The 53,250-nt window shown below is 52.6% G+C and overlaps 2 protein-coding genes and 1 pseudogene across 2 annotated transcripts; all 3 read right to left on the bottom strand.

Annotated features, from left to right (window-relative positions):
- Window positions 1–17,777: 17,777 nt before the first annotated feature.
- LOC112986699 (olfactory receptor 14C36-like) lies at window positions 17,778–18,743 on the bottom strand (annotated as a pseudogene).
- An 8,125-nt stretch (window positions 18,744–26,868) lies between these two features.
- LOC135324044 (olfactory receptor 14J1-like) lies at window positions 26,869–28,707 on the bottom strand (the record flags this gene model as incomplete). The annotated part of the gene is made up of 2 exons (XM_064499476.1): window positions 26,869–26,940; window positions 28,246–28,707. Coding segments are annotated over 2 exons (534 nt in total), but the record flags the coding sequence as incomplete, so codon positions are not given.
- A 16,271-nt stretch (window positions 28,708–44,978) lies between these two features.
- LOC135324043 (olfactory receptor 14J1-like) lies at window positions 44,979–48,928 on the bottom strand. The gene is made up of 2 exons (XM_064499475.1): window positions 48,018–48,928; window positions 44,979–45,045 (listed from the first exon to the last, which is right to left on the bottom strand). The coding sequence occupies exons 1-2, from the start codon at window positions 48,926–48,928 to the stop codon at window positions 44,979–44,981; spliced, it is 978 nt and encodes a 325-aa protein (XP_064355545.1).
- Window positions 48,929–53,250: the final 4,322 nt, after the last annotated feature.

Here is a 53,250-nt window from a genome sequence, read left to right as displayed (position 1 = left end):
CAGAGAGACATCAGGAGAGGTGGAGACATCCTGGGGTGAAAGGAAGGTGGGGAAGCAGGTTGGGTATCTCCCGTCTCCGGGGAAACAGGCACAGGCATGGGACAGCGTAGGACAGGCTGTGGTGGAGACAGCCGAGGGCACTGCCAGGGCTCAAAGCTCCCAACAGAACTGAGGTCGTTGTCCTCTTGTCTATGGCTGGCGTCTCTGCCAGCAAGGCCTCTGAGAAGATGCCCTCTCCCTAAAGGAGTGTATTTACAAGTGCAAGGTTTCAGTGAGCACCTGTAAAACAAAGATGTCTGCTTTTTAAGCTTTCTTTATTCTTCATGTTGCAGAATAAGTGATGTCCACCCTCTCCAATTGATATTGATCCAGAGTGTCTCCGAATGAGGTCTGGACATGGAGGAAAAGCAGCAGTTCTGATAAGAGACCTGCATGGACAACCTTCCTCCCACCTCCCCAACCCTGCCATTTCCCTCTTCAGCCACTGGGGACTTGCATCACTCTTGCTAAAATCTAACGCTTTTCCACTCAAGGCTCTAGCTGAATGTTACAGCTCCTCTGCACCAATTCCCACCTGCTTGCCTTAGAGAACCAGCTGCAGACACAGGAGGATTTCTCTTAACTGCAAACAAAGAAAAATAAAATATGATCAAGTTTAATAAAAGGTCAAATACACTCCTACACTATATGTTAAGTCCAAGCTGCCTCCAGTCAGCTCCACTTTCCACAAGCAATAACCTTCCTTGAAATGTTTAAGACAGGAGACATACAGCTAGATAGAGATACAGCTAAAGAGCTGGGTAAAGAGTCAGTTAGACTCTTGAAAGAGGAGGCAAGCTTCAGACTCCCTGCAGCTCAGAGCAGAGCTAGAAAGCTGAGTATCTGAATGGATAAAGAGCAAGGGGAGGAGGAAACCTGGAGAACTATGAAAAGTGCACATGTCCAGATAGTCTGATGCAAAGGGGACTTTAGAAATGATCCCTTTAATCAGGACATGGGGGAATATGTGAAAGATTCCTGAGATGCCATCTGCAGCATAACAGAGCAGTAATGCAAGTTGTCAGGGACACATCAATTCTTTTCTCCAGAGATGTCCTCTTCCTCAAAATTTTCAGTATTTCATCATGGGAAAACATTGACATTAAGATTAGTCAATCCTTTCAGCTGATGCAAGTGTGCTCATATTTTTTAAATCTTGAAAACTGTTCTTCACCTTTCCAGGCAGAGCTCAGATGTCCAACCACAAGCACCCAGTGGCCCTTGGAGAGGCCCCAGTGCATCTGAGGCACCTGCCTGGACCTGGCAGCTCTCACAGGGGATCTGCGGGAGACCGGAGCCCCTCAGAGCTGCAGAGGGAGGCTGGGCAGAGGGGACCAGGGCACCTGCAATGGCACCAGGTGTCCATGACCCTGTGATGGCATCCCATGCCAGTTCTGAAAATCTCTTTCTTTCTGAAAACAAAAAAGCAAAACAAAGAAAAACCACAAAATCCCCATAAAAGACCACTATATTAAAGAAAAGAAAACAAAGCAAAGAAGGACCGTAAGAACACAAAGAAGGCTGAAACCTGGAAACTGCAACCAAACATTACTTCGCTTTGGATCATTCTCGTAATTTCTTCCTCATTTTGTTTTGTATTGACTGTTTCTAGACTTTCTGCTATAATCAGACCTGCACCATTAAAACAGATATTTTTGTGCCTCGCACAGAGTCCAGGGCACTAAAACCACCCCCAGCCCACGGCTGCCCATGCCACTCCTCACTGCACAGAGTGAGTCACACTCTGAGGTGTTGGGCTCTCTTGACTGATAGAAGCAAGCAGGGTGACCAGCCTCAGTGAAATGCTGCATCTTTGGATGGCCAAATCTGCACAAACCTCAACATAGCTGTGTTAGAGTGATGTCTGAAAGGAGTCCCTAACCATCTAGCCACACTCCCGTCTCCTTCCCTGCATGGTAAATGAAGTGCTACTGCATTTGAGGTGACAACAGGGAGGAGGCTGATCTCACCCAATGCCAGACCACTTTAGTGCACATCCATGTCTAACACAAGTGTCTGCACTTCCCTTTCTAGTCAAGGGAGAGAAATAAGATGTGCCCCAGAGAGGTCTTGAGAGATTTCTGGTGACCTAACGCTCCAGAAAGGTTCTCGTAGGTCCTGGGTCACATTTCCCAGCCCCACATGGCCACACAGCCACCCCAGGGCATCTCAGGTAGCAATAGCCTCTATATGTGTGGGCAGATGAACAAAGGCCTGAACACCAACTTTTAGTCATAGGGTGAAACCTACTCAAAAGATAACTCTACGCAAGAACTGAAAAAAACCCTCATCTCCACAACTTTTATCAATTGGAATGGATTTTCTATTTCTTTTTTTATTGTATATATTTATTATATACATATATATATACTTACAGTTATTCATTTCTGATTCATTTCCTACCAGCACTCTGCATGGAGAAACCTTGTTCTGAGGAGCTGCTATATTCAAACACACACATTTCCTATCTCTTCCTCTGCCTCCCTGTCCTTTCTTCTGCATCTGCAGAGGATGGGGAGAGGCAGGCGAAACCTAGAGTGGCTTCACCTCCCACCCAGCAGCATCTCTAAGCTGGGGGAGGAGGTGGCCCTGGATGGTATTTATAAATCTTGGCCTCACTGAGGTACTCATCAGGTGCAGATAATCCCCCCCCCCCCAATCCCAGAATCCACTGCTTTGGATCCTCTAGCAGCCTCCCTGGCCTGCTACCCTTCCCTGGGAGGCACACACCAAATACCTGGCCAGCTCCGTCCTCCTGCAGGTCTCCATATCCTCCCGATAGAGGGGAAAAGGCCAGCCTTGCACGGCCTCTCCTCTGCACCAGACCCCAGCAGATGCTGAAGCATGGCTCTCTGCTGACCCCCACATGGAGCTCAGCTGGGAAGGGGCTGGGTTCTCGGACCATCCAGACTCTAGGGGTCATTTAATAGTCCTTTAGTAATACCCCAGCTCTTTTCATGTCCGAGGTCTCTGGTGCCGGCTCCAGCTCAGCTCTGGCTTTCCTCACTCCATCCCTGCATGCACGGACAAGGTTTTGATGCTCCCCCTGGGCAGCCCTTCACCCTTCCACCCTCTGTGCACTTCCATCCCAGCACCCTGAGTGCTGGTGCTGCTGCCAGGGCAGAGGTGGAGGATCCCCCGGAGCGGCTCCTCAGGGAGCTCCCCAGGGAAACGCTGTGCTCATCCCCAGCCCCAGTGTGGCAGAGGGGAGCTGCCCTCTCCTGACTGACCCTGGCAGTACCAGCCCCACCTCAGCCTGCTCCTGAAAGGCTCCAGGGCAGCCCTGGAGGGAGCTGGAGCTGCCTCGGGCCTGGGGCAGTCTGGCGGCAGGAGGGTTTGACATGGGCACAGCAGCAGTGGTGCTGGGAGCAGGGGAGGAGCAGGGAAATTGGGGCAAAGACCCCTGCCCTCGGCTGCATTGCCGGGGCACTGGCCAGGCTTCAGGTTTGGGGTGGATGCCAGCCCCAGGGTAGGAGCATTGGGATGTTCATAGGCTTCCAGTGCAGAGTGAACTTCCAGTGCTTCCGGAGCAGAGGCTGAGGAGCAAGAATTCTTGGAGTTGCAGAGGAGATTTGGTGGGAAGGGACCTCTAGAGGTCTCCAGTCCAACCTCCCATGCAAAGCAGGGCCTGTTGGAGCCTTATAGTCTTGTCTGGCCATTGCAGGACTGTGCCTGACCCAGGTTACCACCCTCAAACCTGCTCTTGCTCCTCTTGTCTGGGCACCCTGGGACAGCACCTCTTGTAAGTGGGTCTGCCTGCCTTGCCAGCACCCTCAGCTCCTGGTTCTGCTTTCCACATGGAGCACCCCGCTCTTGCTGCTCCCAACAAAATACTCTTTGTAGGAGGAACCCCATCACACATGGTTCATAAACAGCTGTGACACAGAAAAACCTGCTCTTCCAACTAAGCATCACAAAATCAGGCCCAAGTGGCTGCCCTTGCTTTTTCATCCAGCTAAAACTCTGCACTCAGCATTACCTGAGTAGGGGCCCTGATTCTGAAGCTCTCCTCACACCTTTCAACTGGCTGTCAGGCAGGAGTTGCTGCTGTGGTTCTATGGTCACCTTTTGTACCTACAGCCTTCTCTGGGATCTGCTCGGGTCACAGCTTCCCTTGCCAAGGCTTTCCTAACAATAGAGAGGGGTCAGGTCTGAGGTAGAGATGAGAGTCAGGTCAACAAGCTGGGGACAGTTAGGTCAGCACCCGAGAGGTGCATGGCCAGGCACAGCCATGTCTGCAGTGCAGCTCAGCCACAGCCAAGAACAAGGGCAGCAGCTCCCTGGAAAAGGGAACGAGGCCCCACAGTGAGGCTGGTCACTCTCTATCTCCCCTGCTCTTGTGCCCAGCAGATCCCCCTCCCTGTCTGCCTGCAGCCCCTCCATGCCCACCCCACTGCCCAGCACAGCACGAGAGCCTTGGCCGTGCAGCCCCTCCAGCAGCTCCTGCTGCCCCCGGGACAGAGCTGCCTGCCCTGAGCTGGTGACCAGAGAAACCTGCTTCTCCTTCTCATTTCCTCTCTCTGAATGCTGCCCTGCTTTTCTCCTGGGACATCCCTGCTCCCTAGAGAGCCTTTCCCCAGCTCAGTGCGTCCTGCTGGCCTGGCCATTCCTGCACCCCTGCCCTGTGCTCCCTGCAAGGCCGTGGGCTGGCGGTGCTGTTCTGCCGAGCGAGCAGCTGTGAGGCTATGGGGTTATTCCACACTGGCTGTGCTGGTCGGGGTGGGAAGCAGACCCAGCTGAGCAGGGACCAGTGATACTGCTGGCACAGGTCTGTGCTCATGGATGGTGCTCAGGGTGACCCCAGGACATTTGCAATGGCAGGAGATGTGTTTGGGTGGGCACTAGCTCCAGCCTGTGGTGTTTCACTGAGGGTGCAGCAATCACTCTCCAGGCCCCTTCCCTGGGCCTGCTGGATCCCCACTGCTTCTCCAGGAGTTGCAGAGCCCTCGTTTCCCCATGCATCCCTGGATTTAGTGCTCTACCTTCTGCTTACCCCACCATGGACCATCCCTCATTTTGTGAGGCTCCACTCCCTGCCCACCCCAGGCACACGCTGTCCCTGGAGATCCCCTGAGATCTCCTGGGGGCTCCGATTCCCCTCCAAAAGAATGGGCATCTCTCATCATTGTCACCTGTGGGACAGCTCTGGACAGGCAATTCAGACCCCATTTCCCATCTCCACTGGTCACTGACGGGTGATATTCACACATGAGAGCACAGCGTGGAAATGAGAAGAAACCTTGAAAAGAGAAAGTCCTGCTGCTGTTCCTGGACATGTCTCCAAGAAAGCTGCAGCCCCACTGGAAGGCTGCAGCCAGGAAATGCCTGCTGTGGCAGTGGGGGGACAGTCCTGAGGAGCAGAGGGTCTGTCCCTACAAGCTGCATCTAGACTCTCCTCCCCTCCCCTCCCACTCCACTGAGAACATTGGAGCACTGGAGAGGGAAGGGACCAGCCCACGGTGGCAGTCATCTGGCAGGAGGAGAGGGGTGTGAGATCACTCCCTGACTGTGCTCAGGGGAGCTGAGCTCTCCTAATGGACACAGGACCCATGGTCTATACCTGTCCAAGCCTGACTGTCTCCTTGGGGTCCCTGGGTGTCAGGGCCGAAAGAGACACTGCAAAGGGAAACCGTCCTCATTGCCCTGAGGGCATCCGAGGGAGCTCAGACTAGCAGGCTCTGAGGTTCCTCCATCTCTGCTGATGAAGGGGGAAGCCTGGCTTTCTGCTTCAATGTGGTCTCTGGATCAGATTCAAATGAGAGATTCCTGAGGATTAGTGGTATGAACCAAAACTTTTTTTTTTCTTTTTACAAGAATGTACCAGAAAAAAGTAAGGGGGGGGGGGGGAAAGGAATGACCAACACAGAGCCTTGCTGCCAAAATCACTGTGAACAAAGAGTGAACACACAGGGGATGATTATTGACGTTGGCATCGTATCCATTGAACCAGTTTCTTCAGCACATCCTTGATCTCCCTGTTCCTCATGCCGTAGATGAGGGGGTTCAGTGTTGGGGGCATGGCTGTGTACAGAACAGCCACCACCAGATCCAGAGCTGGGGAGGAGATGGAGGAGGGCTTCAGGTAGGCAAAAAATGAGGTGCTGACAAACAAGGAGATCACAGCCAGGTGAGGGAGGCACATGGAAAAGGCTTTGTGCCGGCCCTGCTCAGAGGGGATCCTCAGCACAGCAGTGAAGATCTGCACGTAGGACACCACAATGAAAATGAAACACCCTGAGCCTAAACAGGCACTAACCACAAGAACCCCAACTTCCCTGAGGTAGGCATCTGAGCAGGAGAGCTTGAGGATCTGGGGGATTTCACAGAAGAACTGGTCCACTGTGTTGCCTTGGCAGAGTGGTATTGAAAATGTGTTAGCAGTGTGCAGGACAGCATGGAGAAACCCACTGGCCCAGGCAGCTGCTGCCATCTTGACACAAGCTCTGCTGCCCATGAAGGTCCTGTAGTGCAGGGGTCTGCAGATGGCAATGTAGCGGTCATAGGCCATGACTGTGAGGAGAGAATACTCAGCTGAAATGAAAATGGCAAAACCTAAGACCTGGGCAGCACATCCCGAGTAGGAAATGGCCCTGGTGTCCCTCAGGGAATTGGCCATGGATTTGGGGACAGTGGTGGAGATGGAGCCAAGGTCGAGGATGGAGAGGTTGAGGAGGAAGAAGTACATGGGGGTGTGCAGGCGATGGTTGCAGGCTATGGCGGTGATGATGAGGCCATTGCCCAGCAAGGCAGCCAGGTAGATGCCCAGGAAGAGCGAGAAGTGCAAGAGCTGCAGCTCCCGTGTGTCTGCAAATGCCAGGAGGAGGAACTCATTGAGGGAGCTGCTGTTGGACATTTTGTTATCTCCAGGCATGGGGGACTGTCCAAAGAAGAAAAGACATTGAGAAGTTAAGAGAGAATTTTCAAGCAAAAAAAGAAAAAAAAAATTGCAGTTCTCATACAACCCCCCACATTGCCTCTCCCTCTTCACTGAGAGGGTCTGTGTGCAGTTCCCTTGCTTTAGCTCCACTTTGCACTGGCTGAGTGTGCTGCTGTGAGGAGCAGGGACCTCTGCTCATGGGCTCCAGAGGAGTCCATCCTGCTGTACAACAGTGGGAACAGGAGACAATTTCTGTCAGGTGAAATCCACTCTGTATGTAGAAGGGCTTTTCAGTGTCTGCACTCCCAATTGTAAAGAATGAGGTTTGAGGAAAAAAAAAAAGTTTTAGGGATTTTTTAATATTGTTTATTTTCTATTGCATTTCCTTGTCACCCCTGGGAAGTGTTCCTCGAAGGCAGAAATCCTCAGCATCTCTGTTGAGTCCTCAGAAAAATGGATTCACTGTCCCTTGCTGCAGAGTGAGGACAGCTAATCTATTAGTCTTGTTCCAGCTCTCCTGTGCTCTCATCTCTTTGAGCTGCAGGATGAGCCACACTCGTATGTTGCCCTAAAAAGAAACCAGCCCCTGCTGAGAGCAGAGGAGTCCAGTTTCAAAGTGCAGGTCTCCAGACTTCTCTCCCTTTCTCAGGGCACCAGAGGGAAGTCTGCACACTCGCCTTCTAGCCAAGGACACACAGGGCTCTTTTCAGATGCCCACTTACATCTTCCCACCACCATCTCCATACTCTCAGCATCTCTGCAGCTTCTTTGTTTGTCTCTCAGGTATCACAGAGATGCTGTGAGAGAGCTGTGCCTTTCTAGAGGGCAGCTTGCAGCCCAGCAGGACCCAATAGGGAAATGGTCAAAGGACCATTAGGAGTGAAGATGGTCTCTCCTTAAGGGAGGGTCAGCTCATTTCCCAACTGCAGAGCTCCACAGGTCAGAAGGGGGCTGGGGAAACCTCATCTCCATGCAGATCCCTCTGTTGCACAACTCGCAGCATCGATGTCTGAACCCCACCCCTGAGATCTGAGAGCAAGAAGGAGCAGCATGGACATGAGGAGAAAGAAGGAGCAACCCCATGATCCTGCTGCTGAAGGAGGCAAGGAAAAAGAGAGACAGATGGGAAAAGTTTTACCCAGCTGGGCATGCCACCTCGCAGGATCTTTCAGGGCAGAGGCAAGGCCGGGTGGAGAGGAGACATGGGGGACTCGCTCAGAGGAAGACATCAGCATCAAAAGTACTGACCGTGACTTGCTTAAATCCATTTTCCCATGATGTTTCTGTTAGCAGTTCCCTCTCCTTCCCTGCCCATCTCTGCTGCCTGGAGCTGTCTTACTCCTGCTGGCAGCTCTTACTCTGTCCCAACATCTTTTCCTGGTCAGTGCTCCCAGACCCCTTCTCACCCTCTCTGTGCTCAGTTCTACCCTACAGAAACCTCCTGGGACAGGGCGCTTGCCAGGGGCATCTCTGTGCATGCAGGTCCTAAGCAGCAGATCAGATAAACTCCTGTGAGGCCACACGTGATGCTAATGCTGTCTGTAGACTAAGGTGAGGATAAAGCAACTCGATGAGATTTCTCACAGAACTATTAATCTCTCAGAGTAAAGCTTTAGGAGTCCCAGTTCCTTGCCATACCAGAAAAGTCTTTCTTTTTTTCTCCCTGACAAAATTAGGGAACTAAAAGTGCACATACCAGAAGCAAAGCTCCTTCTCTTTCAAGTAGCCCTTCTTTGGATATTCCTCTTGGAAAGACTCCTCAGACATCCCCTGTGCATGAGCTAGAGCTGTGAGCAGCCCTGATCCACACAGCACCCTCTCAGCGGGAGAATGAACCTGCCCTGCTGGGGGTCGCTCCTCTCACCCAGAGCTTCTCCCTGCAGTGCTGTGGGGAGCTCCCTGGGCAGGCTGAGTGCTGACCCTCACAGGCGGCAGAATCACTGCTCTGAACTTCTCTGGATTACAGCCCTGCCCAGACCTGAGGGCACACCCAGGCTTCACCCCCATGCAGCTGTCCCTGGCAGAAGGAAGCAGCATGCCCTGTCCCTCTGACTGTGTGGCAGGGAATCCTGCTCTGAAGGATCTCCTCCTTCTATGCACTAGAAGAACAGGGAGAGCAATTCTTAAAAAGTCTATCAGTCATGGGATGGGATGGGTTTAGAAGATCCCTCCAGGAACCTCAATAATATTGCTCTACAGCCAGAGACTTACCATGTCAGGGGCTGTGAAGATTTCTCCCACAGTGAGCTCTCCTCTGGCCTCCCACTCCACACTGCCTGTCTCTTCTCTCTGCCTCTCTGTCTCATCACATGTCAGCAGCAGCAGGCAGTGCCCGCAGCCCTGCTGCTCCTTGCAGAGGAGCTGCTCCTGCACACAGCTGTGTCTGGGCAGTGCTGCCAGGTTGCCAGGAGCTCCCTCCATCCCAGGAGCCTGGCCACACTCAGGAGCAGAGGCCCAGCTGAAGACACAAATGTCTCTGTCCCTTGAGCTCCCTCCTCCTGGGAAATGTTCACTGCAATAAACTAAAATAATCAGCTCTTGTCCTTTTCTAAAGAGTGCAGAGAAACTTATTCCAACATTGCAACTTGTTTCATGAGAGGATGACTATTTATGATAAGTGGAAATGTCCCATTCTGGAAGCCCCTATTCCCATCTCTTCACTAGGCAGGACACCTAGACGGGGACAAGAAGGGAGTTCATTGACACATGGTTCAGGTTTTCATTCGGATGTGTCAATCTGGACATCACATGCTGGTTTAGAAGCCCCTGGGCTGGGCTGGGATTCAGCTCCCTCCTGTGAACTCCACAGACACAGAGGAGGTGGGATTCCCCTTACCAAGCTGAAGCGTGCACAACAGAGGTGTCTGCATGGGGGCTTCTTGTCTAAGCTCCCACTGGAATCACTGGAGATGGAGGGTGGGAGTCAGTTGCTCACACACAAACACCTTGTGACAGTTGAAGAGACAGAGGTGGTCCAAGGCATGTGCCAATGTCTGCTTGTCTGATGGAGCAATGGTGGTGGGCCAGGTGGGGCATTTTCTTGGTCATCTCCAATGACTCTGAATGCCTACTACAGCTAAAGCTCATCTCGCTAGGAAGCTGAGACATATGAAGATCTCAATGTTAAAAAGAGCTATTGTGGTTCAGTGCAGACACTTGATTTAATGACATAGAAATAGGCCTGCAGGGCTGTATCAGATGCCTGGGGTGTCCAGGACAACCACATGTCTCTAGCACAAACAGCATGGGATCTACAGGAGAGCCATGCCCCTTTGGAGTGGTTGCTGGGCAGTGTCCCTGGGCATCTCAGGTTCCTTTGGGAACACTCCAACACTGCCTTTGGGAAAAGTCCATCCCATCTACACCCAAACATACTGCATAAATGGGAGGCACATCACACCAGCATCTCTGCTTATGTCTCTGCACTCTCAAACCCTTTTAGCTCTTCTCCTCCTGAACCTCTTCTCACCCCCCAGTAGACTATGAACAGGGACTGTGCTAATGATGACCTCAGGGTGGCTGGATCACAGGATGCCCAGGCCCAGGGACTTCTTCAATTGCACCCTGGCCTTCCTGGAGATTGGTTCCAGTCTGTCACAGGCCCCAAGGTGCTGCAGAGTCAGCTCAGGCAGCCAACCCCTCTCCTGGCATTCCTGCACAGCCCAGCTCTGTTTCTCCCTGGCCTTGGGTACTGCAGGGTTTGCTCCTTTCACCATTACATTGCCACCTGCTATCCATGCCAGCATGTCACCACTTGCAAGCAAAGCCTTTGCATACCTGAGGTCCTTGGTAAGTGGTTTCTCTGTGACAAATCTTTGGTCGGTGCCACAGCTGAGGTGCTGAAGCCAACATATATGCAAATCTATGCAGCCTGGGGTGAAGGCAGGAGCAAATGCAGATGTACAAGCTGTCACAGGACATAGCTGAAATGTGGGGGGATCACTTGCATGACTGGAGTCCTTCAATGGCAGGATGCAAGTTCTTCAGGAGAGACCACCAGGGAAGATCAGGAGGGGGATGCCCTATGTGTGAAGGGGTAGCTTGGATGTATGGAGCTCTTGCATGGGATGGACCAAGGGAGGCAACTCGGAAGGGTAGAGGAGCTCAGGAAAGCTGGCAGGTCATTAAGGACAGCACCCGTCAAGCACAAGAATGCTCCATATGAACAGTTTGTTAAAACTGGTAGACCTCTCTGGACCCCAGCTTGGCTAGACAGAGCACTCCCACGTTAGCTCCAGGGCAATAAGGCAGCATATGGAAAGGGGAAGAAGGCAGAGGCTGCAAAGGAGGAGTTAGGAAATATTGTCCAGCAAAGTAGGCATGGTGTTAAGGAAGCCAAAGCTCCCCTGGAACAGGGACACTTGCAGGGGATGTGAAGGACAGGAAGGAGAGCTGCTACTGCTTCAGCAGCAGTAAAAGAGTAAACAAGGAAATGGGGCTCACTGCTGAATGGGCAGGGATTCTCCTAAAAGTGGATGTAGCTAGGTCTGGGGAAGTCAAGTCCTTCTGGCTTCCGCCTTCACCAGCAAGGTCTCCTGAGCTGTTGTGCCTCGAGTCAGGAGACCCGAGGAGAAAACCAACCCACAGTGCCCAAGTCTCTAGAACTCAACCCCTACAAGTCTATGGGACTGGATGGCTGGCATCCATGGACATGGAGAGAGCAGGCTGCTATGACAGTAAGGCTGTTCTTTATAATCATCTTTGCAAGGTTGTGGAGATCAGGGGAGGGCCCAATGAGCAGAAGAAGGAATATGTTGTGCCCATCTCCAAAAAAGGCCACAAGGACAAACCAGGGAGCTGCAGGCAATTCAGCCTCACTCTGGTGAGGAGTGTTTCATGGAGCCAGTCCTCTCCAATCCCCTTTCTGGGCACATGAAGAAGGTGCCTGGGAACAGTCAGCATGGATTTACAGAAGGTAAATCACTCCTGACCCACCTGATTGCCTTCTGTGATAAAAGACCTGCACTTGTGGAGGAGAGGAGAGTAGTGGATGTCCAGAAGACACTGAGATGGGCAAAAAGCTGTTTGGATGATCACGCTCAGAGGGTTTTCATGAATGGTCGTGCTTTACTGGGACACCAGGTTAAGGTGGGGTATGTAGGGGTATACCCCACATCCTGTCCTGTTTGAAAGGCTCATCAGCAGGGCAGAACAACAGATGCACCAGGACAGGCAGAGACCTGACGGGCAGAGGAGTGACCCCAAGGCCAAGGCCATGGACATTACGAGCAATGCCATATGAGCCAGTGATGCGTGCTCACCACAAATGAAGCCAGCTGCATACAGGACTGCATTAGGAAGAGCATGGCCACCCAGGCAAGGGCAGTTCTTATCCCCCTTGACTCAGCACTGGTGTGGCCACGTCTGGAATAGCATGTCCTAGTGTGGGCTGCCAAGTGCTGGAGGAATGGGGAGCAACTGGAGAGGGTCCAGAGGAGGTCTGCCAAGATGGGGTTGGGGGCCTGAAGCACATGGCCTGTATGGAGAGGCTGAGGGACCTGGGCTGCTTTAGGCTAGTGAAGTGGAGGCTAAGGCCAATAGAATAGTTGCCTGTGACTGCCTGTGACAGGGTGGGTTCAGAGCTGATGGAGCATTTCTTGGTAGTGGGAAGCAGCATGAGAAGGGGAAAGAGCCACAAACTGGGGGGGGGGCTGTGGAAAGCCTTGCTAAAGTGAAGGTTCACAAAAATCCCCTGCTTTCCCCTTGTGCACAAAGCCATTCAGCTGATGGTAGAAGGCAATCAGGTTGGTCAGACATGGTCTCCATTTTGCCTTTTGTCAACCCATGCTGCCTCTTCCAATTCTTCTCCTTCATGCGCTTGGAGATGGTTTCCAGGAGGATTTGCTCCATCACCTTCCCAGGGACTGAGAGGAAGATGACCAAACTCTTATTCCCCAGACCTTCCCTCTTGCCCTTCTGGAAAATAAGCACCATGTCTGCCTTTTCCCAGTCATCAGGAACCTCCCTGATCACCCTGACATTTCATAGGCAATTAGGAGCAGCATTGCAATGACTCCAGCCACCTCTCCCTGCACCCTGGGGTGCTTCCTATCTCGTCCTGTGGACTTGTGAGTGCCCACTGGACAAAAGTCCTCTCCAGCTGCATCTTCCTCTGCCATGAGTGAGGCTTTGCTAATACAGATGCTGCCAAGGACGCAGGGGCCAGGGAGGCCTGGCAGTAGACAAGAGTAGTAAAAGACAAGGTAAAAGAGGCAATGAGCTCCTCAGCCTTTCCCCGTCATTGTCACTAGGTCCCCTGCCCCACTGAGCAGGGAGACCACATCTTCCTTGGCTCACTGCCTTCCTTGTGCTGCCAGCGTCCTTACAGAAGCCCTTCTGGTTGTCCTCCCTCTCCCTTCCCAGCTCCAGCTCCAGCTGAGCTGTGGCTTGCCTAACTCCACCCCTTCCACCACAGCAATGTCTGTGTCTTCTTCCTGGGTAGCCCATTCCCCTTCTAACCCTCTGTGCCCTTCCTTCTGCCTTTTCAAGTCCTAAATCACAAAGTCCCTGTTCATCTGTGGCAGCCTCAGGCCAGACCCTGATGGACTTTCCTGCAGACTTTCCTGTGCTCCGAGGACGTTGTTCCTGAAGCTCCAAGAGGGCTCCATGGCTCCTCTGCCCTCCAGGCCAGTCACCCCTGGGATCCTGACAAGGATCTTCTTGATCTTCTGCTGCAGTCCAGGGCAGTGATCCTGCTGTTCCTCCTACCTCTCCACCATCTTACGGTCACTGCAGTGACAGACAACCTTCACATTCACATCCCCATCCAGGCTCAGCTTCAGGCAAGAAAGAAAGGGCAGGATGGCACTAGCAACTTAGAGGCAGAAGAGCCTGCCTTTCTCCCCTCACCACTGAGGGGATCCAGGCAATGGACTTTTGTGTGGTTAAAGACAGATGAAAAGAATTTCTGGGGTAATGTAGATGTGCCTGAGGCAGTGCCTCCCAGTGCCTTTACAGTCAATGGGGAGAAGGAGGTGTTCACCTGCCTTCTTTTAGATGGTCATGTAAAGCACAAATGACTCCTGTCCCAGAAACATTTGCTCTGTGCTTGAAATGGGGCCTGAGATCACAGGCTTTTAGGATAATTCAGGTTGAAGAGACCACAGGAGGCCTGTAGTGCAACCTGCTGCTCACAGGAGAGGTCAGAGAGAGGGTCAGAAACCAAAAAAATGCCCCTGCCAAAGGACTTCTGGGGTGATAGAGCAGGAGAAGACAGTAGAGAGTTAACAGCGTAGTATTTTGTCCCATGGACCAAAGGGTTTCTTTTTTGCTTTCTCCAGTGAGTTAAATCCTCAGCTCTCCAGAGAGAAAAAGCTGGGACAGTAACTGTGCCCTTAACATGGAGGTGGAGAAGCTCCTGAGGCCCTTATGGGGCACCAGACCCCCAGGCATGCCTGCCTTGCTGCTGGGCACCCTCCAGCCCCAGGCAGGAGGTCTGTGGGGAACAGCGTGGGGTCTGCAGCCTGCAGCCCTGGCCACCCAGCAGGGGTGGTGGGACCCTGCTCCTCTACATGAGACTGGGCTCTCCTGCATTTCCCCAGCATGATGCCTGTGTCCCCTCTGGCTGGGAATACAGCCAATCAGGGAGGGCCAACATGGGAAACACAATCTCTGTTCCGGGGTGCGAAGAGAGAGGGGAGGGCAGAGGGGGATCTGCTCATGCCTCGGGCAGTGATTCCCTCCCTGCAGTCGGTACAGCCCTGCTCATGCCCTGTGACCTGTGAGCCCAGGAGGTGGGACTCTCATCTGCTTTGGCTCTAAAGATTTCTCAGCCTTCAAGACCCAGCATGCAAAGCACCAGTCTGGGGACACCTCAGCAGTCAAAGGGGCTGAATGCCTGGCGTGTTCCTGAGAACTCTTCTGTAGTCTCCCTGTGCCGGTTTGATTCCTGTTGCTGGTGGAGCAGAGACTCCTTTTGAGGATGAACTCGCTCAATGTGTGACTCTGAGGATGGGGTTGACCAGGCAGTACGAATGCCAGCAAGGCCTCAACCCCACAGCAGTGTGCCCTGCTCAGGACTCCTCCTTCCAGCCCCTTCCTCCTGGAGGCTTTGGGTTGGGAGAGACTGCTGGAGATCTCCAGGACCATGATCTTCTCTGAGCTGGGCTAACTACATTTAGATCAGGTTGGTGAGTGCTTTCTCTGGGAGAGTTTTTAAAGATCTCCTGGCCCCTGACTCAGTGCTGCTCAACTACCATGGTTATTTCTTTATTTTTTTTCCTTAAACTCATATGACATCTCCCTTATTGCATCTTCTTCTTGCTGTCTCTTGTCCTTTCCTCTCCTGGCTGCCAGCCAGACCATCCCATCTACTTAGGCTGAGGACAATTAGAGCCTCACCTCCAAACACAGCCTTACTGGGTTCTCTGGGCCCTGTGCAGGTGGGCCGTGGTGGCCAGCTCCAAGCAGAGCTATGTATTACAAGTCCCTACATGGTCTCAGAGGAGAGGGTATGGAGACATAACATGACCCAGGGCAGAGGCTGTGGGCTGACACCAGGTCAGAGCTGAGATCAGCAGGGGTGAAAACAGAAGACCCCCAGCAGCTCCTCTCCCTGCCTGTGCACCTGAGAGAGGACAGTGACACAGGACAAAGGGCACCGTGAGCTGCGTTACTGGGCTCCAACCACCTGTGCTGGGTCTGGGAGTCCTGGCAGCCTGTGCCGGTGGCTGCAGCCCTCGAGAAATCCCCGACTCTGCTAGCAGCAGTGAGTCCCCTCCAGGACTGTCGGGAGCTTCTGGTGTGTCGTGGCTCCTGTCTCCCTCCTGTCCCTGTGCTGGCCCAGCCCTGCTGCCCTCCGTGTGACCTCATGGCCCCACTGTGCAGGCACCGCACAGGACAGGGTGTGTTCAGGGTGGGGAAATGTCCCCCCATCATGGTTGCTGTGACAGTCTTTGGCGCCCTGTCCCCCGAAGCTCTCCTGCTCTGCAGCCTCCCACCAGTCATCAACCCCTGCCCAGCCTTGATCCTGTCCTCCCAGGGTTAGCAGAAGGCCATGCTCCAGGGTCTGCTGGGGTCTGGGCCCAGGGAGAGAGGCCAAGTGGGGTGGCCATTCCCCCCATACAGGTGCTGAGCCCAGCAGGCAGACGGAGCTGGTCACATTCAAAGATCACCGCTCAGCAGGACCATGGGGAATGGCCAGTGCTGGAGATGGCTCGTACCATGGACTGGGTGTGTGAGGAGTTTCCTGGGACAGCTTCTCCTCCCTGTTCATGCAACAAGCAGCTGGGCTGGATCTTTGCCCTGAAGCACCCTGCTTGAGGGCTCCCATGGGAGAAGGATGGTCTACAGGCTGAGTAGATGGCCCCAAGGACCCCCTCTGCATGTTCCCTGCCTGACCTGCAGAGGATCCAGGAGAGGGCCCATCCTCCCGGGGGTCACAGTTGGATGCACAGTCCTCCAGCTGGGCATGGACCCCTTTCTGGATGTGACTTTTGGGGTAAGGACCAGCATGCAGGGTGGGGGAGATTGTCTCAAGGACATGTGCTGGGGACAGCGCCTGAGAGAGAGCAGCAAACTGATATGGCTCCTGGGTCCTGCTTCCTTCAACACAAGCTCTGACAAAGAGTCCCAGCCTTCCTTTTGGTGCCACCCATCAGGAGGGATGATGGCAGGATGAGCTGGGCGGGTGGGGAGAATTAATCCTTCTTCAGCCACTTCCCATGCCATGTGGACAGCTAGGACAGCAAGGACTTCTGGCTCTGCACCAAGAGCTCGCTTTAGTGTACCCACACTCTGAACCTTTTTTCTTGGATTAAAAGTTGGCATTTTTCTCTCCAAGGCACTTTCAAGCCCAGTTCCACTTCTTTCTCACCTCTCCCAACTCCTCCTCTGATCTTGCTGGCCATTCCCACAGCCCTCCCCTGTTCTCCCACAGGACCCTGAGCTGATGGTGCTGCTCTGCAAAGCAAGTGGGCTGTGAAGCCACAGGTCCACAGGGTGACTCTGCACTGGCCATGCTGGTCAGGGTGGAAAGCACACCCAACCAAATGAGGATCATGGCCTCTAATCCCTCCAGGGGACTGCAGATGTGGCAGGTGCTTGGAAAGACTATGGGGCATTTCCAAGGGTGCTAGTTGTGTCCAGGTGTGCCTCTAGAGCCTGCCCCTGGTATTTCACAGAGCGTGACACAGAGGGCTCTCCAGTCTCCCTTTCCTGTGCCAGCTGGCTCCTCACTGCCTCTCCTGGGATTGCAGAGGCCTCCTTTGCCCACAGATACCGAGGTTTAGCACTTTACCTTTAGGTGACTCCACCTTGGAGGACATCTCCCTTTTTGAGGCTCCCCTCACTGCCCACCCCAGGCACACACTGTCCCAGGAGATCCCCTGTGCTCTCCTGGCACCTCCAGCTTCCCCTACAGAAGGACAGGCACCAGACACTGGGTCGTAGCATGTGGGACAGCTCTGGCTATGTAAATCTGTAACCATTCATCCCCTCCACTGTCACTGCACACTGATGGGGGAGCCCTAAATCCAGCCCTTGGTCTCTAAGAGATCATTACATGATTATGAGCTTTTTGCTCTTGAACCCATGGAGAACCCAACCAGCTACAGCCCATTTTGGCATGATTTCCCTGGGCCTATTCTTGACACCAGCTTTGGAGGAAGCCCAGTCTTCAGGCACTGCACCAGGAAGAACCTACTTTATTACAGAGATACTGTGAGGGAGTCAGCTCTGACCAGTGTTAGACACAATTTTATATGAGCACCAGGTGAGACAGAGCAGTCTCAGTAAAGGTGGAATGAATCCAAGCATTTCCGCAGCAACATGATTACAAATACTACTACTAATAATAACAATAGTACTAATAAAACTAAAGTGAACAAACAATGCTCTGTCGTGGTAAGGGGTACAGGGGGAGTCATTTGTGGAGAGAAATGGCAATGTTACCACTGCTGAAAAAAGTCCATGAAGGCACTTTCCTCAGTGCCTCCTTGAGCTCCTTGTTCCTCATGCTGTAGATGAGGGGGTTCACTGCTGGAGGCACCACCGAGTACAGAACAGCCACCACCAGATCCAGAGATGGGACAGAGATGGAGAGGGAGGGGGGCTTCAGGTAGGCAAACATTGCAGTGCTGACAAACAGGGAGACCACGGCCAGGTGCGGGAGGCACATGGAAAAGGCTTTGTGCCGGCCCTGCTCAGAGGGGATCCTCAGCACAGCAGTGAAGATCTGCACGTAGGACACCACAATGAAAATGAAACACACAAAGACTAAACTGGCACTAACCACAAGAGCCCCAGCTTCCCTGAGGTAGGCATCTGAGCAGGAGAGCTTGAGGATCTGGGGGATCTCACAGAAGAACTGGTCCACTGTGTTGCCTTGGCAGAGTGGTATTGAAAATGTGTTCCCAGTGTGCAGGAGAGCATTGAGAAAACTACTGCCTCAGGCAGCTGCTGCCATTCTGACACAGGCTCTGCTGTCCATGATGGTCCCGTAGTGCAGGGGTCTGCAGATGGCAACAAAGCGGTTGTAAGCCATGACAGTGAGAAGAGAAAACTCTTCTCCAGACAAGAACACAACCAGGAAGACCTGGGCAGCACATCCCGAGTAGGAAATGGCCCTGGTGTCCCACAGGGAATTGACCAGAGATTTGGGGACAGTGGTGGAGATGGCGCCAAGGTCGAGGAGGGAGAGGTTGAGGAGGAAGAAGTACATGGGGGTGTGGAGGCAGTGGTCGCAGGCTACGACTGTGATGATGAGGCCGTTGCCCAGGAGGGCAGCCAGGTAGATGCCCAGGAAGACAGAGAAGTGCAAGAGCTGTAGGTTCCACGTCTCTGTGAATGCCAGAAGGAGGAACTTGGTGAGGGAGCTGCTATTGGACATTTTGCTATCTCCAGGCACGGGGGACTGTCCAAAGAAGAAAAGACATTGAAATGTTAGGAGAGACTTTTCAAGCAAAAAAGCCCCCAAATATGTCAGTTCTCATACCATCCCCCACATTGCCGCTCTCTTTACCTAGAGGATCTGTGCGCAGCTTCCTTCTGTCAGCTCCACTTTGCACTGGCTGAGTGTGCTGCTGTGAGGAGAAGGGACCTCTGCCTGAGGACTCCAGGGGAGTCTGTCCTGCAGTTCAGTAGTGGGAATGGGGATAACCAGCTCTGACATTCACAATTTCACAAAAAGACAAATGTAATCCACTCGCCTTGTGGAAAGGCTTTTCAGCATCTTCACTCCCAGTTCTAATTAATGAGACCTGAGGAACAGAGTTTTAGGGATTTTAAAATAGTGTTTATTTTCTCTGAGATGTCCTTGTCACCCCTGGGGAGTGTTCCTTAAAGGCAGAAATTCTCAGCATTTCTACTGTGAGTCCTGAGATCAGATTCATTGTCACCTACTGCAGAGTGAGGACATCTTGTCTGTCTATTAGCCTTGTTTCCAGCTGTCCTGTGCTCGCACCTGTTTGAGTGAGGGATGATGTTGCCCTAAAAAGAAACTATTCACTGCTGAGTGCAGAGGAGTCCAGTTTCACAGCACAGGTCTCCAAATTTCTCTGCTGTTCTCTGGGCACCTTAGGGAGCTCTCCACACTCCCCTTCTAGCCAAGGACACACAGGGCTCTTTTCAGAAGCTCATATAGAGCCACCCACCACTATCTCTATACTCTCAGCATCTCTGCAGCTTCTGCATGGGCCTCTCAGATATCAAAGAGATGCTATGAGACAGCTGTGCCTTGCTGGAGGGCAGCTCCCAGCCTGGCAGGACCCAATGGGGAAACAGTCAAAGGACCATCAGGACTGAAGATGGTCTCTCTTTAAAGGAGGATCAGCTCATTTCCCAGCCCCACAGACTGCATTTCCAGGAGCCACACAGGTTAGAAGGGGGCTGGGGAAAGCTCATTTCCATGCAGACTCCTCTGTTGCCCAACTCGCAGTGTTGGTGTCTGAATTGCAGCTGAACACCCCTCCCCCCCACACACACCAGGGAGCCCGAGAGAAGAACAGGAACAGCGTGGACAGGAGGGAAAAAAAGGAGCAACATTGTGATCCTGGTGCCGAAGGAGGCAAGAAGAGAGAAAGACAGAGGGGCAGTTGGGAAAGCCTTCACCTTACGCAGCTGGGCATGCCGCCTCACAAATGATGACATCGCAGGGCAGTCGCTGTCAGCCGCTTTGTGGGGCAGCAGTAAACAGGCCCCTGGCGGAAGGGATGCCCCTCTGCTCTGCTGGAGGTCTGGCTGCAGAGGAGGGGGCTCATGCCCTGGACTCCATGGCTGTCAGGGCAGAGGCTCTGCTGGGTGGGAGAGGAGACATGAGAGGCTTGCTCGGAAGAAGCTGTCTGCATTGCAGGGACTGAACATGACTTGCCCAAATCCATCCTGCCATGACGATTCTGTTGGCAGTTCCCTCTCATTCCCTGCCCATCTCTGCTGCCTGGCACTGTCCCTGCTGGCAGCTCTTTCTCTGTCCCAATATCTTTACCCTGCCAGTGCTCCCAGGCCCCATCTCACCCTCTGTGTGCTCAGTTCTGCCCTACAGAAACTGCCCAGGACAAGACACTGGGCACAGGTATCTCTGTTCTCACAGGTCCTAAGGAGCAGGTCAGAAAAATGCTTATAAGGCAGTAAAGGTGCAGCCGGTGCTGTCTGTAGGCTGAGGTGGGGTTGAAGGGGTTTGCTGGAGTTTCTCACAGACCTATTGATCTCTGAGAGTGAAGGTTTGGGAGTCCACCTTCCTTGCCAAACCAGAAGGCTCTTTCCTTTTTTCTCCCTGCCAAAATTAGGATGTATTTTTTCTAGTTTTGGTAGTACTAACGAGTTTTTACTAGAAGGAAAACTCCTTTCCTTTCAATTAGCCTTTTTTAGATCTTCCTCTGAAAAGAGTCTTCGGACATGACCTGTGCATGAGCTCATGCTGCTGGCACCCCTGACCCATGCAGCACCTTCTCGACAGGAGAATGAACCTGTCCTGCCAGAGGTCACCGAATTCAAGTCTGAATCTATCAGTCATGGGATGGGATGGGTTCAGAAAATCCCTCCAGGAACCTCCGTAGCATTGCCCTGCAGCCAGAGACTTACCGTGTCAAGGGCTGTGAAGATTCCTCCCACAGTGAGCTCTCCTCTGTCCTCCCACTCCACACTGCCTTGCACTTCTCCCTGCCTTCTCTCATCTCATGTCAGCAGCAGCAGGCAGTGCCCGCAGCCCTGCTGCTCTTTGCAGAGGAGCTGCTCCTGCACACAGCTGTGTCTGGGCAGTGCTGCCGGGTTGCCAGGAGCTCCCTCCATCCCAGGAGCCTGGGCCCCACTTTGGAACAGGGGCCCAGCTGAAGGCATGAATTTCTCTGTCCCTTGTGCTCCCTCCTCCTGGGAAATGTTCCCTGAAGTAGATTAAAATAATCACCTATTGTCTTTTGCTAAAGAGTGGAGAAAGACAGATTCCAGCATTGCAACTTGTTTCATCAGAGGATGGTTATCTATGAGAGGTGGAAATGTCCCACTCTGGAAGGCCCTATTCCCATCTCTTGTTCAGCTGGAAAAGGAAAGGCTTTGCGGGGGACTCATAGCAGCTTCCCAACTCAAGGTTACCACCAATAAAGAACCAGGTTTTTGCAGTGATTCATGGCAGGAGAATGAGAGGCAATGGCTATATAAGCTGACTCAAGTGAGGTTAAAATCAGATAGAAGGGAGAAAAATCAAAGAGGGTAACAAAGCATTTGAAGAAGGGTCCAGAGAGGTTATGGACTCTGTTCTTAAAGGCTTCCAGGACACAGCTGAACAAGGCCTTGAGGAACTTGGTGTGAATTCTGTGTTGATCCTGATGTGAGCAGGAGGTTGGGCTAGAGACTTCCCAAGGTCCCTTCCAGCCTGAATGATTCGGTGATTCCATCATGTCTGGCTATTGCCCCTGCAATTCTTGCAGGCAGGAATTCCTTTGCTGCATGTGGCTTAGCACCAGGTTTGGCCTCCTCAGAGCCAGCCTCTCCTAGTGGAGGGAGGTTTCCTCTTGGGCCTGAAAGGTTTTAAGGTCAAAGTTTAATTATGAACAACTGCTTGTCTAGAGTGGGCCCTCCTCAGAGCATACAATACCTGTGCGTTACAATACAATGCTCTTCGCCATTGTGAATGATGGGAAGAAGAGGGTCGACAAGCATTAGTTGCAACAGGAGAGGTAGAGGACGGGGGATAAGGAAAAAAAAAAACTATCAAGACAGTAAAGCACTGGGGCAGGTTGCCCAGAGAGGCTGTGCCCTCTGGGCCAAAAAGCATCTCCATCCTTGGAGGTTTTCAAGGCCTAAATGGATAAAGCTTTGAGGAACTTGGTTGGACCTGAGAGCTGGCCCTGCTGTGAGCAGGAGGTTGGGTTGGAGACCTCCTGAGGTCCTTTCCAGCCTGAATCATCTGGCCTTTCTTTCCACACCGGCTCTGCCCTTGTTGATGTTAGGGAAAGCACTCAGATGCCCTGTGACCATGGAAGTAAGTCAGACATAAGTATGGCCAGAACAACGGCAGCTGTCTTGTCCTCTTCCAGGCAGTGTTGCTCAGGTGTAGGACTGTTTCACAGGTACCCCCAAACAGCCCTGATCATATCCTTTACTTCATCCCCCCTCCTTTTTCTCCTCTTTTCCCCCTTCCAAGTTGTTTCTTTTTATCATCCTCATGCCCTCCCACACAAACAGCCCACCTCTGCTTACCCTATCCCCACTGGTCCTCGTTTTGCTTGCTTTGTGCATTCATTGGGCTTTTCTGAGATGGTCAGCACAGTAATTCCTACCATTGCCAGCACTTCCATTAAACTAATACCTCCTTTTATTCACTGTAGTGTCCTGCAGGTCCTCATGCTGTTGTCCTGCTGGAGACACCACAAGTCAGGGGGAGCCATCTGCACACACACACATTAACAGCTGACACAAGAGAGCTTCAGTGTGGGGGACCTTGAGAAACCTGAGGGTTTGGCCAGCAGAAGCCTCCTGAAGTTTTACAAGGAGAAGGGGCAAGTCCTGCACCTGGGGAAGGAAAACTCCATGCATCAGGGCAGGATGGGACCTTACCAGCTGAGGAGTGACCCTGACACGATGGGCCTGGGCATCGTGAGAAATCCCACACGAGCCAGTGGGGCACACTCATTGCAGATAAGGCCAGAGGTCCATGGGCTGCATTAGGAAGAGCTTGGCCAGCAGACCAGGGGAGCCATTATCCCCCTCGACTCAGCACTGGGGTGGCCACAGCTGCAGTAGTGTGTCCCCGTGAGGGGCTCCCAGGAGCTTCTCTTGGTAGTGGGAAACAGCATGAGAAGGGGAAACAGCCACAAACTGCAACTTGGGAGGTTCAGGCTGGACATTAACGTGAATGAATGACACTCGAAGAGTAGTGCTGTGCTGCCAAAGATTACCCAGAGGGAGTCTGTGATCATCCTCTGGCTCTGTGTTTCAAGGAACAGCCAGTGAGGATGGAGAGACACCAGTAAAGGTGGGGAGATCCTGTAGTGGGAGCAAGGCGGGGAAGCAGGTTTACAGTCTGCAGGGACACAGCAGCAGGCATGGGACAGTGTAGGACAGCCTGTGGTGCAGACAGTCAAGGGCACAGGCAAGCCTGAAGGCAACTTGCCCCCCAGGGGACCCCAAGAGATGTCGTGTCATTGTCCTGCACTCGGCATTGCGCACCCCGCTGCAGCCTGCCTCCAGGAAGAGCCTTGGGAAATGTGGGAGAAAAGGATCTGCCTTCCCAGGAGCTGGGTGTCCATCCTTGCCCATTTTTTCTTGATGAAACACATCAAGGTTGACTTGGCATTAGAAACACCTGCACATTTCCTTTGCCTGCTTGTGGTCAGTGATCACAATTCTCTGCTCAGATCAGCCCCTGGGGAGTCTTTGTTGCTCATGGCCCTCAGTGGGACCCACTAACACTCAAAGAAACTTTGTGCTTTGCTTCTTTGACTTCTGGAACATTTTCTGCAATATCCTGCGAGGAGCTGTGGTTCATGGACTCAGCACCAAATCCACCACGGGGATCATTAAAATGCAAAAGCCCTGATGAACCACATCTCTTCCTGTAATTTTCTTCAAATCTTGTATGGCTAATGGAAGATGTTTCGGGAGCATAGCTGAAAGATGGAGACTGCAATAGTATACAAGCATTTCTGCTTTGAAAGGGTGGTGGTTTTCTCGGATTATTTATTTATTCAGATTATTATTTTCCCACTTTCAGAATAAGGGACAGCAACATTCTCCAGCTGAGATCGATCCAAAGTGTCTCCTAATGAAGTCTGGACATGTAGCCAACACCTGGGGCTGGCACTGCCAGGGTGGGTCGGGAGAGGGCAGCTCCCCTCTGCCACGCTGGGGCTGGGGCTGGGGCTGGGGCTGGGCACAGTGTTTCCCTGGGGAGCTCCCTGAGGAGCCGCTCCGGGAGATCCTCCACCTCTGCCCTGGCAGCAGCACCAGCGCTCAGGGTGCTGGGGTGGAAGTGCACAGAGGGGGCACAGGCTGCCCGGGGGGAGCATCAAGACCTTGTCCGTGCATGCAGGGATGGAGTGAGGAAAGCCAGAGCTCGGCTGGAGCTGGAACCAAAGACCTCAGATGTGGAAATGGCTAGGGTATTATTAAATGACTCTTAAATGATCCCCTGGAGCCTGAGGGGTATGAGCACCCAGCCCCTTCCCAATCTGGGCTGTGCCTCACAGGGAGCTCAGCAGACACCTGTGTTTCAGCTTCTGCTGGGTTCTGGTGCGGAAGAGAGGCCATGCGAGCCTGGTCTTTTCCCCTCCGTTGGGATACACGGACCTGCAGGAGGATGGAGCTGGCCATGGACCACCCCACAGCTGGGTGAGCAGCCAGTGCTGGAAAGGGCTGATGTGAGGGGCTGCTCTGGAATGATGGCCCTGGGGCAGCTTCCCCAGCGTGTCCGTGCAACACAGGGAACAACCTGGGCTCTCCTCTCCTGCACCCGCCATGTCCTGCTGCCTTTCCCAGCAGACCTGCATTTGCCCTGCAAGCACATGGCTGTGTGCTCCCCCACTGCCGTTCACACGCAGTAGCTGCCTGCTGGCATTTGTCCTCTCCGGGGCCCTTTCCAGACCAGACCAGACCCTCCCCAGCTCTCCCCACCTCCCCTGCCCTCTCCCCAGCCCATCCAGCACAGCAGACCAGGCTGGGGTGGCCCCACAGCAGTGCCTGTGGCAGGGGGCTGCAGAGCTCTGGGCACTCACCCCACAGCCCCAGCCCCTCTGCAGGGCACAGCAGCTGCTGGGGGCAGAGAGGGGTGTCAGCCTGCCCATCAGCCCCACACCTGGGGGCCAGCAATGGCCCAAGGAAATGGAGGCCAGGCACTCCAGGTCTCCACTGCTCTCATGACCAGAGATCCTTCACCCTGGCTGCCTGCAGCCCCTCTGGGCAGCCCCTCTCCCCAGCACAGCACAAGAGTCCTGGCCCCGGGGCTCCTCAGGCAGCTCCAGTGACAGGGCAGCCTGCCCGGAGCTGACACACACAGAAACAGGTTTTCATTTATTCCTCCCCACAAGCACACAGTTGCTCCTTTGCTCTTCTCCGGAGACATCCCTGCTCCCCAGAGAGCCTTTCCCCAGGTGTGCGTCCATGCTGGTCTGGCTGGCCGTTCCTGCACCCCTGCCCTGTGCTCCCTGCAGGGCGCTGGGCTGGCAGTGCTGCTCTGCAGGGCAAGCAGGATGTGCGGCCCCGGGGTGACTCCGCACTGGTCATGCTGGTGAGGGCAGACCCAGCTGGACCAGCATCATTGCACCTGACAAGCCCTCCCCAGGGTCTGTGGCTGTGGAGGATGCTTGGAGCAATCACAGGCCATCTCCAATGGCTCAGGTGTGTCCTTAGACCCAGCCCACTCCCTCTCCTGAGACTGCAGAGCCCTGATTTGGTGCATTCCCTGGTTTGGCCCTTTACTTTGGTTGACTCCACTTGGTTTGCGGAGTCTCCACTCACTGCCCACTCCAGGCACAAACTGCCCCTGGAGATGCCCTGTGCTCTCTTAGTGGTTCCATACTCCCTTCCAGAAGGATGGCATCTGTCACCAGCCCTCTAATAGTTGAGACACTCCCCAGCAGAGACCTCTTTACTGCTCACCATCCTCAGGGTCACTGGGCCCCCACAAGTGAGGGCTGAATGCAGCCCACATTCCCTAACACATCACCCTGTGAGCTCATGTTCCTTAGCCCATGGAAAACTCTGGCACAGCAACAAAGCAGTAGAAAGATGGAGTGGATGACAGAAGCAACAGTGACTCTTCTTTTTAGATTACTTCTAAGTGGGGATCCCATTTGTGGGAAGTAGAAAGTTGGCTAAATAAGCGACAAACTCCCACAGGAAGTCCCATAGAGAAGGGGGTTGTGTCAGTAGCTGCATGAATTCCTGCTAAAACAGAAAGAAAACCCTATCAAAGTCCTGGAGATGAGGTTGTGGTTAAACATCCAACTCAGGGATCAATATGGGTGACTGTGCTCTTTTACCATGGAAAAGGAGTACGGGATGCTGTAGACACTGAAGAGAGCAAGTTAACCATAAATGAGGCTTGGATTATGTCCAAGACCTGGGTGTCTTCACTTGCAGGGAAGTGTGGTGTTACCTGCTAACCGTGGGGACACTGATAACTGGAAAAAAACACCTGAAATGTGCCTCTAACAGGTTCTGCCTTTTCACGTTGCCCATGGGACAACTTGGTTATTGAAGATCAGTCACAACCCATCTTTAAAACTATAGTTACAAGAGAAATACCATCTGTATCATTAGCACAAGGTCAAGGACTGATAGTAGGCCATAATGTTACACTGACCCTAAGATCTAACGTTACTCTAAAGGTAGCTATATGTAATAACACACGGGATGGGAAGCTGCACCTGGTTATGACAATAGAGATGGGTACTACAGGCATGGAAGGCAACAAAAGCCGTTGTAATGTGACCTATGTTTTTGACCAAATCGCCACGCAAGTTACTGGTTCACTTCTCATATGACTGAACAAACGATGGCTTTGTTTGGATCCATTTAATATATCAGTACCACTTGGAGTAACCTTCCATCAACTCGACAGCTTTCTCAGACAGAACACCAAGGTTACTCAACATCTGTTGGAAACTGGAAAACGCTTAAAGGAAAGGGAAGGAATGAGGAAATATGATACAATGAATAGATTCAGTCAGTAAAAGTGTCCAGTGACAGAGCAGCCTGTCCTGAGCTGACACACATAGAAACAGGTTTTCATTTATTCCTCCCTGCAAGCCCACAATTGTTCCTTTGCTCTTCTCGAGAGACATCCCTGTTCTCCAGAGAGCCTTTCCTCTGATCAGTGTGTCTGTGCTGGCCTCACCGGCCATTCCTGCACCCCTCTGCTGTGCTCCCCGGGCTGGTGGTGCTGCTCTGCAGAGTGAGCAGCTGTGGGGCCCCGGGGTGACTCCACACTGGTCGTGCTGGTCAGGGCAGACCCGGCTGGCCCAGCATCACTGCACCTGACAAGCCTCTCCCCAGGTGTCTGTGGCTGTGGAGGGTGCTCAGAGCAATCACAAGGCATCTCAAATGGCTCAGGATGGGGTCAGGTGTGTCATTAGATCCAGCCATGGGTTTTCATTGCAGGTGACATAAACTGCTCCTGAGGCTGCCTTCCCTGTGCTAGGTGAGTCCCCACTGCCTCTCCTGAGACTGCAGAGCCCTGATGTGGTGCATTCCTTGGTTTGGCCCTTCACTTTTGGGTGACTCCACTTTGTTTTGGGAGTCTCCACTCACTGCCCATCCCAGGCACATGCTGTCCCTGGAGATCTCCTGTGCTCTCTTAGTGGCTCCATACTCCCTTCCAGAAGGATGAGCATGTGTCACCAGCCCTCTAATATTTGAGACAGTCCCCAGCAGACACCGCTTGGGCACTCACCCTCTCCCGGTCCACTGACACGCACAAGTGAGGGCTGAATCCAGCCCTCATTCCCTCACACATCACCCTATGAGCACACCCTCCTTAGCCCATGGCACAGCAACAGGGCCTTTTCAGGTGCAATTCCCTGAGCATGTTTTTTGGCCCCAGCTTTGGAAGAAAAGCCCAACCTTCAGGCAGGGTACTGATGAAATCCCCTTTTATTACAGAGATGCTGCAAGGGAGGCCAGCTCTGAGACAGGGATCGGTAGATTTAGGGAAGGCCTCTGGGTCAGAGAGACGGGGTTTGTGCCTCTGGAGAAGAGAGATGAATTCAGACATTTGTGAACAAACATGCTTATCAGAGATAGAATGCCCAAACCACAAATGTTGCCTGAGATCTCTTGGAAATCACTTGTGAGGCGAGATGGGCAGTTTATTGCTGCTGAAACAGTGCCAACTGAACCAGTTTCTTCAGTGCCTCCTTGAGCTCCTTGTTCCTCATGCTGTAGATGAGGGGGTTCACTGCTGGAGGCACCACCGAGTACAGAACAGCCACCACCAGATCCAGAGATGGGGAGGAGAGGGAGGGGGGCTTCAGGTAGGCAAATGCTGTAGTGCTGACAAACAGGGAGACCACGGCCAGGTGTGGGAGGCACATGGAAAAGGCTTTGTGGCGGCCCTGCTCAGAGGGGATCCTCAGCACAGCAGTGAAGATCTGCACGTAGGACACCACAATGAAAATGAAACATCCAAACATTAAAAAGGTACCAACCAGAAGAAGGCCCGCTTCTGTGAGGTAGGAGTCTGAGCAGGAGAGCTTGAGGATCTGGGGGATTTCACAGAAGAACTGGTCCACTGTGTTGCCTTGGCAGAGTGGTATTGAAAATGTGTTGGCAGTGTGCAGGAGAGCATTGAGAAAACCACTGGCCCAGGCAGCTGCTGCCATTTTGACACAGGCTCTGCTGCCCATGAGGGTCCCATAGTGCAGGGGTTTGCAGATGACAACAAAGCGGTCATAGGCCATGACTGTGAGGAGATAAAACTCTGCTGCGAATAAAAAAAAGGAGAAAAAGACCTGGGCAGCACATCCTGAGTAGGAAATGGCCCTGGTGTTCCACAGGGAATTGGCCATGGATTTGGGGACAGTGGTGGAGATGGCGCCAAGGTCGAGGAAGGAGAGGTTGAGGAGGAAGAAGTACATGAGGGTGTGGAGGCGGTGGTCGCAGGCTACGGCTGTGATGATGAGGCCGTTGCCCAGGAGGGCAGCCAGGTAGATGCCCAGGAAGATCAAGAAGTGCAAGAGCTGCAGCTCCCGTGTGTCTGCAAATGCCAGGAGGAGGAACTCGTTGAAGGAGCTGCTGTTGGACATTTGTTTCCTCGGGACTTTGTGGACTGTCCAAGGAAGAAAAGACAGTGTCAAGTTAGAGCAGCCTTCTCTGAACCAAACCCATTCTGTTTCTCAGAGAAAGCCCTACATTTCCTCTGTCCTTTACCTTCGTTCAGCTCCCTTTCTGGAGCTCCGTTTGCACTGGCTGAGTGTGCTGTGCGGAGCAGGGGCCTGTGCCCGTGGGCTCCAGAGGAGTCAGCCCTGCTCTGCTGGGGGGGTGTCAAACTGACCTTGCTATGTGGTGGGATACCTGGGGATGGGTCCTGGGAGCAGGGGACTTGGTCCAGGTACCAATGGGAATATTCTCTATTTACCACAATGAGAGCTGAACACAGCTCTCACGCCAGCTCTATCTGAAAGAGAAGACCCTTGTGAGAGATTCATCTCCACCAGCCTTGCCCTCTTGAAAGGGGTGTCTGTGTCTGCATCAGTCACACCAGCTCCCACTCCAGGAAGGCAGAGAAACAGTCAAGTAAAGGCAGGGGGTGCCTGACCCTTTCCCGATGTCTCTGTTCCAATAAGATAGACTCTGTCCTCACACCAGTTTACCATCTGCGCCCTTCCTCCAGGCACTGCAGAGAGAATGGGAAGTGACTACCTCTGATGCACACATCCTGCAGCAGGATATGTCCACCCCATGTGTGGAAGGGCTGTTCAACATTTGGAAACTCATTTTTCTCTGCAAAATAATCAGTGGAGGAGTCTGATGACATATATTTATATATCTCTATACACATGTGTATATATATATATACACACACACACACATAGGTATATGTATGCATATATATATACACACACACACATATATATACGTATATGATGGTGTATACACACAGACATGTACACACACACATATATGTATTTTAGATACCTCCTTCTCAGCATGGGAGCATTCTTTGATAGGGTAGAAATCTTTGGCATTTCAGTTGTTCTCAGCATGAGCCCTCGTGCATCGCAAGAAGAAAAAAAGGAACCGCTGGGACTTTGTGTAGGGTCATGGGACCTGGTCTGTCAGTGAGTCTTGCCACTCACTGTCCTGCACTTGCACCTCACTCAGATAAAGGACAAGCACACTCACAAGTTCCTCTAAGAAAGACACTGGACTGAGCTGGGAGCAGAGGAGTTCAGTTTCACAGTGAACATTTCCAAATTCTTCTCTCTCAGCCCAGAGATGGAGAGGGTGATGAAGAGTGTGACAAGGTTTCTGACTCACATGACCAGACCAAGGACTCTCAGATATCGCAGAAATGCTCCAGGGAAGCTGTGCTTTTCTGGAGGGCAGCTTGCAGCTTGGCAGGACAGCCCAGAGAAGCAGTCAAGGATCCTAAAGATGGACTCTCCTAAAAGGAGAGGCAGCTCCTTCCCCAACCTGATGAAATGCATTGCCAGGAGCCTCACAGGCTGGGAGGGGATTGGGGCTTTTCACTGCCATGAAGACAACACCATGCAGGACACATAGGTCTGGTGCCTTAACTGCAGCTGAACACCCCCAAAAGGTCTGAGAGAAACCTCAGCAAGTCTCTTCATCCCCACCTCAGCCTACAGACAGCACCAACATCACCTTCCTGGCCTCGTGAGGGTTTGTCTGAGCTGCTCCTTAGAACCTGCAAACACAGAGGTGCCCCTGGACAGTGCCCTGCCTGTGGGAGGTTTCTGGAGGGCAGGAATGAGCACACAGAGGGTGGGATGGGGTCTGTGAGCACTGACCAGGAAAAGACATTGGGACAGAGAAACAGGTCCCAGCAGGGACAGCTCCAGGCAGCAGAGATGGGCAGGCAATGAGAGGGAACTGCTAACAGAAACATTATGGGAGGATGGAGCTGAGCAGGTCATGGTCAGTCCCTGCAGTGCCGACACCTCCCTCAGTGAGCCCAGTTCTGCCCCGCAGAATCCTCCCAGCAGCAGGGCACTGTCCAGGGGCATCCCCATGTTTGCAGGTGCTAAGGAGCAGGTCAGCTAAACCCTGATGAGGCCAGCAAAGGGGAAGCTGCTGTTGTCTGTAGACTGAGGGAAGGGTGAAGGGACTTTCAGAAGTTCCTAGCAGACGCATTGATTGCTCATGGAAGCTATTAATGAGTCTCAGCCTATTTTCCAAGCCTGACAGCTCCATTCCCATTTTCCCCTTGCCAGGTGGTGGGAAATTTAAAGCACCATCTCAGGAAATTGGCTTCTCCTTCAGGAAATCCCTGCCTTCAATTTCCTTTTGAAAAGTCCCTTCTGAAATGTCCCATGCACGAGCTAGAACTATGAGCAGCCCTGACCCACACAGCACCCTCTCAATGGGAAAATGAACATGCCCTGCCGGGGGGTCTCTCCTCCCACCCAGAGCTTCTCCCGGCAGTGTTGTAGAAGTTCCCCAGGCAGGCTGAGGGCTGACCCTTTCAGGCGGCAGAGTCACTAAGCGAGAAACACAGCACCCTGGGGTGCAGGGACACTGCTCTGAATTACAGCCCTGCACAGACCTGGGTGCACACCCTGGCTTCACACCCTTGCAGCTTCCTTGGGAGAAGGTGGTAGGATGTCCTGTCTCTGAGATGGTATGGTAGAGAATCCCTGCTGTCAAGCACCTCCTCCTTCTCTGCACTGGAGAAGCAAGGAGACATAAGCTAAAAATCCTGTCAGTCATGGGATGGGATAGGTTCAGAAGACCCCCTCCAAGAACCTCCGTAGCATTGCCCTGCAGACAGAGACTTACTGTGTCAGGGGCTGTGAAGATTTCTCCCACAAGGAGCACTCAGCCGTCCTCCCACTCCACACTGCCTCTCACTTCTCTCCGTCTTCTCTCATCTCATGTCAGCAGCAGCAGACAGTGCCCGCAGCCCTGCTGCTCTTGGCAGAGGAGCTGCTCCTGCACACAGCTGTGTCTGGGCAGTGCTGCCAGGTTGCCATGAGCTCCCTCCATCCCAGGAGCCTGGCCCCACTCAGGAGCAGAGTCCCAGCTGAAGACACAAATGTCTCTGTCCCTCGTGCTCCCTCCTCCTGGGAAATGTTCCCTGAAGTAGACTAAAATAATCACTGATGCTCCCTCTCTAAACAGTTTAGAGAAAGTGATTCCAGCATTGCAATTTGTTTCATCAGGGGATGGTTATCTGCAAGAGGTGGAAATGTCCCTCTCTGGAAGCACCTATTCCTATCCCTTCACTAGGCAGGAACCTAGGCAGGGACAAAAAGGGACTTCATTTACCCATGGTTCAGGTGTTAATTCAGATGAGTCAGTCTGGGCTTCTCAGGGTGGTTTAGAAGGCCCGGGGCTGGAGTAGGATTTACATCCCTCCTGTGAGCGCCACAAAAAAACACACAAGAGGTGGGAATCCCTTTGCCAAAACTGAAGTGAGCACAACAGAGGTGTCTGCATGGGAGCTCCTTGTCTAAGCTCCCATTGGAATCACTGGAGATGGAGGATGGGAGTCAGCTGGACACACACAAACACCTGGTGACAGCTGAAGAGACAGAGGTGGTCCAAAGCATGTGCCAGTGTCTGCTTGTTCTGAAGGTGCAACTATGACACCCGCATCCTTCCAGTGCATGAGGTGGCGGCCAGGTGGGGAATTGTCTTGGCCATCTGAAATGACCCTAGTTGCCTACTGCAACTAGAGCTCCACTCACTAGGAAGCTGAGGCACAAGCAGATCTGTACAATACAAACAGCTAATGTAATTCAGTGCAGACAGCAGATTCAGTGACATAAAGATAGACCATAGGCAGGGCCATGTCCCATGCCTGGGGTGTCCAGCACAGCCACATCTCTAGCAAATTCAGCATGGGACCTACAGGAAAGCCATGTCCTTCTGGAGTGGTTGCTGGGAAAGCACCCCAGGGCCTCTCTGGTTTCCTACCAGTACCTAAACAACTGAATCCCACCATTGCCTTTAGGCAAAGTCCATCCTGTCTACCTCCAACAGTGTTGCATAGATGGGAGGCACATCACACCAAGGTCTGCACTGTAGTCCCTGCACTCTCAAACCCTTCTAGCTTTTCTCTCCATGAACAACTTCTCACCCCCTCAGATGCTATGAAGAGGGACTGGGCTAGTGACGTCCACAGGTTGGTTGGATCACAGGACATCCAGGTCCAGGAAATTCTTCAGTGGCACTTGTCCTGCCTGGAGATTGATTCACCCCTGTCACAGGCCCCAAGGTGCTGCAGAGTCAGCTCAAGCAGCAAACCCCTCTCCTGCCAGGGCTGCACAGCCCAGCTCTGTTTCTCCCTGGCCTTGGGCACTGCAGGGTTTGCTCTTAGTGGGAACCTCCTTTCACCATTACATTGCCACCTGCTATCTATGTCAGCATGGCTCTGCTCTGAAGTGGGGCCATTGCACACACAGTGTCCTTCGCCCTTGGTAACGCTTCATCATGACCGCTCTGCACTTGATGCCACAGCTGAGGTTCTGCAGCCCAAATATATACAAGTGCATGCAGCCTGGGGCACAGGCGTGGGCATATGGAGATGCATGAGCCAGGTAAGGGTGATGCTTTCCTGGATATGGAAAATGCAAATAAGGAGGAACTGATCAGGGATGAGATAGTGTCAGCTTTACCTACCATGACCATGAAAATGTGGAGTCCCAAATCCTGGAGAGTGAGGAAGGACAGTAGCAAAGTACAGACCCTGGACTTCAGAGGATAAGGAAGGACAGTAGCAGAGTGCAGACCCTGGACTTCAGAGGAACAGACTTCCTGACCTGTTCAGGGGACTGGTGGGGGATCCCAGGGGAGGCAGCTCTCAAGGGCCCAGAAGCTCCAGAAAGCCATCAGGTCTTTAAGGACAGACCTGCCAAGCACAAGGATGGGCCATCTTGATACTCACTAAAACTAGCAGAACTAGCAGACATCTCAGGGGACCAACGTGGCTAAACAGGGACCTCACACCTGAGCTCCAGGGTACTAGGGCAGCATGTAGCAGGGGGAAGAAGGGAGAGGCCAAGGCGGAATTTAGAAATATTGTCCAGTGTCATTGGCTTAGTGTTAGGCAAGAAAAATCTCCCCTACCATTGACCCTCGCAGGGGACATCAAGGGCATGAAGATGAGCTGCTACTGCTCCAGAAAGAATCAAAGAATAAAAAGGAAAACGTGGCCTCACTTCTAAATGGGACAGGGAATCTTGTAGCAGCAGATGCAGAGAGGTCTGAGGAACTCAACCCATGGTTGAGCTTCCATTTCCACAAGCAAGGTCTCCTGGGCTGTTGTGCCTTGAGTCAGGACTCCAGAGGAGAAAAACAGCCAATGGTGGATGAGGTTAGTGAGGGATTCCTTGTGAGAACTCAAACTACACCAGTCAGTGGGGCTGGATGGGCTGCATACGAGGATGCTGTGAGAGCTGACTGCTGTCACTGCAAGGCCACTCGCTACCATGTTTGCAAAGTTGTGGAGATGGAGCAAAGTCCCAATGACTGCAGAAAGGCAATTGTTGCTTCCATCTTCAAAAAAAGGCCACAGGGGCAGCCTGGGGAGCTGCAGGCAGTTCAGCCTCACTTTGGTGAGGAGCGAGTCATGGAATGAATCCTCCCAGGTCACATTTCTGGGCACATGAAGGAGAAGAAGGTGCCTGAGAACACTTAGCATGGATTTACCCAGGGAAGATTGTGCCTTGCCAACCTGATTGCCTGCTATGAATAAATAACTGTATTTGTGGATGGAGAAGAGTCAATGTCTTTTACCCAGACTTTAGCAAGGTGTTTGCAACTGTTTCCCTCAGTATTCTTGCAAACAAGGTAGAACATTACAGTCTAGAAAAGTAGAGAACCAGATGAGTAAAAAGCTTCTTGGATGATCAGGCTCAGAGGGCAGCGGTGAATGGGTAGCACTCTTCCTGGAGGCCAGGGAGAAGTGCAGCACCACTGATCTCTCCAGGAACTTGTCTTGTTTATCATCTGTACTAGTTACACGCAGGAGGCAACACTCATCACGCTTGTGGATGACCCCAAACTGGAGGGGGGGGGGGGCAGTCATAAGCTTGAGGGCTGCCATTCAGAGGGAGCTAGACAGGCAGGAGGAATGGGCTGTCAGGAACCTCCTGAAATTCAACAAGGAAAAATGCCAGGTCTTGCACCTGGGATAAACCAACACCCCACAGTGCTACAGGCTGGGGCCTGAGTGCCTGGGGAGCAGCTCTGTGGAAAAGGACCTGAGGGTCCTGGGGGACAGAGGCAAAATGTGTCAGCAGTGTTGCCTGGCAGCAAAGAAGGCCAGAAGCATCGTGGGCTGTCTGAGCAGGAGCACAGCCAGGAGATTAAGGAAATGATGATCACCTTCTAGTCAGTATTCGTTAGACCACATCTAGAACACTGCATCCAGAAAGAGACTGATAACTGGGAGTGAGTTCAGCCAAGGGCCCTCACAGTAGTCAGGGAGCTGGAGCACTTGCTCTGTGAGGAAATGGGGCTTGTTCAATTGGCAGAAGAGATGGCTTTGGAGGGATCTCATAGCAGCCTTCCAAGGGCAGTAGAGTAGTTGCCTCTGACTGCCTGAAGGGTGGTTTCAGAGATGACGGAGGTTTTCTTGGTAGTGGGACGCAGCATGAAAAGGAGAAAGAGCCACAAGCTGCAGCTTGAGAGATTCTGACTGGACTTCAGGTAAAGAGAATGTGACTCCTAGGGCAGTGGTGAGTTGCTATAGGTCACCCAGAAGGAGTCTGTGTTCAGTCCTTGGCTTTGTGTTTCAGGGAAAAGGAAGTGAGGACAGGAAGACATCAGGAGAGGTCGGGAGATCCCGGGGTGAAAGCAAGGTGGGGAAGCAGGCTGGGTGTGTACAGTCTGCAGGGAAACAGGCACAGGTCTGGGAAGGCACAGGACAGCCTGAGGTGGAAATGGCTGAGGGCCAACACAGCAAGGTCTTTGTCCTCTTGGCTATGGCTGGTGTCTCTGCCACCAAGGCCCACAAGAAGATGCCATTCCTCAAAGCACTGTGGCCTTGCTGCCTCCTTGTCTCTCGGGAGCCCAGGAGGTGCTGTATCATGGTCCCGCACTCGACATCGCGCACCCCCACCCACACACTGTCCCCAGGAAGAGCCGTGAGCAATGCATGATGGAAAGGATCACCCTGCCCAGGGGCTGGCTGTCAGTGCCTGGCTGCTCTGCTTGATAACACACATCAAGGTGGACTTGGCATCACAGCCACCTGCACATTGCCTTTGCCTGCCTGCAATCAGGACCTCCAACTTTCTGCTCTAATCAGCCCCTGGGGAGACTTTCTTCATAATGGCCCTCAGTGGGACCTGTTAGCACTCCAACAAACTTGGGATTTGCTTCTGACTTTAACTTCTTGAGAGGTTTGTTGAGTATCTTCTCAGCATCTGCGGTTCATGGGCTCAGCACCAAATACACCCGAGGGGTCATTAAAAACCCTCTAGGGAGCCATGACTCCTTCCATAATTTTCTTCAGTTCTTCAAGTCATGTGGCTAATTAGAAAGTTTTCAGGTGAAATTAGGCAGATTTCAATGAGCACCTGAAAAAGAAAGATGTCTGCTTCTTAAGCTTTCTTTATTCTCCAGTTCTCAGGATAAGTGATACCCACATTCTCCAATTCATACTGACCCACTGGGTCTCCTAATGAAGTCTGGACATGTAGGACAAGCAGTATTTTTGATAGGACACATGTATGGACAACCTTCCTCCCCAGCTCCCCAGCCCTGCCACTTCCCTCATCAGCCACTGGGGACTTGGATCACTCTGGTTAATATCTAACTTTTTTCCTCTCAAGTCTGTAGCTGAAGGTTACAGCTCATGTGCACCAATTCCCACCTGCTTTCCTTAGAGGACTAGCTGCAAACAGGCACAGAAGGATTTGTCTTAACTGGGATGAAACCAAAATAAAGTTTGAAACAGTATAATAAAAGATAAAAGACACTCCTTAACTCTATGTCAAGTCCAAGCTGCCTCCAGTGAGCTCCACTTCCTCCAAGGAATAACCTTCCATGAAATGTTTTCGACAGATAGATAGGAAGGGATAGACAAGAAACAGAACAAAGGAGCTGGCTAAAGAGACAAAGAGACTGCTGAAAGATGAGGCAAGCTTCAGACTGCCAGAAGCTCAGAGCAGCAACTGGAGAGTTGAGAGGTATCTGAACGGTAAAGAGCAAGGGGAGGAGGACAACTGGTAAACTAGGGAAAGTGCATATGTCCAGAGAGTCTGATGCAAAGAGGACTTTAGAAATGGCTAATTTAATCAGGACACATGGAAATTTGTGAGAGATCACTGAAATTACATCCACAGCCTAATAGACAGAGCAGTGGAAGCACAAGGTCAAAGGCAAATCAATATTTCTTCTCCCGAGATTAAGACCCTTCCTGAAGATTTCCACTCTTTCATCATAGCAAAACATTGACATTAAAATTAATCCTTTGAGCTGATGAAAGTGGGCTCATATCTTTGAAATGTTGAAAAACAGCTCTTCCCCTTTCCAAGCAGAATTCAGGTGTCCAACCACAAGCACCCGGGGCACTTGGGGAGACCCTGGTGTCTCTGAGGCACCTGCCTGGGTCTGGCAGCTCTTGCGAGGGACCTGTGGGAGACCAGGGCCCCTCAGAGCTGCAGAGGGAGGCTGGGCAGAGGGGACCAGGGCACCTGCAATGGCAGCACATGTCCATGGCCCAGTGACTGCATCCCACCCCAGCTCTGAAAATCTCTTTCCTTAAAAAAAAAAGAAAAGGAAAAACACAACATCCCCCTAAAGGACCATTATGTTAAAAAGAAAAGAGAATAAATCAAGAAAGATAATAAGGACACAATATTTTAAAGATGGAAAGTATAACAGAACATTTATTTGCTTTAAGTCTTTTTCTTAATTTCTTTCTTGTTTCATTTTCAATGTCATTTTCTGAACACTTCTGTTATAATCAGGCCTACACCATTAAACAAGATATTCTTGTGTCTCCCACAGATCCCAGTGCCCCAACACCACCCCCTGCCCACAGCTGTCCGTGCCATCTCTCTCTCTTTGCACAGAGCATGGCACACTCTGAGGTGTCAACCGATAGAGGAAACAAGGGGGAACAGCTTCAAGGAAACACTGTTTTTTTGGATGGCCAAATGTGCACAAATCTCAACATACCTGTGTTAGAGTGATGTCTTACAGGTGTCCCACTGAATCTAGCCACACTCCCTTTTCATTCCCTGCACCATCAATTGTTATGGAAGGTTAGGCTCGCCAGCCACCATAACAGGGCCCTAAGTTCCCACTGAAGAAGTTCAGAGCCAAATCAAAGCAAATTAAATAATTAAATTTTAATGATGCACACGCCATAATTATAGCTTGAGCTGGGTGCCTTTGAAGAGGGACCCTGAACAAAGAAATCCTTGGGCAATTATAACTTTTCAACTTAAGTTTCCCACCCTTCACATGGTAGTTCAGACCAATAGCTGTATTCAGGTCTGGGGTCTCCTGCTCCTTATTGGGTCTCATTGTTGTCCCTAGGCAGGCTGTTTTTTTCCTTATTTTTACTGTTGCGGTTTCTGCTGATGGATTTCTTTCTGCTGCCTTCATTCCTTGTTGGGTCCTGCCGTTGTGTCTCAAGGTCCTGACAAGGAGGAGGTAATTCCAGACCACAACAATTAACACTGCCGCAGCAGTGAGAGCAGGCTTTGTTTCTCAAGGTCCCGATGCCCTGCACAGGCCTTATTTCAAAGTCTTGACATCCTCCCTTTCAGAGTGTGAGACACAGGAACACAGACTGCTTGGAACTCCCTTATCTTTCCAGCTGGAACCAGCCCTGGGGCCCTTTCTTACCGAACTAGGTGAAAGTTCCTCATGTTCTCTGAGTGTGGCCTAAGGCTTCAGCAAATGTAGCTCCTCATGCTAAGCAAGTTTTATAGAAGTTGTGCTAAGCAGCTACCTCTAATTTCCTTAACACAGTTTGATGATGGGTGGGTGAGCTGAACTGTGCAAGGCCTCCTGGGACAGCCCTGGACCACTCTAGCAGGAACTGACCCTCACTTGCTTTTATCCACACCTCACTGCCAAGAGGGCACCTTTGTCCAAAATAGCCTCAGAGCCACACTTAGGATGTCATCTCACAGGGGGTTCACTTGCAAAGAAGAGTCCACAAGTGAGCTAAGATCTGGCCTGCGCCCAAGCTGATCAGGCAGGAGCTTCAGAACCTGCAGGCCTCAACCAGCTCAGTGACACACTGCAAAAGGTGCTCAGCTGAGTTGGACACCTGATCTGTCAGGTCAGAAATGACTCCCTTAGAACAGAGAGGAGCACGTGGAAAGGTGAGGAACAGAATTCTGAGGGGGCTTGCAAGTTATCTGCACAAAACAACTTCAGCTTTGCAAGCTGGTTCTCAGCTATGAACCCTGAAGTATTTCCTGCTGACTTGCAGGCAAGTGCTTGAGCATCACGACTCACTGTGGTATGCACATCTAGGAGAAGTGTTTTGAAAGGCCAATTATTTTCTGAAGAAATACTTTGTCTTTGAAGGTTTCCTTATTTTGGCCATTTGAAAAGCTAATGACTGTGGCACTGCCACTTGAAAGAGCACCTCTGAGTGCTCCACTGTGGTGAGACATTTTCCTTGTTAACTGTGTGGGTGAGAAAAGTCCCACATGATCTAAACTGCTCTCTGCAGCCTCCCACTGGATGTCAGCTCCTGGATGTCTTGTGTCAGAGCCCAGGGCAGTGCGCAGGGTGCAGGGTGCAGGTCGTGGCAGAAAGCCCCGAAGCAGCGAGGCCTTCAGCAGGAAGAGCTCAAGAGCCTCCCCTACCCGTTATATTTCACTGGAGTGCAGGGGTGTTAATTGGAAGGTTAAGTAATGGCTAATTGGGGGATACTACTGCATTACAAGCAGAGTTTCTACAGTCCTGCCACATGAGAAGAAAAGAGTGTCTGCACCAATTCTGCATATGGGCAGTACTCTCCCCCCTTAGCCTTTACTAGTAAGAGAGGGAGGCAACTGCTCTGCCTCCAGCCTAAAACCACTTGTGGTTGGACAGATCCCAGAAGTGTTAACTTCAAGAATCTCCAACAAAGAACCCTTTCTGAAAGATGACCTCTTGTACTCCAAATCCTCTCAGCTCCATATTTCTATGCATTTCACGGTCTGTGCGGCATATCTGTCCGGAGATCCTGGCAAGAGCTGAGGAAACTCAAGGCCTGAACCTCAGCACACAGAAGGCAGCAGGCTGCCAGCATCCCTGGCTCTCGCCACCAGGGCAGCCTGGGCCCTGCGAGCCAAGTCACCTCCTCCCCTCCAAGGGCTCCCCAGCTCCCCAGCCTGGCGGCACTCCCCACGCACAGCACTGCTCTCTCCAGGCACCTCCTCCCATGCAGAGCAGCACCAAGATACTGGGGCCACCGCTCGTTCCCATCACAGGGCACCCCACCACTGTGACACGGTGCACCCCCACTCCTCGCCTCACAGAGGGTTGCCAGCCAACATGCACCTTCTCATCAGGGACACAAAGAGCACACAACCCAACATGGCAGCAGCAAGGGGACCCGCAAAGGCCCCAAAACACACAAAGGCCAACTCGCCAGCCCTTCAGTTTGCGTGTAGTTGTCCAAGGGCTTGCAACAAGCACTTCCTCTGCATAGCCAGTCACAGCCCTGGGTCTGGTCACTTCCTACCTCAAGGAATCAAAGGTCAGAGATACAGTTCAGATCTTGGAGAAATATCTCACAAGCCCCCCACAGTTCTAATGAGGCAGATTTTCTACAGCACACAGACACTAGAAATCAGAGATTTCGTCATCAATATCCAAGCCACGCTGCAGGTCTATATGTTGCTGGGACAGTTGTGATCTCAAAGTCAGTTACCAGCCAGGGGCCAGCTGCTGGCCTGCCAGCTGCTCTGTCTGCAGTGACCTCACAAGGGACTTCCCAGGCAGGGGCCTGCTGCTGGCCTGTCAGGGACTCAGAAGGAGATGACCTCACAGTCCCCTTCACAGCCATGTGCCTGTCACTGGCCTATCAGCCTCTGAGACAGCAGCTGCCTTACTATGACTTCCCCCAAAATGCATCAAATACTGACCTATCAGCTGCTCTGGTAGAAGTGATCCTCCTGGGCCTGGCCAGGGGGCCGGAGCCCATGGGCAGCATCCTGCTGCCCCTGGGCAGGGCAGGGCAGGGCAGAGCCCTCCAGCCCCTGGGGCCCCAGCCCCCTGCCTGCAGCAGCCCCTGAGGAGCCCCGGGGCCCCGGGGCAGCCAGGGCCAGAGCAGCTCTGGGCCTGCCGGTGCTGGGCAGCGGAGGTGTGGGGCTGGGAGGGGGCGGGGGAGATGGCCCTGCTGGGCTGCCCCCAGCACTGCCCCCCATGGCTCAGAGAAACAGGCTTGGGGTCAGCAGGGACTTGTGGGGTGGCCATGGCACCCCCACCTGTTCCCAAGCTGCTCCCCCAAACAGGTTGTCTTTTGGGTGCAGAGGTTTGACCCCATTTGCCGGAGGACAGGGGCTGTGGCCATCTGAGGACAAGATCTCTGAGCCCAAAACATGCTCTGCCAAGCTGGAAGCATAAATGGATCCACAGGGAAGGAACAGTGGTTCTCCCAAACAAGTAGGGGCCTTCAGATTACTTCAAGATGAAGGTTTCATTTCCAACATGGGCATTTCCAGCAGGCTCTTGAGAGCCCCCCGGGAGCTGCAGGACACCCCAGCTCCAGGACACAGGACCCCTTTCCTGCCAGAGCCAGATGCCAAAGGGGGACCCACTCCCAGGAAACCTGGATCTGCATTATCCCCTGCCATGAGTTATGGAGCTGGCCCCACAGGAGCCTAGGGGCTCAGGGCAGCCCCATCCCCAGGACCTAGGAGTCCCAGCTGCCATGTTGTCCCCTGACCCAGACAGGACCCTCAGGCAGGGCTGTTGTGACAACCCCCAGCCCTCTCCATCCACCCCTGCAACCCAGGACCCACCTCTGTTTTTGCAGTTAACAGTCTCTGTGTGACACCTCAGGAAGGAGCTCCCGAAGCCCTTACCCTTGGTGGAGGGCTGCAGAAGCGCTAGGAACAAAGAACTGTAGTCTGGGCTGATGGTCTTGGTCCAGCAGCCCTCCCTCTTGCTTGCCCCCTTCTCATCAGCATGTCTCTCCAGATGTGGAGGAAGAACACTCTTCCCATCTGGTTATGCAAAACTCCTCTCCAACATGTCCCTGCTCCTCTGCCTGTCAGTGAACAGCTCCAACATGGCCCTGCTGCCTCCTGTCCCTCCTCCTTGTCATGGAGCGGTTCCGAAGGACAGCAGTAGGGAGCACATAAGCAGTGCCCAGCAGTGCCTGAGTCTCGCAGGCTAGTGAGGACACTGCCATGGCAGCACCGGGGAGACCGGCCTGTGATGCGGCACATCCCACTGTGACCTCAGCTCGTGTCATCAGGGGGCTCAGGAGGTCACTGCCATGGAGATGGCACAGCCAGGGAGAGAGCAGAGAGATTTCCCCTCACGTCCTGGAAAGCAGTCACCTCCCTTCACCCCAGTTATTTTCCAGAACTTGCTGATAAACCCTTCAGGAATGTCTCCAGATGGTGCCAAAGGTTGTGAAATATCTAAAAGGGGGCACTGGAGAAGTCACTTCTGCACCCCTGCACTGACAGGTCCCTGCCGTGGGCAGACCTGTGCGGGAAGCAGGGGCTTCAGGGCTGGTTTAAGGTTTGGCATTTTTCAAAGCCAGGGTCAAAGTCATGTGGGATGAAACAGCACAAAGTGTGGCCACAGGCTGACATGCTTTGGTGAGCCTCAAACCTGGTTTCTGCTGTGGGTTGGTCTTTTTGTAGAAGTAGGTTGTAGGTCAATATGGGAGGGGACAGAGCCTTCCTCCTTGAGGCACCAAAGCAGGCTTTTTGTTTTCGAAACTCCTCATCAAGGTTTCTAGGTCTGCGGTGCTTCAGATAGGGATGATATGCCAGAAAAGAGCAAACGTACTGTGACTGCAAGGTGGGCACGAGAGGGTCGTATACCACTGGAGAGAGACGCTCAGAGTTCGTGAGGGGTTAAACAGGATAGATTTAATAAAGGACTTGCACTCTAGACTGCACAGGGAGCCCTGGGAACTGCAAGGAGGGGTCGCTAGCAGGAGGCTGCTGGACGCATAGGTCGGACACACGGGTCAGATGCCCAGGTGGGACCCCCTGTGTATTGCAAGGGCCCTGTTTTGTCTACTAGAACTATTTCCTTATCTCAGCTGTGCTAACCTTGAGAAACTACATCTGGGAAGCAACTGGACATTGTGGACAAAATGGAATATGCATGTCTGGCCCTGATGAGAATTTGGTCAGTGTGTAGTTCCACACGTTTGGGCTGCTGCTACATACTCTGCCAGTCACTGACTCCTCACCAGGTCTCCCGCGGGTGTTCTCACTGCACTCCACCCCCGACTGACCGAGACGTGGTGTTGGTGCCACCAGTGTGTAGGCAAGGTTTGGACATGCCTTTCAGGCATTAGCTGAACTGACAGCTAAGGTGTACACGCAACTATATTATAGCAAATATATATAGTAAATTATAACATACATGCACGCAGAACTACTCCACTCAGAAGACCGGGAGTATAATGCATTTCCCCATTGTCCTAAATTCAACAGTCATGATGACAGTCACTGCCAGGGGTTGTCCCATGCTGATTTGTAGGATTTTACATCATATAGTCCTTCGGGTAGGCTCATTATCTTCTGGAAGTTGGGTTTGATGTGCTTACTGCAGGTTCATCGGTGTCCCAACTGCTGTCAGAGTACAGGGTTAGATGGAGAGCAGCAATGTCATGGCTCCACTCAGCATACTCATCAGGTCTCGGTTCTCTGGGTGAGAGTCTCCTGGAGGGAACATGGACTGGAGCACTTTCCCCTCTGATTAGTACCAGGCGGGTGTCTCCTGGCCCATCAGCAATGATTTCCCCCTCCAACTGTTTGGGTTTAGCTGGACCATGCACCCTGTATAGCAAATACCGCCTGGATGCTGAGTGGGCTGCAAGAATCTCCTGCCTGGGCAGTGGGGACCCCTGTCTGCTCAGATATCAGTTGGGCTATTGGGTCTCCCTGTGTACATCGCAGGGGTTGGGATCTGGTGTAGTGGATCACAGCTCTCACCTCCTCAGGACAGTTCAAGTCAATGACCCCTGCCACGATGTCCACCCCCACCCTGGAGAGCTAAACTATTGCAGGGCACCAAGCGACCATAATGCTCCTGAGGTATGGCGACCGCCCACCCCATACTCCAGAGATGACGGCTCTCTAGTTCCAGGGTTATTTCTTTGTGTGGCAATCGCAGGTCCAACCCTGCACTCCCGGGCTCGGCTCACATGGGGAGGCAGGCTTGGGGGTGCAGCCATTGCACTCTAAGCACACGCGGCTGCTCCATGGATTCCCCTTAGAAAGGAGCATATGGGGTAGAGCCACGTGGTGGGTGGTCACTGAGGCAGGTAGTTGCTTGACAGAAGTTTTTACTCCAACTCATGAAGGTACCAGCAGGGGACAGTGTGTGCAGCTGCTCTTTGAGCAGCCCCTTCATTCTATCAATCCTGCCCTTTGCAGAAGGCAGGGTATGTGATATGTCCAGGCTATTCCCCGCTCTCCAGACCAATTCTGAACATCACTGCCTGTAAAATGAGTGCCCTGATCACTTTGGATTTCCACTGGGGAACTGCATAACCCAATCAAGTCTTCTAATGCCTTAATGGTGTGAGCCTGGGTGGCTGCGGCGCAGGAGTGGACGTATACCAACCAGAGCAGGTATCTACAGCAGTCAGGACATATCTGTGCTGCTGGCTCTCCTGTAAGGGTCCAGTATCATCAGTTTGCCACAGACTTTTGTCCTCTGTGAATATACTCCTTTTTGGTAGGCAACGGCAGTGGAGCTAAGCAGATGCAAGAGGGGCAACGCTGCCTGGCCCCTGTTTGTGCCACTGGCAGCTCCCCCTCCATGCATGCTGCTGGTGGGGCAGTGGGTGTCATGGATCCCCCTTGTGCTCTCCTGGGATCCTGGGGCAGAGCTCCATCCTACCGAGCTCCTCTCTAGTAAAATAAACTGCCTCTGCCCCATCGTCCCACAGCCTGAACAGCCACTCTGACTACCCTTCATGGGGCTGCTGCCTGCAGCACCCCTGCACATCCTGCAGCTCTGATGCTTTAAATCACCGGTAGTTGTGGTCCCTTGCAGATTGGCTGCATTTGGTCCAGTGAGTGGCTGCTCTGCCTCCTCCTCCTGCTTTGTCTGACTCCGAGCTGGGTGGCTTATCAGGGTCCCAGACATTGACATCCCAAATTTCTGGATCCCAATCCACTTTTCGCACCAGTGCCCGCACTGCCAGGGGACAGACATCTCACCGACCACCCTGTCACCACAAGCAATTTGCAATGCAGGCGGCCAAAACAGCACACTGGTGCTAAAGCTTCTCGACTCAATCCATGGTTGCAGTTGCAACCTCCTGGGTCAGCTGGTGAGCCTCCTTAGCAGCTTTGAGATCCCTTTCCAACTGCCCATTTCCCTGGTGCTGCATCAGTAACGCCTTGTCCAGGGTGCAGAGAGCAGTCAGGAGGATCCACCCCAGATACCCTGCTACCTTTCGCACTGCCAGTCCTGCTTTTTCCAGCCAGACCTTGGAAACCAGTTCCAGGAGCCGCTCTGGGGATGCTCCCAGCTCACTCTCTAGCTCCGGCCATGCTGTGGGGGACACTCACCCCACCAGCTTGTGAGCCATGGGTGCCCACCAACCCTGTATCAGGCCCACCAGGAACACAGCTCCCCACCTCCTCCTTGTCCTTTTGCCTCCAAAGAGGCATCACCACACCAGTATCCTGCCAACTACACCAAATGTGACCGCAAGGCGGGCAAGAGAAGGTCAGATACCAGCGGAGAGAGACACTCAAGGTTCGTAAGTGGTTAAAGAGGATAGATTTAATAAAGGACTTGCACTCCAAGCTGCATGTGGAGCCCCGGGAACTGCATGGAGGGGTCACCGGCAGGAGGCTGATGGAAGCATGGGTTGGAAGCATGGATCAGATGCCCAGGCGTGGCTTGACTAGTTGTATCCTAAAGGCCCCTTAAGTCTACTAGAACTATTTCCTTATCTCAGCTGTGCTAATCTAGAGAAGCTACTCTCTGGGAAGCAGCTAGACATTCTTGACAAAAGGGAATATGCATGCCTGGGCCTGATGGGAACTTGGTCAGTGTGTAGTTTCACATGCTGAGGCTGTTGCCACGTACTCTGCCAGTGCCTGACGCCTCGACAGGTCTTCTACAGGTGTTCTCACTACAGTGGGGAATGGCCAGTGCTGGAAATGGCTGCGTGTGTAAGGGGTTTCCTGGGACAGCGTCTCCTCTCTGTTCATGCAGCAACAAGCTGGGCTGGATCTTTGGTCTGATAGACCCTGTTTGAGGCCCCCCACAAGATGACAAGGGTCTACAGGCCCAGTAGATCTCCTCTGCATGTTCCCTGCCAGCCCTGCAGAGGACCCGGGAGAGGGCTCATCCTCCCAGGGCTCACGGTAAGACATCCAACCCTCCAGCTAGGCATGGAGCCTTGTCTGGATGTGACTTTTGGGGTAAGCACCAGTACACAGGGTGGACAAGATTGTCACAAGGACATGTGGGGACAGCAGCAAACTGATGTAGCTCCCGGGTCCTGCTTCCTTCAACGCAAGCTCCCACAAGGGGTCCCAGGCTTCTTTTTGGTGCCACCCACCAGGAGGGACGATGGCACAATAAGCTGGGTGGGTGAGGAGCATTAATCCTTCTTCAGACACTTCCTAGGCCATGTAGAGGCCAGGACAGCAGGGGCTTCTGGCTCTGCACCATGAGCTCACTGTAGTGTACCCACACTCTGAACATTGTCTTGGACTAAATGTCAGCGTTTTTCTCTCCAAGACACTTTCAAGCCCGGTTCCACTTCCATCTCATTTCTCCCAGCTCCTCCTCTGATCTTCTTGGCCATTCCCACACCCTCCTCCCCTGTTCTCATGCAGGACCCCGAGCTGATGGTGCTGCTCTGCAAAGCAAGTGAGCTGTGAGGCCCCAGGTCGATGGGGGGAATCTGCACTGGCCATGCTGGTCAGGGTGGGAATCAGACCCAACCAAATGAGGATCACAGCCTCTAATCCCTCCAGGGGACTGCAGATGTGGCAGGTGCTTGGAGGGACTAGGGAGCATTTCCAAGGGTGCTAGTTGTGTCCAGAGGCACCTCTAGATCCTGGTCCTGGAATTTCACAGAGGGTGACATGAATCACTCTCCAGTCTCCTTTGCCCATGCAAGCTGGGTCCTCAGCGCCTCTCCTGGGATTGCAGAGTCCTTCTTTGCCTGCGGATCCCTGGGTTTAGCACTTCTGGTGGCTCCACCTTGGATGATCCCTCTCTTTGTGAGGCTCCCCTCACTGCCCACCCCAGGCACACGCTGTCCCAGGAGATCTCCTGTGCTCACCTGGCAGCTCCTACTTCCCCTCCAGAAGGACAGACATCTGACAATGGACCTTAACATGTGGCACAGCTCTGGGTACTCAAATCAATAACCATTCATCGCCTCCACTGTCACTGGACATCGATGGGTTAGTCCTAAATCCAGTCCTTGGTCTCTAAGAGATTATTACATGATTATGAGTTTTTTGATCCTGAACCCTTGGAGAACCCCATCAGCAGCAGCCCCTTTGGGCATGATTTCCTTGGGCTTACTCTTGACACCAGCTTTGGAAGAAGAACCAACCTTCAAGTACTGCAAACGGAAGAGCCTACTTTATTTCAGAGATGCTGTGAGGGAGTCAGCTCTGACCCAGCATTAGACACAATGTAATGTGGGCACCAGGTGAGACAGAGGAGTCTCTGTAACGATGGAACGAACCCAAGCATTTGTGCGGCAACAGGATTACAAATACTACTAATAACAGTAACAATAGTCATAATAAAAAGTGAACAAAAAAAGATCAGTCCTGGTACGGGACACAGGGGGAGTCATTTGTGAAGAGCAATGGCAATGTTACCACTGCTGACAAATATCCATGAAATCAATTTCCTCAGGGCATGCTTGAGCTCCTTGTTCCTCATGCTGTAGATGAGGGGGTTCACTGCTGGAGGCACCACCGAGTACAGAACAGCCACCACCAGATCCAGAGATGGGGAGGAGAGGGAGGGGGGCTTCAGGTAGGCAAAGACAACAGTGCTGAGGAAAAGGAAGACGACAGCCAGATGCGGGAGGCACATGGAAAAGGCTTTGTGCCGGCCCTGCTCAGAGGGAATCCTCAGCACAGCAGTGAAGATCTGCATGTAGGACACCACAATGAAAATGAAACACACAAAGCCTAAAGAGGTATTAACCACAATAAGCCCCACTTCCCTGAGGTAGGTGTCCGAGCAGGAGAGCTTGAGGATCTGGGGGATTTCACAGAAGAACTGGTCCACTGTGTTGCCTTGGCAGAGTGGTATTGAAAATGTGTTAGCAGTGTGCAGGACAGCATTGAGAAAACCACTGGCCCAGGCACCTGCTGCCATTTTGACACAAGCTCTGCTGCCCATGAGGGTCCCATAGTGCAGGGGTTTGCAGATGGCAATGTAGCGGTCATAGGCCATGACTGTGAGGAGATAAAACTCTCCTCCTAACAAGAAGATAACGAGGAAGACCTGGGCAGCACATCCCGAGTAGGAAATGGCCCTGGTGTCCCTCAGAGAATTGGCCATGGATTTGGGGACAGTGGTGGAGATGGAGGCAAGGTCAAGGAGGGAGAGGTTGAGGAGGAAGAAGTACATGGGGGTGTGGAGGCGGTGGTCACAGGCTATGGCTGTGATGATGAGGCCGTTGCCCAGGAGGGCAGCCAGGTAGATGCCCAGGAAGAGCGAGAAGTGCAAGAGCTGCAGCTCCCGTGCGTCTGCAAACCCCAGAAGGAGGAACTTGTTGAGGGAGCTGCTGTTGGACATTTGCTTTCTGTTTGGGGCACTGTCAAAAGAAGAAATAGCATTGACAAGTTAGGACAGACTTCTCTGAGCAAAACCCATTCCACTCCTCCAAGCCCCCCACATCACCTCTGTCCTTTTCCTTCATTCAGCCCCCTTTCCTGACCTCCAGTTTGGGCTGACTGAGTGTGCCACGTAGAGGAGGGGCCTCTGCCCATGGGCTCCAGGGCAGTCACTCCTGCTCTGCCAGGGTGTGTAAATGGAGCTGTCAAACTGCCCTGTGTATTCGGTGGAGATACCTGGGGATGGTCACCATGAACGGAGTGAAGGGGATTTGGTCCAGTGAGCCAGTGGGAATACTCTCTATTTACCATTTTGAGAGATGAATAGAGCACTCATGCCAGCTGTAGCTAAAAGAGAAGACCATCGCGAGGGATTCATCCCCCCCAACCTTGCCCTCTTGAACAGAGGTGTCTGTACTGAATCAGTCACACCAGCTCCCACTCTGGCCAGGGACAGAAACCATGAAGTGAAGGCAGGGGCTGACTTGATCCTTCCTAGATGCTTCTGTCCCAAGGAGATGAACCCTGTCCTCACATTAGTTTACCATCTGCACTCTTTCTCCAGACACTGCAGTGCGAGGGGGAAGGGACTAGGTCTGATGCACATATCCTGCAGCAGATTGCATCCACTTGTTTTGTGGAAAGGCTGTTCAACATTTTAACATGCATTTTCTCCAGAATATAGGCTGCAGTGATAGTTTAATGATATATTTCTCTAGTTTCTGGATGTCTCCATCACACCATGGGAGCATGGCGTCGAAATCTCTGCAAGGTCAGTTGCTCTGAACATGAACACTTGTGCATCCCAAGAAGAAAAAGGGGCTCACTGTGACTGCGCGCAGAGTCAGGGCATCCGGTCTGTCCATGAGTCTCACTCCTCATTGCTCTGTGCTTGCACCTCAGTCATACTCACAAGTTACTCAGAGAAAGAAAGTGGACTGAGGTGAGAGCAGAGGAGTTCAGTTTCAAAGTGAAGACTGCCAAATTTTCTCTGAGCCCACATACGGAGAGAGTGCTATGGAGAGCTCTTCAGAGCGTGTGACGAGGTCTCTGACTCACATGACCAGCACAAGGACTCTCAGCTATCACAAATATGCTCTGGCAGAGCTGCGGTCTTCTGGAGGGCAGGTTGCAGCCTGGCAGGACACTCCACAAAGACAGTCAAGAGTGCTAGAAATGGGGTCTCCTTAAGGGAGAGTCAGCTCATTCCCCAACCAGATGAAATGCATTGCCTAGAAGGGGGACTGGAAGGGGACTTGGACATGCCACTGCCATGAAGACAACTCCATGCAGGGCCTACAGGGTAAATGCCTTAACTGCAGCTGAACCCCCCTCCTTAACCCCAGAGAGCACAAGAGCAAGAACCAGAGCATCACGGGGAGGTGAAGAAACAAGAAGTAATACTGTGACCCTCCTACCAAAGGGAAAGCAAGGAGGGAGAGACAGACAGGCACGCAGGAAAGCCGTCACCGTACCCAGCTGTGCACACCACCTCCCAGACAGCGACACTGTTGGACAGTCACTCTCAGCCCTTTGTCATGCCATGGAAAATGGGCATATTGCAGGAGAGATGCCCTTCTCTGCTGGAGATCGGGCTGCTGAGGAAAGGGCTCATGGCCTGGACCCTGTGGCCTTGAGAGCAGAGGCTCTGCTGGTTGGGAGAGGAGACACAGGGGGCTTAGTTAGAGGAAAATGTCTACATTCTGGGGAGTGACTGAGGATTCCCAAATTCCCCCTCCCACAGAAGTTCTGTTTTCAGTTTCCCCTCATTCTCTGGTTGCTCCACTACCTGGAGCTTTTCCTCCCAGGAGCTGTTTCTCTATCCCATGTCTTTTCCTTGCCAGTGCTCTGCAAACAGTAGGAAAATGAAAGCATAGATTCAGGAAAGATCCTGATCTTTTAGGCAACCCTTGCCTTGACGACCCCCTTGAAAAGGCCCCTCAGAAAAACACTGGGGCTGAGCTGGAGCTGTGGGCAGCCCTGATCCACACAGCACCCTCTCAACAGGAGAATGAATCTGCCCTGCTAATGGTCACTCCTTCCACCCAGAGCTTCTCCCTGCAGCGTTGTGGGAAGTTTCCTGGGCAGGCTGAGTGCTCACCCTTGCAGGCAGCAGAGTCACTGCTCCAGGCACACAGCACTCTTGGGCGCGGGGACACTGCTCTGAATTACAGCCCATGCAGACTTGGGTGCACTCCCTGGCTTCACAACCCTGCGCTGCTTCTGCAAAACATACCCACGATGCCCCGTCCCTCTGATGGTGTGCCAGCAAATCCCTGCTCTAAAGCACCACAGATCCTATCAGCTGTGGAAGGTGCCAGCTTTGGAAGAACTCTCTGAGAACCACAGAAGCGTTGCCTGCAGCCAGAGACTTACTGTGTCAAGGGCGGTGAAGATTTCTCCTCACAGTGAGCTTTCAGCTGTCTTCCCATTCCTGACCATCTTTAACTTCTGAGTCACTCCTCTCATCCCAGCACCTGCAGGCAGCACCCTGAGTCTTGCTGCTCCTTTAAGAGGAGCTGCTCCTGGACAGAGCTGTCTCTCTGCAGCACCTGCCAGGTTGCCATGGGCTCCTGCAGTCCCAGGAGCCAGGCCCAGCTCAGGAGCAGAGGCCCAGCTGAAGACGTGACTTTCTCTGTCCCCTCTGCATCCTCCAGATGTTCCTGGGGCTCCAGGACTGACAGTTCCTGAGAGGCAGCAGGGTCACCCAAAGGAAATGTCCACTGAAGTAGACTAAAATAATCACCGATGGTCCCTCCCTAAACAGTGGAGAGAGACTGAGTCCAACATTGCAGTTGCTCTCCCCAGAGGATAGTTATCTGAGAGAGGTGAAAATGTCTCACTCTAGAAAGCCCTGCTTCCCATCTCAAAAGTAGACAGGATACCTAGGCAGGGACAAAAAAGGAGTTAATTTCCTCATGCTTTCGGGACTGATTTAGAGGTATTAATCAACATATGTAATGCCCATTGAGAAGTCCCTGGGATGGAGTGGGATTCAGTTCTCTCCCGAGCACTCTACAAACTCACTGGAGGTGGGATTCCCCTTGCCCAAATTTTGGTGCGCACAAAATGGGTGTCTGCATGGCAGCTCCTTGTCTAAGCTCCCATTGTAACTGAAGGAGATGGAGGGTGGCAGTCAGCTGTCCACACACAGACACCTTCCAACATTTGAGGTGCCAGAGATGGTCCAAGACATGTGCCACTGCCTGCTTCCTCTGATGCAGTAACTATGAGGCCCACAGCCTTCTAGAGCATCAGGTGGGTGAAGAATCTCCTTGGCCATCTGAAATGACCCTTGGTGCCTACTGCTGCAAGAGCTCCACTCTATGAAGCCAAGACCTATGCAAATCCAGATATTGTAAACAGCTCATGTAATTCACAGCAGACACCTGATTTCATGCAATGACAATAAGCCTGCAGGACCATGTCAGATGCACAGGGTGTCCAGCACAACCACCATGTTTCTAGCAGATACAGCACAGGACCTGCAGGAAAACCATGTCCTCTCAGAGTGGTTGCTGGACAAACACCCCAGAGCATTTCAGGTTTCCTACCCATTCCCAAACAATGGATTCCAATCACTGCCTTTAGGAAAAGTCTATCCCATTTACATCTGAGCATGCTGCCAAGATGGAAGGCACATCACACCAAGGTCTCCATGCACAGGCCTACACTCGCAAACACCACTAGTTTCTCCTGTCCCTAAACCTTTTCTGATCCCCAAAGCTATGAACAGGGACTGTATTAATGATGCTGCCACAGCATGGCTGGATCGCAGGCTGTTCAGACCCAGGGACTTTTTCAGGGGCACCTTGTCCTTCCTGGAGATACGGTCACCTGGAGATACCTTCATTGCAGGCCCCAAGGTGCTGCAGAGTCAGCTCAGGCACCAAACATCTCTCCTGACATGGCTGCATGGCCCAGCTCTGTTTCTCTCTGGCCTTGGCTACTGCAGGGTTTGCTCCCTTAGTGGGTGCCTCATACAGTCATTACCATCTGCTCTCTATGCCAGCATGTCTCTGCTCTGAAGTGCGACCTTTGCATACCTGGTGTCCTTGGCTCTTGGGAACAGGTTTCACCCTGGCAAGTCTACACTCCACCCTGATGCCACAGCTGAGGTTCTGCAGCCCAAATATACACAAATACACAAAGCCTGGGTCCCAAACAAGAGGAAGGGGAGATGCATAAGCTGTCACAGAACTGCAGCACCTTTAAGGAGCCAGAGGAAGTCTGTGGATCACAGACCCTGGTTCTTATGGGGGGACTTCAATCTCCCTGGCATTC

The sequence above is a fragment of the Dromaius novaehollandiae genome, chromosome 30, assembly GCF_036370855.1.
Source record: "Dromaius novaehollandiae isolate bDroNov1 chromosome 30, bDroNov1.hap1, whole genome shotgun sequence".
NCBI classification, from domain to species: Eukaryota; Metazoa; Chordata; class Aves; order Casuariiformes; family Dromaiidae; genus Dromaius; species Dromaius novaehollandiae.
The sequence above is the reverse complement of the archived record's forward strand: the minus strand, read 5'-3'. Positions and strand labels throughout refer to the sequence as shown.

What these genes read in the sequence shown, in the direction of transcription:
- LOC135324043 (XM_064499475.1), bottom strand. Translation starts at nt 48,928, where the DNA reads ATGTCCAACAGCAGCTCCCTCAACAAGTTCCTCCTTCTGGGGTTTGCA. An exon ending in GCCCTGAGGAAATTGATTTC is followed by an intron (nt 45,046 to 48,017) that starts ATGGATATTTGT and finishes AGTTTATTTTAC; the next exon opens with TAGAGAGGAGCTCGGTAGGA.